General features: G+C 36.1%; 1 protein-coding gene and 2 non-coding genes across 5 annotated transcripts; 2 read left to right on the top strand and 1 right to left on the bottom strand.

Annotated features, from left to right (window-relative positions):
- Positions 1-16,128: 16,128 nt before the first annotated feature.
- On the bottom strand, positions 16,129-25,095 carry LOC116141344 (heat shock 70 kDa protein 16). 3 transcript variants are annotated; one of them, XM_031427002.1, is made up of 11 exons: positions 24,850-25,095; positions 24,560-24,612; positions 23,292-24,466; positions 22,485-22,697; positions 18,942-19,037; positions 18,685-18,792; positions 18,184-18,384; positions 17,966-18,112; positions 17,759-17,887; positions 17,538-17,668; positions 16,129-16,637 (listed from the first exon to the last, which is right to left on the bottom strand). In XM_031427002.1, the coding sequence occupies exons 3-11, from the start codon at positions 24,459-24,461 to the stop codon at positions 16,535-16,537; spliced, it is 2,298 nt and encodes a 765-aa protein (XP_031282862.1). In that variant the 5' UTR covers positions 24,462-24,466; positions 24,560-24,612; positions 24,850-25,095; the 3' UTR covers positions 16,129-16,534. The 3 variants fall into 3 exon arrangements, with proteins under 3 accessions (XP_031282862.1, XP_031282802.1, XP_031282740.1); XM_031426880.1 differs by lacking the exon at positions 24,850-25,095 and having other exon boundaries at positions 16,528-16,637; positions 17,533-17,668; positions 23,292-24,608; XM_031426942.1 differs by lacking the exons at positions 18,685-18,792; positions 24,850-25,095 and having other exon boundaries at positions 23,292-24,608.
- An 18,575-nt stretch (positions 25,096-43,670) lies between these two features.
- LOC116141857 lies at positions 43,671-43,777 on the top strand. Its single transcript, XR_004129896.1, has one exon. It is a non-coding gene; the product is annotated as a small nucleolar RNA R71 (small nucleolar RNA).
- A 7,648-nt stretch (positions 43,778-51,425) lies between these two features.
- LOC116142232 lies at positions 51,426-51,532 on the top strand. Its single transcript, XR_004129976.1, has one exon. It is a non-coding gene; the product is annotated as a small nucleolar RNA R71 (small nucleolar RNA).
- Positions 51,533-72,089: the final 20,557 nt, after the last annotated feature.

Genomic DNA, 72,089 nt, shown 5'->3' with positions numbered 1-72,089 from the left:
AAAGTACCATCCGAAGGTAAAGGAAAGGGGAAGAAAGTGGACAATCAGTTTATAAGTGACAACGCCTAGAAACGCTATAAAGGGGCAGCCCAAAGGAAAGATAAAGGATTTATCCCCGAGCGTGGATTGAACACTAACCACGCTGATGAATGGAGTAAAGGGAGACTTTAGGGGTTGTTTATGAGTCAACCCAAGCATGCGGCCGTAGAACCGATTGTGAGAGAGTTCTATGCCAACCTCATTGAGTGTAATGAGGGGGTTGTCTATGTGAGGGGGATTGATGTACCTTTTGATGTTACGGAGATCAATAAATTCTTTTAGTTACCTAAAATCTCCCGTGATGAGCATACTGAGTGGAAGTCGAAACTATTTGATGATGATGTAATACTTCCGGTCTTAACAAAACTGGGTACCACTTAGGAGGTTTCGAAGAAAGGAAAGAAGTCTATCAAGGGAACAAATCTAACTCCGATGGCTCAGTTGTGGCAATATTTTGTGAGTGTGAGGATGATTTCGGAGACGCATTATAGCACGGTAACTTATGAAAAGACATTGCTTCTCTATTCCATTGCCATAGGGAAAAAAATTGATGTGGGGAACATTATTCTGAATAGTATCAAGAATGCAGCTCAACCAGGGCGAGGCAGTTTCCCGTTCCCACATCTCATTATAGCATTGTGCCTTAAAGCAGGAGTCGAGAAGTCTGATGATGAACCACTGATCCATGCAGCCCCAATCCTCGACTCACACTATTATCACAAGCACCTTGAATGTACAGACGATGAGCAACCTAGCGTCGGGACAAAACGACAGAGAACCACATAGGGAGCTACCACATCATCCAGTTCCACAGCCACTATGAAGGAAATGGTGCAGTAGATGATAGGTCAGATGAGACATATGACAAAACGTCAGGAATGGCTGGCAGAGCAGACTCGGATAATGTTTGACATGCAGAAGAGTAGCTTCAACAAGCTAAATGTTGATACTGCGGCTTTCCAATGGGCTGACTGGGATTCAGATGAGTGGATTGGCTCCACATTAGAAGAGGACGACGCCGAGGGAGACGAGGAGGCTGACGAATGAGCCGAAACACTTGTTTTGTATTTTGTTTTTGTTTGTTTTTATTTTGGTTTATTGTTGGGTATTGTGGAACTTTGAACTGATTTTTGATTTGTTTGTGGTTTGTTTTTGGATTGTTTTTCGTTTAGTTTAAATTTGTGTTGAACTTTTTAGTTAAAAAGACGAGATTAGGGTTGTAATATTTTCATATTAGTTCGTGAAATTTTTTCTAACACAGTGGACACCACAGTTTTCAATTGTTTTATAGATTTTGATGATGAAAAAGTCAAGGACCGGGTGTGCACACTGTTAAGCAACACTTCAGCTTCACGGATTAATTAGGGAACTATCTTGTACTTTTACAGATTTTGTTTTTCTATTCCTAATTTGTGCATAATGTGACATTGGGGACAATGTCATCTTTAGTTTGGGGGTAGAAAAAATTTGAAAATTTTTGAACTTTTTATTTTATTTTATGTCTATGTTTTGTTGTGTATGCCAATGATGAATCGTATAAATCAATGATGAGATTAGGGTTGTTGGGATTTTATTGTTGAAAAATGTTAAGCATTGCTTCAAGTTTTTGTTTATTGACTGGATTTTGATTAAGGTTTGTTGAGTGGTTCAACCACCATTTTCATTTATTTTGGCATGCTTACATTCATTTTATGTGGTTAGGTAAAGTTTGATAATGTTGGTGGACTCTAGAACCTAGTAGAGAAGTGCTTGAGGCGAAATTCTAGGAATAGACATTGTTTAGGAAATGATTTATTCATTTTTCGGAACGTTTGATCTTTTCTAGTCAACCCATGAATGAATTGTCCCTAGTCACCCACTTGAGCCTTATGAGATTATCATTGCGTTTTATTTTCTTGCAAACCGAAAATTTCCCAATCCAACTACCCTAAACACATAATCATACCCTTTAGGAGAATGTTGGACTTAATGCAAACACAAGGAACGAAGAGTTGTATGAATGAACTAAAAGAATAGTTTGGGGCTTGTGAGATGAGCAAAAAGAATAAGAGAGTAGTTAACCTCAATTTGAATTATTTTTATCATGATTAAAAAAAAAAAAAAAAATATCTTGAGAACTGCATTGCAGAAGCAAAAATAAGAATTTTGCATGGTTGAGGGTTGTTAATTGGTTGACATATAGAGTGATGGTTAAGAAAGGAAGTGGGAGTTTGACTAAGTCTTAGTGTTTGCTTTAAGGAAACCAAATTCTTTTGTTTGTTTATCTTTTCCCTTTCCTTTGGAGCCCACTACCTGAGCCTAACGTTATAAGCTTACAAAGACCTTTTGATTCTTAGCAATGTCTAATCCTCATTAGTGGAGAATAGTTCTATATTTAGGCTTATGGAGTCTGCCACCATTTGATAAACTTTGCGTTTCTGCATAAAATAATTCGAGAAGTTGAAAGGTGGATTGAAGTGGGGATTACCTACTTGGGGGACCAATAGAGAAAGATAGTCGATGTTACTTATAACTTCTTGGAGTGTTAAACATTTTTCTAGTAATAATTTTGCAACAACCTTTGAGATTTGTATAAATTCTAGGCTCTTTGTGTGTTGAGCTGAATCTGATGTTTTTCTTTTTAATGTTTGTTAATTTTGCTATTTTGCATTTATTTGGGTGTTTGTTGTTTTTCTTTCATTTTGTTTTGTACTTGATGCTTGGGGACGAGCATGTCTTTAGTTTAGGGGTATTTGATAATTCAAGAATTATACTGTTTTTATTAGGATCTTAGGCTGGATTTTAGATACTCTTTAGTTCATTTATGCCTGAATTGCTACTTATTTCTTTACATTTGTGTTTTAGGCTAAAATGGACATTTTGAGCAAATAATGAGTGAATTGGAGTTTTTGGACTCAGAAGTAAGCGGATCTCAGAATTTGGGAGAGTTCTGAAGTAGAGTGAAGCACTATGAAGCTTGTTCCCATGGGAGAGCATCAAAGATCAAAGATTCAAGCAAAGAAGCAAGTAGAGGGCAATTTTGTAATTTCAGAATTCTTCATGGAGGTTCGCGGCGAAGTTTGTTCTTCGCCGCGGCGAAATGAGTCACGCACGAGAATCCAATTCACTTCGTCACCACGGCGAGATTTCTTCTTCGCCGCGGCAAAGTCTGCAGTTTTCAGTTTCTTTAAAACGCACAATTTCAATTTTAGGCAAAGTTTTAGGTTTTTGGGCGAGGTATAAAAGCGAAACTTTACCATTTTGAGAGGGAGTCGCGTTTTCCTTAGTCTAGAACAGCTTTTTCATCTTCTTAGTTTTAGATTGGATGAATTTGTGTTGAAATAGTGAGAAGATTGGGATGAATTCCGGTCGATTCTTCAATCAGGGGAGATCTCTTGTCTTTTCTCTTATTTTTATCATGTTGAACTTTATGTTTATCGTTTTTCTTGCTTATTGTATTGATTTAGCTATGAACTAACCCATTTTGGGTTAGGGTTTTGATGTAGTTCGGATTCTCATGGATTAAGCAATTGATTTTTATTATTTTCATATGCTATTGCAATGATTGTGGGGTTATTCTGTTTTTAATGCTTTTAATTGATGAACATGATGAGATTGAGAAATGATTCATGTTAAGCTTCCTGGGTAATCACTATTGTAGTATTAAATGCAAGAGATAGATTTAAGAATCAATGAAATCAATCTAGGATTCTAGGGGCTTAATAAACTTAGAACTATTAATCTTCAAATTGTTGGGTGCGGAAGTTTAATAGGGAAAAGTAGGAAAACATAGCCTGAGAAGGTATGTTTACAATTTAGAGAATTCGATTTACAATCAATGCATGTGAATATGGAAATAGCATAATCTGTAGGTTTAATCCATAGAGTCCGAATGAAATCAAAACCCTACCCGTTGTTTTAAACTGATATTACCTTGTTTTTAATCTTGCTTTCATAATTTAGCTTTGAATATTTAGAAATTTTGTTTTAGTTTTAAGTTTAATTTTCTCCCGTTAATCCAAACAACTCGATTGCTCCAACTTGAAAACAGTAGAAAACTTAGTGCTTAGCAACCAATCCTCATGGAAACGATACTCACACATCACTTTATTACTTTGTCCGACTAGAGTACTTGCTATTTATGCATGTTGTAGTAACAACGCATCAACCCACCAAAGGATTCCATATGGATGGTAACCTCAGTGTCTATGGAACAAATCCTCTAACGAATGGTGGTGCATGTGATCCTTAGACTTGAGATCACCAGAGCGCCTTGTGCACCGATTGGTGCAGTTTGACACTAGCCTAATGCAGTTCTATTCAGAGCTGTCAATACGGTGGTGATTGGCTGCATCAAGGAGTGTATCAAGACTATGGTGGATTGACAGAGGATTCATTACTCCCGGGTATGGGAGAAGTTATCTCACGGCGCAGTTCAGTATATGGAAATGACACTAAAACTGTGGCCACAATGGGGTTGAGTTGTTGCTCTATTCGGATTATAATACAGGTCATTGGTCCAGAAACTAAATACATAATATCGAGAGTAACCAAAGGTTGACACTATTTCTATGCCTTCGTCTCGTCTCGATAATGGATGATGAAAAGATCGAATTGTACGGTAACCATACCATTGATAGGTAGCTACTTTGCTGAATCTGAATCTATCGGGTGGCCATGATGCCTTGCTAGGGGCCAATCTTGGTCTGTGTATTAGTGAGATGATTAAATGGTGTTAATCGCGATACTATACACTGCCGGTATGATGAGGAGCCTATGGGTCACACGCATAGAAGATAATTTAAGACTAAGGAAGAAAGAAGGGCGTTTTCGTCTTTTTGGGCGAAAGGGTATTTTGGTAATTTCACAGTGCAATTAAATTTGCTGAGGTCGCAGCCATTATTTAATTTATTAGAAAAATTAAATGAGTGAAATTACGTTTAAATATATGTTCGCATATATTTAATTAAATCATCATTATTGTTAAATGTTAATATATAGATTAAATATATATTAATTAATTTTAATTGAGATAATGATGAAATAAAAATAAATATCTAATTGGGAGTGTTTGGTAACATTGGGTGTTTGGGTTGGAGCTCAAGGCTATTCCATATGGGAATAGGGCATTAAAGTTTTACTACAAAAGAAAAAAATTATTTGTAAAAAATACAAGTGATTTCATTTAGTTTATTTTTTTTTAAATGGCAAAAACACAACAGCCCTTTAAACACTCTCCCACGGCAGAATTTGTTTTTGCCTAAAATCAATTTCATTGATTTTTCTTCTTGATCTTAAAGCTAAGGAGGATCTAGCAAATCCCTCCTTAGTTCTTTGTGATTATCTTCGTGTGGACTACGTAGGTTCGATCCTACACTTGGGCTAGTAGCAAAACATTCATTGACAAATTTGGAGGAGCCTCCAAACGTGTGTATGTTTTTCTAAACTCATGATTAATTTCTGCAGATTTCTATTTTAACATAAACTGTAAAATTGTACCTTTGATCTTGGCTCAATGGGAACAATCCTTGTTATTATGATTTTGTTTTCCGCTGCGTCTATGGCCGTTTCCTAACATAGCATGCATGCCAATGGTGTATGTTAATACACGATCTTTAGTAAAGATAGTAAAATGGTGAGACGTAATAACAAAAACCCTCACAAATGATATTAAGTCAAACCTAAATAACCCGATGCCTTCCATCATCATGAATTTAACCAAACCACTATTCATTGTTACCTTCTTCACATCAGCAAAGATTATGCTTCTACTATGGGAGGTTGAAACATCATTAGAGTTTTCCTTAATGGTGATGGATCTGAGTTAACTAGGTGTGCTTTGTTTGTTCGCCTTAGCTGAAGGAACCATGTTGTGGCAAGCGCAAAATAATAATAATAAAAAAAAAATTCTTGCCATGGCACGATCCCATTTACCCAAGATCATGATTTCGACATGATAATCAACATAAATTAAATCATACAACCATACAAGGTTTGATTTAATACCTTCATTGGCGGCTCCTTCTCTGGATGTCTCCCATTAATCGTTATCAACCTAATGCAGGATTGAGTACGTCGGTATCCACATGAAGGCAGGCTCAGGATCACCCTAAGATTAATTGCTAAACCAATCTTAGTGCTTAAGGAAGGGAGGCGAAAATTAAGAGAATAAAATTCTCTTGGTGGCTAGGGTTTGGACGTGAGCTTTTAGGAGAGGGAGAAAAATTAATTTAATTTTTTTAAAAGATTTCTCTCAAAAAATCTCTCTTTAATTAAAATCTATTGCCCCTTTATATAGGCAACCCCAAACTAGAATCCTACAAAGATTATGAATCCTTGATTTCCAATTTGGCTTGGATTGAAATCTTTTAATTCCAATTTGAATGGGATTGCAATCCTTTATATTAGGGATAAGAATATCTCTTAAGATATTCTCCTAAATATAAATTTTAATTAAATAAATATTCTAATTAAATAAATATTTCTTTTTATTTAATCCATAAATATATATCATATTTAATTTTGGATTTTAATATATTTAATTTAAATTAAAAATATTCCTTCATATTAATTAAAATTAAAAAGACTCTAGTTTTGCCAAAATTCCTCCAATATAAATATTGAATAATGGCGCCAACCCTAGAAAAATTACCAAAGTGCCCTTTTTGCCCATAATGACGAAAATGCCCCTAGACTCCCAAATTACCAAAATATCCTTTTCAGCCCAAGGACAAAATTGTCCTTCCATTTCCATTCTCACTTAAGTACCTTCTATGTGTGTGACCCGAAGGCTCTCTACTTTGTCGGCGGTGTCTTGATAACTAATTAGGTATCAGCCAATTAGTGTTTTCGTACACCAATCAAGATTGACCTCTAGCAAGGCATCATGATTCCTTGGTAAGCAGAGATTCAGCGATCAAGCTTTCCTTGTCTATGGTATGGTTGTTGTGCAATTTGATCAATTTGATCATCTTATATCTCATCAAGGTTTGAGCTATAGAAGCAGTATCTACCTCAAACTATTACCTTGACATGTTCTATATTCAGTTCTTGAATATGATGACTATATGAGATTGGATTCGAGCACCAACTCAATTCTGCCGTGGCGATGACTTTGCAGTCATAGTTTTTTAACCAAATATCTTGCCGAGATAAGGTCTTTTGTAACTAGGAGTGATGAATCCTTTGTTGATCCACCATAGCCATAGATAGTGTACTTCCCAATGTAACCAATCACCACCATTATGGTAATCCCAAAGAGAGACAATGTTAGGTTGGTGTCAAATCACATTGATCTTTACACGTAGTGCTGTAGTGATCTCAAGTCGAAGGACCACATGCACCACCATCCGTAAGAGGATATATTCCATAGACACTAGGTTACCATCTTGTCTAGAATCCTTTGATAGGTCAGTCTAGTGGACGTGCACAAGCAAGCACCCATGTGTTGCGTCAAGTTGATGCTCACAACCTCTACATGTGAGACCTATCACTATCTTTTGATAGGGTCGTTCAACGCGATGATAGTCTCTCTGTATAATATGTGTCCTAGGTCGGATTTATACTATGACTATGGACGATTTAAGAAGGGCCACCATTTGTGCTCATAGGTTTCTCACAATTAAGATTTATGACACTTAATACCCTCGTCACTGGTTTCAACCTTTATAAGGACATATACTATTTTCTTTACACAGTAAATAGATATTGTAGTATATTGCTTATAAAGAAGCATTTTCCTTTTATTCATATAAAATATGGGTTTACAAGAGCTACATGTTGGCTCTAATGCACCTACTCTAACAATCTCGCACTTGCACTATAGCCAATCATTTATTCGTTAGATCCCAAATGATGATACATGCTTATCATGCTTCTGTTGCGATAGAGCTTTCGTTAGTGGGTCAGTGATGTTATCGTTAGCAGGTACTCTGTCAATTTGCATGTCATGTCTCTCTACTATTTCTCTGATGAGATGCTATTGTTGGAGTATGTGCTTGGATCTTTGGTGAGATCGTGGTTCTTTAGCCTAAGCTATAGCACCATTGTTGTCGTAGTAAAGCACTACTGGATCAACAATGCTTGAAACCACTTCTATTTTTGCCATAAACTTCTTGATCCAAACAACCTCTTTGGCTGCATTACCCAATGTGATGTACTCGGCTTCCGTTGTAGAATCTGCTACAATGCTTTGTTTTGAACTTTTCTAGCTTACTGCAGCCCCATTAAGATAGAAAACATAACCTGACTGTGATCGATAGTCATCCTTGTCAGTTTGAAAACTAGCATCACTGTATCCTCTTAAAGTGAGATCATCTTATCCTCCATAAATCAAGAACATATCCTTAGTCCTCTTTAGGTACTTAAGAATGTTATTGACTACTATCCAGTGTTTTTCACCTACATCCGATTGATATTTACTACAATTGCTCAAGGCATATAAGACATCAATCCTAGTACAAAGCATGGTGTACATGATGGATCCTATTGCCGAAGCGTAAGAAATACCACCCAACTTATCTCTCTCCTCCTATGTTTTAGGACACATATCCTTAGAGAGATACACACCATGTGACATTAGAAGATAACCTTTCTATGAATCTTCCGTATTGAATCTTTTTCAGTACTTTGTCAATGTATGTACTTTGACTTAGGCCCAACAACCTACGAGATCTATCACGATAGATCTTTATACCGAGGATGTAGGTTGCTTCCCCTAAGTCTTTCATGAAGAAGTGTTGAGTGTTGGAAATGCAGATTTATTTAATGATTTGGAGGTGAAACTGTAAGGAATTTAAGGTTTAATGTATGATTTATGATGTGATTTCTTGCATGTTTCATTATCTTCCGGAATCACAAGTGTTGTGTGTTTTTCAGGTATTCAGGTGCAAAAGAATAGATTATCCATGCTTGTGTTGGTGTTCGAACATCCTAAACTCATTCTAGTGCAAATAAATCAAGGTGAGAAGTAAAAGTGTGAAATTTTGACTTTGCGCTGTGGCTCAATTAAACTAAGCCGCGACATAAATGCGCTAGGGCGTAATTAAACTAAGCCACGGCGTAAATGTGCTGGGGCTCAATTCAAACGAGTTGGGGCGCAATTATGGTTCCAGGTGTTGTTGTTTCTTTTCCTTTATGTTGTATTTTGTTTTCTAGGGATTTGATGTAATTTAATTGAAGGCTTGTGTTTTATTGTTAATATATTTGTTTGATCCATTCTATTATGTTCTAGATTCATTCATTGCATTTAATTCAATCTTTAGTTAATATTAGAGCCTGATCAACCTTGATGTTAGTTAATTGATTGTATGAGACAAGATTGTGTGTGGAATGACTGATTTGTAGCCCTGCTCGGGTATAGATTAGTTATTTTCTTTAAGATTGTCTTGTGCTTAATGGGTTTTCGTTATTAGACTAGGCTATATACCACTAGCTAGTTTAGTTGATGCAAACACTAGGTTATTCCGAATGGCCATGGTAATACCTTAGAATCGAAAGACGTCATGCCCATCTTGATTAGCTCTATGAATGGATGATTTGAGTCTATGCAAATTGGTTCCTTCGTTGTTTAGACTAGGCTACGCGCCACTAGCTAGTTTGAATGATGAAAGTACTAGGTTGAACCCGATGATGTACAAACCCTAGAATGGAGGGGGCAGAACGATAGTTCGATGATGAACACATAGCCTGATAATTCTGATGGAGTTAAAGCCCTAGGATTCTTTGTATATAGTTAGATCTAGATTTACTTTAATGTTGTTTATATGTTTTCTTTATTTCAATTCTTGTTACTTTCATCAAGGCATAGTTTCTAGGATCACAACAACATCTCCAGTCTCTATGGGATCGACCCTTACTTGTGGACTATGATGCGATTGCGACTCGTGCACTTGCGAACGATTAAACTTTGTATGTCTGTCAAGTTTTTGGCGCCGTTGCCGAGGACTATTAAGTTGCTCTGTGATTTCTAGTGACTTTGCCTTGATTTATGTTGCTTTTGTGCGTTTAATTTTTGCTTGTTTAATTTTTGTTTTATGCATGTTGATGTTTTATTTCTTTTTGGTATGTTTTGTTTATCTTTTTGCTATTTTTGTTTAATTAATGTTTCCTATTTTCATTTACCATTCTGTTTCTTATCATTGTTTATTTGCTTTTATTTTGTTTTCAGTTTGAATAAACTTTATTTACTTTTATGTTGATTTCATTTTTCTTATTTGTGTGTTTTTTTTAATTTCCGCAAACTTTTTGATGACTAACCGACAACATGGATTCTATTCCAAGACACCATGTGTTCTTTCTTTTGTGTAGGTAGATTTCAAGTTGACTATGGGATGCACATTTAAATGGAGTTACTTCCGATGCTTTACGACTACTTTGTCTTGATGGCTACATTGGAGACAATGTAGGAATTTGGTTGGGGGTGGGAAAGTATGAAATTTATGTTTATGAATTCATGTTCATGCATGCCTATAATTTTTTTGTGAGTTTGTGGAATCTTTGTATTTCCTAGATGATGCCAAATGTCTATGAGATAACATGATTGCATGACATGTAGTGAATAGGAGAGGTCAATTTTTACCCTAGTCGAAGAACTATTCTGGATGTTGGTTTTGTTGTAGTTTGAAACTCTCGGGTATGTGATCTGTTTGGTTAGTTGATTCTAGCATTTAGGGATGTTTTGTGTGTAATCTTCCTGCGTTTTTGTGAGGTCCCTAAAATTGTAGAACCTATTTGATGATCACTTGAGGTGAAATCCTAGACGACGCATGATTAAAGAAATGACTTAGGCCATCTTTGGACTGTTTGTGCCTTTCAAGCCAACCTTATATGTTATTATCCGTAGTCACCTCGTTGAGCCTTATTGTATATATTTAGCCTTGATTTTCTTTCTTTTAACCTGCAATAACCTACCCACTTTAACTCTTAGACAAATTTTCTACCTTTGATATTCTTTTAAGAGGATTTAATCTAAATTGATGAAAGTGAAATGTGTGAGGTTTTGAGCTTTGTTATAAAATCTTGTGAAGATGTGTGAAAGAACTAGTTCAGGGTTGTTGTGTGAAAAAAAAAAAAAAAAATTGGTGATATCATTGCTTCCTAAGTTATGTATGTGTGAAAAAATATATATATGAATATAAAAAAAAAAAAAAAACAATAAGGAAGCATGAAAAGGGTACAAATTCAATTGTGGTTGGGGAGAGGGATGCAAAATAAAAAAAAAAAAGGGTTTCGAGTTTAAGTGAGTAAGTTGTTTTGAGCGATTGTATTCTTTGAATTGTAAAATTATTCCTCTTAATTGCTTGAATCCCTTACATTCTTTCATACCCAATACCCTAGCCTAACGTTATAAGCTTAATGAAGCCCTAATGATCTAAAGCTGTGCATTTGTTCTACATTAGTGGAGAGTGATCTGAAAAGTAGGCATCTGGAGTTGTGTTTTCAAAGTTTTCATTTTTATGGGATCCAAAAAAAAATTTCTCTTTGAAAGTTACATATAAAACCTTCTCTAGGGCTAGGATTGATGGTTTGTGGTATGGTTGTGTGGTTGAAAGTGGAGAATGAAGATGAAACTGATGTTTAGGGTGTTCTTAGATGGATAATTATTGCTTATTCTTTTTGCTATATGTGTACGCTTTGTATGAGACACATTCATTGCTTAATCTAGGAAATGTTTATTTTGTATATGTGTGTTAGGACTTGTAGGACGTTTGTGGCTAACATCGTTGAAAACCCCCACAAGACTATAACTCGTCCACTAAGGGGACCTAGGTGTTTAAAGGCTTATTGCATATGCTAAATGCAATCATGTCAACCTATGGAAATGGTTTAGTTAGGATAGTTTAGTTAGGTTAGATTTTATTTTTATATCACTTTCATTGCTAGGGACTAGCAATAAGCTGGTTGGGGTTTGCGTTGAGTGTTGGAAATGCATATTTATTTAGTGATTTGGGGGTGAAACCGTAAGGAATTTAAGGTTTAATGTATGATTTATGATGTGATTTTTTGCATGTTTCGTTATCTTTCGGAATCAAGGGTGTTCTGTGTTTTTCAGGTATTCAGGTGCAAAAGAATGGATTATTCGTGCTTGTGTTGGTGTTCAGACATCTTGGACTCGTTTGAGTGTGGATAAATCAAGGTAAGAAGTAAAAGTGTGAAATTCCGACTTTGCACTGTGGCTCAATTAAATTGAGTCGCGGCAGGGCGCAATTAAATTGAGCCGTGGCATAAACGCATTGGGGGTTGATAAGTGCTTGAAAATACACTTATACTTAGTGGTTTATAGGTATCGTTTGCGGGAAATAAGGATTAATTTGCATGAATTAACATAATTGTTTCATAAATGCCCTTTTTGGGATCACGGGTATTTTTCTTCTGTTTTTGGGGAATAAAGCTTAAAAATAATATTCGGATAGAGATGATGTTGGTGAGAGAATTTGTGGTGACTGGAAACAAACGGATCAAGAATCAGAGTTGAAACGAAGAAGTTATGGCGATTTGAAATTGAAGTGAAAATCCTGGAAAACTCTCCAGTTTTGAACATGCATCAGTAATTCAACAATAACTTGAGCTGTAGATTTTGGATTGATATGATTCTTGTACCGTTGGAAATCTGATTCAAAGGGCTACAATTCATATCTTTACCACTTGGCAAGATTCGAATGTTATCATGCTCAAAAACCACCGTCTTTTCGAGATTGCATGTTCTGAGGCAGAATCAACTGTGCCTAGGCACAGTGCCATGGCACAACTGCGATTCTGGAATTTTCTACATTAAATTTTTGACGTGTATTTCCTATTTTAAGAGTTCTAAAGTGATTAGGATAGTGGGAATCATAACCCTAAAACCCTGGGAGTATAAATATAAGTCTTTAGCTGATTTTTGGGGATCTTTGTAGAGAACAAAAGTACTCAATAATGTAGAGATTAAGAGAGATTGAAAGAGGCTTGGACAGAAGAATTGGGGAAGATCATCATCAACTCCATTGTTCTACCCAAGATTTCCTAAGTTTTTCTTATCTATTGTTATTATTTTGTTATTCCTTAATATGATTATGTTTTTATTCTTCTCCATGAGTAACTAATTCTTTTGTGATTGAGGGTGATTTCGAAGCCCTAGACATGTCTTGAAATTAATAAAATCTGCATTTATTTATCTTTTGATCCCTCTTGGTTATATGATTATTTTCCTGTGAATAGGGTTTAGATAGATTGTCTTAATTGTTTAAGTGCGTAATTAAATAGTTATGATTAATTTATTAATGTCAATTTAGGTTGTTTAGTACAAAATCGCTTTATTAACCTAAATAACTAGTGATAAAGTGTATGCCTGCATACATGGGGGGTAATCACTCAGGATAACTAAAACGATGCGTGCCAAACTGTGAGGGATTTCAGTTCTTAACACCCAATACTATTTAAATATTTAACATTCGCCACCTTCAAACCTTACAATGTCTAAAATTTTTTTTAGCCGCCATAATTATGCACAACCCTAGGTATAGTTGGTGAAATTAAAAACCATAGTTGGCGAAATTAAAAACCATAGTTGGCATGTGCCTAGTGTCAACCATCTAACTCACTCTAAAGAATGCAAATGGTTTAAAAGGGTTTATTTTATTTACAACCTTGTAAGATCCATTAATATTAAACTCATTTACTTTGTTCAAAAGTATTAAAACACCCCTGTAATTTAGTGATATATTAGAGTTCCATCAAATTTCAATTTCAAAATCAGTTTTACCACAGGGTAGGTTTTGGTTCCAAAAAATAGGAACCGATACTGTGCAGTTCCAGTTCCTGATCTTGTAGGGAGTAACCGAGAACTGATACTTAAATGAAATTTCGTGAAACTATGGGGGCTTTTATGATATTTTATGCTTCAAATAAAATAAAAAAAATTGCGATTGGGACATATACGAATTTAGGGTTCTCACTCAGGTTAAAGAAAATTGAAAAATCTCACTTTCTCTCTATTCTCTTTATTTGGGTGTTGCTTTGGAGAATCTGATATTTGTTTCTGCATTATATGTTGATTTCTAAAAATGGGTTGTTGCTATTTTCGTTTTTGTGCATATGGTTAGTAAGAAATTGGTTGTTCAGCTAATTCTTTAGTTGTTTATGCAAAAATTAGTGGATGGCATTTTTTTTTTTTGGTTTTGCTTTCTTCTTGATTTCTTTGTTTAAAGTGATGTTATTTGAGAACTTTGTATAAATTCTGCTTTGTTCTATTGTGTATGCGTGCTCTTTTGTGAATGTATACCAATTTCAGTGTCATTGCAAGAGTAGGAGTTTTTAAGTTTGATATTTTGTTCGAGCATTTTGTATAAGTTCTTCTTGGTTATTTTTTACGTGTGCTCTTTCCAGTTTAGCATGAAGCATCCTTTCCCTGTACTTCTTCAATTTTAATAAAATTAGTCAAATATTATTTATAATTACGTATGGCTCTTACACGAATTGAATGATGGTGGAATTGTTTAATGTAATAATTTGTGGCTAGAAAGTTAGTTAAGCTGATGTTTTACTAATTGTACACTTATATGGCTTCGGCTGAGTGATTTGAAGGGTGTTGGATTGTGATTTATTGCTGGGAAATTGTTTCGGTATAATGCCTTATGGAATGTCGACCTTGTGAATGTTTTTGGCTGGAATAAATTGAGGATTATGGGTGGTAATTTTTGTGTGCTGGAAATGGTGTAGAATGGAGTGGGAAAGATTATGTTGAATTTGGCATTTTCGTTTTGATGGAGTCTTGCATATGTGCCGGAAGTATGTTTATTTGTGTTGTTAATTTATAAGCTAAAATACATTGAAAAGAGAGAAGTTAAATTTTTGTTATGAATGCGGAATTGAAAGTGCCAAGTTTCATGCTTCTTTTTGTTTATTGCAGAATATTTAAGAATTGTGAAGGAAGATTTTTGTTATAATGTAGGATTATTTTATGAAAAATGCTATCCTTACAAAGACCCATACAAAGAGGGTTACAAAGTGACATCATCCAGAAAAAAAAAACGGAAAACGAGAGAGAGAAATCATGAAAATCAAAGGTGAGAATTGTTTTTGTATGTCCCCTTTATATGTGTCTTTGTAAAACTAGCATTGCTTTTATTTTATATACACACTATGAGGATTTTTGCACATGAATTATTTTATATACATACATTTCAAAAGGAATTTATTCCTTCTGAGCCTTTCTGTTATTAACTTATCATGTGATGTTATTGTGTAATGTAATTTTAATTTTGGGAGGATGAAACTTGATAGTTGATATGTTATTATGTTGTACTTGTGTTATTTAAAGTTTTAAAGTGTTATGTAATTTTAATCTAGGGAGGTTGAAATGGATATTGGAATAGTTGTAATTTTTGTAAAGTTTGTAGGGTGTATTTGTCATTTTTAAAAACTGTTAGGGGTGTAATTGTATTTTATGAGGGTTTATTTAACATTTTTTAAAAAGAGGGGGTAATTAATATTTTCCTGGGTACCCGAAACCGAAACCAGAACCTCCTATAACACAGATTCCAGTTCTGATTCCAATTCCAATTCCTTCAGAAAAAGGGCGGGTACCCAAAATCGCCTACCCCTACCTCTCGTCACTTACCAACTTAAAATAATTTCTCTACTTGATTTATGATAAAGTCTTATCGTCGGGGGTGTGACTAACAAAACTTGAAAGCTTTGAGAGCGGAGGAGAAGGAGTTACCAACTTAAATGAATTTCTCTACTTGATTTATGATAAAAGTCTTACTGTCAGGGGTGTGACTATCAAAACTTGAAACCTCTGAGGGGGATGAGGGCAGTGATAATAACTCTACAATTAAAGAACCTAGAAAATCATTACATTACAATACCTTTCACGTGGTGCTTCTCCCTTTTTAATTAAACCATTTGCTAATCCTTAATCTAATTAAAAGATAGCATCTCTCTTACTCGAATGTAAGAAACTCTATTTATAATTAAATAACCTTATTCCTTATTTTCCACAACGTGATAAGTGACATTTTGAAGTAATAGAATGCAAGATATATGGATTCATATCAAGCAATATATTACAAACTTTTACTGAAGTCATGACATGACAAGAGAGAGAACATCGCACAAAATTATCTTTTAATTTACTAACAGCAATCAGTGAAAAGAATAGTGTAACATCTTTCTAATTGTCTATACAGATCAAGTGTATCACAACACAATAACAAACAAAATTTTAGGTTGGAACATTGGAAACCAAAAATATGAGCCAAAAATTACAGGAACCCAATGGTGATATCTGATCATTGTTATTGTACCAAATAACCATCAAACAATATACTGAAGACTGGTTCAGGAAATAAATGAAAATTGGAGCTCACCTTGTGGAAAGATGATCACACTGCTACTAAAAGTCTGAGATTATAGTCTTGAACAAGAGTGGCAAAATTTTGAATGGGTCAGTGTAAATCTATGTAATTCAAACAAAATCCGCTGAGGTTTGTTTTTGCTGTTGGTCTTTAATGTCACAAATCTATGTAAAGCCACATCAATCTAACTGCCTGTCTTCTGGACTTTTTCCCCCATCCAAGTCTTTTGCATCTTCTCTTTCTGAGGGCGATGGGTTGGATCTCATCATGTATTTGCAAGTCCTGAAATACAATTCGTATAATCTAAGCGAACCAAAAAAAAAAAAAAAAAAAAAGAGGAGACTAGGGTTTCATTGATACTGCACAATGCAATCGAATACAAAAGAATAATTTAACCTAAATACAAATAGACTATATATAGGCTAAACAAAGAAAACTGAAAAAAATAAGGAAATAATGAAAANAAAAAAAAAAAAAAAAAAAAAAAAAAAGAGCATGATATACATTCGAAATCAGAAATAAAAAGAACAAAAAGATGGCCAATCTACAATATGGTTTTAAAATTATAATTGATATTCAATAGGAAATAGCAGAGCCGGATGCAATTGAAAAGATTGAATATCATGGTGTTACATTGGCAAAAACCTGCTACTGAACTGAACTTCAAAACTTCAGAAGTTATATAATAATCTTATATCACCTGTTCTACATTTCCAGGGCACACAGCTTACATAGATTCACATACTCTGGTTACAAAAGTTTTAAGAGGACCATGGGAACCTATGAAGCATAGGATTGAGAAGTGATTAATATAGGTAAAACTCTTCACAAGCGCATGCGAAGAACAGCTACAGCATCCCTAAACATAAGGTATGGATGGAAGATCCTACCAAGCATATCATATCCACAGGTTTATTCCGAGCTTGGATTGGTACATGGTGGATTTCAAGAAGACAAATACTTCTTTGGCTAAGCCTATAAAAGGTCGCAGATAGGGATTTTCTGTCTTACGTAATCAGATTTAAAAATAGGATCTGAGTGTGATAAATCAGAGTTTATTATATTAAACTTGACATTCAAAATAGAAAGAACTCTGCTCTTTGAACAGCCAGTATGGATATATATTTGTGAATACTTGTATGATAAATATCCTAGCAGAGGTTAGTGATAGACAAACATTACAAGTCAAGTGCCTCCGATTTTCTCATGATTTCACTTGACCATAATATAGGATCAGCATCCTTTGGTAACAAGTCCTGATGTCTGGTTTTCTCTTGCAGCCACTGCTCTGATTTATTGCACTCATCAATGACCTGAAAAGGAGAGAAGGCATAATACTAGATAGATTTACAAATCATCACCATCCCTGTAACAACCAACCAAGTACATGACAAGGATCTTACCGCATCTCTCATACTGGATGGAAGTGATCCTACAACCTTCCTGTAATCCAACGTACACTTCAGGAGATCCCTAGTAGCTTGTGCTCTGGCCTCTTCCTCTTTGTATCGATTTTCAATAGGATCAACAAACTATTAAAATTTTCAAATTAGTTAGTTATTTTGGTTAAGAATTTATCCAAGTGACTTCCCAAAGTTGTTCATAATCACCTTTTTAAGATCCTGTAGTTTTTCAATATAAACGTGTTCAGATTCATCAACTCCATCCTCATAAAGCCAGTTCTCAGTCTCTTGAAGATTTCTAGAGATTTCTTCCCTCTCTGCCTCGGAAGCAAAACTCTGGTATGTACTTAGAATCTGCTTGCATAATTGTGTTATTCTACTCTGTCCTGATAGCTTTTAATATAGCAATTAAATGTGAAATGTACCTTATCACGCATCTCATAGACATAGGACTCCAGGGCATTTTTCTTATCTTTGGTTCGCTCCATCTTCAAATCCTGCTGTGCCAACTGATTTTCTTTGTCGATAGCTTCTGAAAGCTCACTCTTTGTTATTCCACCATAGACACTCTGATTAATTGGAATTTCAAGCCTTTTGATGACCTTGCCATTTCTCACTTTATCTATCTGCATAAGGAAATTAAATCCATCATCTAAACCTGCCAACTTAACACATAATTCTGTGAAAATAAAATCAGTTCTTGACAACACAAGATACAAGTGATTAATTGATCCAGAACACAATATGGAAAAGCAGTAAATGTAAATATGTGTTGAGATGCATCTGCTGATATTCTTTTCTGTTCCCCCTTTATCTCTTTTTCTTTTATTTGTTTACTTTGATATGGATGTAAATGTAAATATGTGTTGAGATGCAACACTTATAATAAGGTAACTTAAGTGTGCAAAATGTGCAAGATTACAGACTTCAGTATCACTTGCTACAGCAGATATATCGTCAAGTTTGGCCTCTACTTCTGAAGGTGAATGAGCATCTCTCCTGGTCACAACGTCATCCAAGTATTCTTCTATTAACTGAATCCATTAAAAAGTATTAAGAACAACTTAGTCTAATTCCTTTGAGCATCCAGAAAGACAGAAAAAGAAAACAAAAATGGTTCAATGACCAGAAAAATAACCAGTAAATAGTCTGACAGAACCAATTTATAAGATTATATACTTACAGATGCTGACTGTATATTCACCACCCCATGAAGATCTAGCTGTACTTTGACCTTTACTTTTGCTGTTTTGGCATGGAAAGTTTGGAAAGGCCCGATCTACAGGAATATTAAATAATAAATTCAATAATATAAAAACAAATTTGAAACTAAAAATCAGAAAGCCAAAGGAGCAAAATACAACTGAAATACAAAGGCCTACTCTAGACAAGGAATGATAACACATTTCAGGCCCTTAATCATTGACTCGGTGATGGGAACCTGGGCACTTGCACTCAATTCAACCAAACAGAGCAATGAACTCACAAACACAAATCAATTAATAAGAGAAATCAATGTTAGGAACTGAATATTGTATTACTGAATTTTAAAGAATATCTCAATCAATATGATCAAGAACAGGAAAAGTAAACAACATAGAAATTAAGATAGCCTAGCAATTTGAGGAGCTAATGACCTCCCTTTCCAAATTCTATTAAAATATTCTGTGATTTTTTAAGAGGTCATAAACCAAGATTTATACCCAGATAACATCACGCATATTACCTTGACAGTGCCATGTGGCTAACAAACTTGCCCACTTGCATTCCCACACTATTTAGCCCTTTTATTCCTTTTGTAAATATGAGTTGAGGTACTATCACTCGGAAACATACAAAAGCACCTCTTGTTTTCTCTCTTTTTTTTTTTTTTTTTTACCTTGTGTCATTTAAAGTTAGCCATACCTAAAAACTAAAGCATAGCCCAACAACAGTAAAAATATTGAAATTAGCTCCAGTCACAGAGCATTATTATGCACATGATCACAGTTTTCTTGTACATAGATCCTTAAACATTAGTGATAGGATAAACTACAACATTTTGGTAAATTTACTTAAAAATGCAAAGAGATAAGAACATATATCACCACTCACATTTTCTAGCATCAAACAATCTACCTTGCTATTGGATAGCAATATGCTGCAAACAAACTACACATAAAGACAGTATGACTCAAAAGAATACCTAATCGGCATTCCCCCATACACTTACTAGACATACTTTACTTTCCTATCTCTTCGCTTGCAATAATCTAGAGAATCTTCATAATAGTCAACCAATTAACCAACTTTAAAAGCGGGTTGTTGCAGGAAGTCCAATGTACACCAGTCAATCAAGAAATAAATCATATTAAATATTTAAAATTTGTCGAGATCTTTTGGTACCCTTTTTTTTTTTTGGTAGTTTCCTAGCAAGTTTAACACTTACAAGGAATAGGAATACGGTTCTTACAGAGAATAGAAGTGCTACTACTACTATTAGGAATAAAAGATATTTTAATGTAACTATAAATATAGGGATGAGAATCATATATAGGATATGGGAGAATAAAGGATTACATAAGCTATGTTCTCTATCTAGATTTGAGAAGAGTGGTCTAAACACTTGGGTTGAGTGATGAGAGGAGGAATAATTTCCTACCTCTGTTATGTTGGATGTTTGATACCATGTTATTTGGGGCAGAGTCACATTAAATTATCTTCTTTTTTGCGTGATATAATTTTATTTCATGTGTTTTTAAATTGATGTTTATATGGTTACACATTAATAGAATGGAAGATTTAATGTATATAAATACATGAATTTATGATATTTGATTATAAACATCAGAGAGAGAGAGAGAGAGAGAGAGAGAGATGGATGGGTGTAAAATTGTATTAGCTTGGTTTGTTATAAAAAAAAAAATTTCAAGAAAAGGTTTACTACAAAATCAACATCCTGTGTATATTCAGAACAAAATGCTGAGCACTATGAAGGCCCAAAAGAAATTGTATGTCCAAACCACAACAATGCATAAGTTAAATCAACATGCATTTAGAAATAAATCTACATGATCTGCATATATCTAGGACAAGAAGCATGTATGAACAAAACCATACCATACAACTACTGATTTGAGGAGATACGTCAGATGGTAATTCATGTTGATCTGCATAGACAGCTTCTATATGGAAGTCATTAGTCCTATGCAAAGTAAGAATCTTAACACTGGGAAATGGTTGGCCTTTGCGGAAAAGCATGGCGTTTGACAGCGTGCGGATTGGACCTTTGTCAGATGAGAATCCAATGGAAAAAGGAAATGAATCTTGAACCTGAAAATGATAAGACTTGGTAACATTAAGTCTTGACAAGGAAAATATCACCATGCATGCAACATAATGCATACAAATGCATGCATATAGACATAAACAAGGCAGAACGGGAAAACAAAAATTGTTACTGTTGCAGCCTAATGAAATAAAATAACTTGTTGCAGCAAGCACCTTCACAACATATTTACTTCACTGAAAAGAATATTGCATCACATTAAAACCAACTGGTTTTTATAGAACTAAACACTTAACACTCACATGCACTTACGTAGAACAAAAAGGTGAATGGATTTAGTGACAACTACTTATCTAATGAAGTGCAGGTACCTAATTATTTTCTAGCAGGAAAAAAAAAAAAAAAAAAAAACGAAAAAATAACTGACAATAAACTCTCAACCCCTTCTTGTAAAAGAATACCTAGATCATTGTAATCGGCAATCAATAACCAAGAAAACCTATCTGTATCTGCTCAAGGAGAAGCAATAGAAGCAANGAATACCTAGTCGGTATTCCCCCATACACTTACTAGACATACTTTACTTTCCTATCTCTTCGCTTGCAATAATCTAAAGAATCTTCATAATAGTCAACCAATTAACCAACTTTAAAAGCGGGTTGTTGCAGGAAGTCCAATGTACACCAGTCAATCAAGAAATAAATCATATTAAATATTTAAAATTTGTCGAGATCTTTTGGTACCCTTTTTTTTTTTTTGGTAGTTTCCTAGCAAGTTTAACACTTACAAGGAATAGGAATACGGTTCTTACAGAGAATAGAAGTGCTACTACTACTATTAGGAATAAAAGATATTTTAATGTAACTATAAATATAGGGATGAGAATCATATATAGGATATGGGAGAATAAAGGATTACATAAGCTATGTTCTCTATCTAGATTTGAGACGAGTGGTCTAAACACTTGGGTTGAGTGATGAAAGGAGGAATAATTTCCTACCTCTGTTATGTTGGATGTTTGATACCATGTTATTTGGGGCAGAGTCACATTAAATTATTTTCTTTTTTGTGTGATATAATTTTATTTCATGTGTTTTTAAATTGATGTTTATATGCTTCCACATTAATAGAATGGAAGATTTAATGTATATAAATACATGAATGTATGATATTTGATTATAAACATCAGAGAGAGAGAGAGAGAGAGAGAGAGAGATGGATGGGTGTAAAATTGTATTAGCTTGGTTTGTTATAAAAAAAAAAATTTCAAGAAAAGGTTTACTACAAAATCAACATCCTGTGTATATTCAGAACAAAATGCTGAGCACTATGAAGGCCCAAAAGAAATTGTATGTCCAAACCACAACAATGCATAATTTAAATCAACATGCATTTAGAAATAAATCTACATGATCTGAGTATATCTAGGACAAGAAGCATGTATGAACAAAACCATACCATACAACTACTGATTTGAGGAGATACGTCAGATGGTAATTCATGTTGATCCGCATAGAAGGCTTCTATATGGAAGTCATTAGTCCTATGCAAAGTAAGAATCTTAACACTGGGAAATGGTTGGCCTTTGCGGAAAAGCATGGCATTTGACAGCGTGCGGATTGGACCTTTGTCAGATGAGAATCCAATGGAAAAAGGAAATGAATCTTGAACCTGAAAATGATAAGACTTGGTAACATTAAGTCTTGACAAGGAAAATATCACCATGCATGCAACATAATGCATACAAATGCATGCATATAGACATAAACAAGGCAGAACGGGAAAACAAAAATTGTTACTGTTGCAGCCTAATGAAATAAAATAACTTGTTGCAGCAAGCACCTTCACAACATATTTACTTCACTGAAAAGAATATTGCATCACATTAAAGCCAACTGGTTTTTATAGAACTAAACACTTAACACTCACATGCACTTACGTAGAACAAAAAGGTGAATGGATTCAGTGTCAACTATTTATCTAATGAAGTGCAGGTACTTAATTATTTTCTAGCAGAAAAAAAAAAAAAAAAGGAAAAAATAACTGACAATAAACTCTCAACCCCTTCTTGTAAAAGAATACCTAGATCATTGTAATCGGCAATCAATAACCAAGAAAACCTATCTGTATCTGCTCAAGGAGAAGCAATAGAAGCAAAACTTGCAACAAAAATAAAAAATGTAGATATATGATCATGGGAGTAAAAAGAGAAGAACACTAAACTGTCCAAAAACAATGTGTGCTTCCCTAAAGAAAAACACAAACCTCAAACTCTCTAACACAAAATATGGGGCTCAGCATTGCACACTGAAGAGCACAACCACGAGCCACACACTCACTAGCATTTATTGTCCGGCTTGGCTCCTTGTTGAACAGAGAAGCTAGCATCCTCGTAATAGCAGGTACCCGAGAACCTGAACCAACAAGCTCAACTGAATGAATTTTGTCCACGGACAGTTGAGAATCAGCCAAAGCCTTCTGACATGGAATTCTAATCCTCTCCAGCAAAACTGAAGATAGCTTCTCAAACTCTTCCCTCTTAATAAAGCCTTTAACATCTTTCTCATTCATCAAGCACTCTATATTTAATGGTGCCCCAGCATTTGCACTCAAGACTTTCTTCATTTTCTCACAGGATGCCCTCAACCGGATAACTGCCTTGATATTTGTATAAACATCTATGTTATACTGTTCCTTGAACTGTGCCGCAAAATAACTGAACAAAACCTCGTCAAAGTCTCTCCCTCCCAAGCTCCTGTCAAAAGCATGAGAAAGTATCTTCATTTTCCCACTCTCAAACGAAGCAACGCAAACCTGAGTGTCGCAATGACCAATGTCTACAAAAACAACATAAGTTGGATCCGCAATGAGAAAATCAGTCTTGTAAATACCATATCCAAGGGCAGTGGCAGTACAGTCATGCATCAATCTCAATGGCTTCAACCCAGCAATTGTCGCTGCGTCCCAATAAGCATGTCTCTGCTGATCCGTAAAGTAACATGGAATTCCAATCACACAATCTGAAGCGGGCATATTTATATTCTTCTCAGCTATTTGCTTCAAATTTGAAAGCAACATTCCTAATATTTGAACTGGAGTAAACATATGAGTTTCCCCCAAGTACTCCAACCTAACCAAAATTCCGCCATCATGACTTTCACAAGTTTCAAAAGGTAAAAGTTTAAGGTCCTTATGCGCATCAACTTCCCTAAATTTCCTACCAATCAATCTCTTAACCTGAGAAATTGTTGATCTTGGGTTCATCAAAGCAGAAGCAGCTCCAGCTGAGCCCATTAATCTCTGCTTCTCACTAAATGATACCACAGCCAGTGTCTCACGCTTTGATTCATCATTCAACAAAACATCAACTCCACGTTGCTTCACAACTGCAATCACACAATTCTCATTTCCAATATCAAACCCCAGCACACTCATTTTCACTGATTCAAATTAAAATCCCCAGAAGATTAACTCTCAAAATCACAAATAAATATACATTTTCGAAAATTCAATGTAAAAATCACAGAAACCACCTCCAAATTCCTCGAAATTGAAGCTTTTACTTACGGCATCAAAATGAAGCCACCTAGAGCAATTCAAAAGACTAAATTAGCCCAAGAGTAAAATAATCAATATGAGCTGAAATCGTTAGAATATACAACCTCAAGTTCAAAGGACTATAAAGACGCAGATATAGTGATCTCAGTTGAAATAAGACAAATTCGTGTATTATGAATAATTCTGATTACCAACTAAAATTTTCTTAGAGTTTCTCAGAAATCAAACAGAGAATTAAGTGAAATTTAAGAGATTGAAAACCTGCCTGGTTAAATTATGAATGTAAGATAGGGACCTTAAAAAATTAAGGGCTTCATTAGGTTTGAGAATTGGAAATGGACAGTTTCGGAAGATCTCTCTGACTCTGTAAGTAATTATCAATTGCAAATGTTCAATTAAGCAGAGAACATATGATTTTTTATGTAATAAGAGAGCGTGACGAACAGTGCTTTCAAAGCGGGTTTTTGCGTTGTCGAAGTCCAGGTCGGCAACAAGGAAATAAGAGTGGATTCTTGGAGGTTCCGTAAATTTTTCTTTTTTCATAAGAAACAATGATATGATAATGTGAGTGACGCCATTGACACCACCAAATTTTTCTTACTAACTTTTATTTTTAAATTTACTTCATTAAAATTTTTAACATTATTTAAATATCTAAATAAATTTCATACATTTCCAAAATAAAATCATTACATTTACATTTACATTTTTTTTATCATACTTTATTAATTTTTATTTTTAGCATATTCAACTAATTATCAGATTAACATGAAAGATTTAGATAGTGATGGGTAACATGTTTGATAATTGTATAGTGCTAATCACTAAATAACTCTGAATAAATAAGATTGAATTATATATTTATGACATGTTTGTTTGTAATTTTGAATATTTAATTATAAGTATTAAGTGTTTATTTTTTTACAAATTCTAAATTTCTGAAAACTAGTATTTTTTACATAAACATTCTTATTAATGTAAAGCATGATATATACTTATAGTTAGTATTACCAATCATGAACTTGATAAAATATAATAAAAATATTTGAATTTTGCAAATAATTTGATTCTTTTAATTGTGTGTATGTACTATGGGTGCTACAATGAAAGTAAAATAAAATGGTCAATAAAGTATGTTAACAAAGATTAAGGTTTTAAGGTATGATTGAAATTTGAAAATTAGAGTAATGGCAATTTTTCAGATGTCATTCAAGGCAAACAAATAAGCCTTTTGTATTAGTTTAAAAACCAATTTTTTTTTTAACTTTTTCAATTAAATTTTTTATTATTGATTATCAGTTTCAAGCAATGTTCTAAAACTCAGACCAGCTTGACCAGTTCAACTAGTCAAACCGGGAACCAGGGCCTTCACCAGTCCAAACCAAAGATAAATCTGGTTTTACTAATTATTCCAGAGTGACCTGTGGTTGGATCGACTGAACAATAGCGAACCATTGGTCCGTGTGGCCCACGGCCCAACCGGGTCACTAAAATTTAAAAACCCAGTTTATTATCTTTGCTCTTTTTCTTCCTTATTCTTTCGAATCGATTACATCTTTCAATTCCTCTTTCTTCCATCTGTGTAATCTTCATTCCAATTCCATTGGTTGATTCACACTTTCACTCAACTACAATCTTTGTTTTGTTTATTATCTGCTTGATCAAGGTATTGCTTTGTGTTGTTCATGATTGGTTTTGTTAGATTTTTGTTGTTCTTGTTCTCATTCTTACTTGCTTGGGTTTATATATTTGGTATGTCGATTTTGTTAGGATTAGTGTATTTTTGATTGTTAAGTAATATTGTTGTGTGTGATTTAGTCAAAAAGCTCAGAGATCCCAGAAACTCACAAAGCTATAGTCCGACCTAGAATCAGCATGATCTAGAGTAAGCTTAACCCAACTAAAGCTTGTCACAGCGACCAATCTTAACATTTGTTAGACTGATCAAGGATAAACTTCAATCTCTGATACTTCAAAAGAGATAAGATCAATATCGCTGGCAGCGCGATCTTAATGCTCAATCATTGAATTCACAGGATTGCATACCAAGTCTGATCACAATCCCGGATTTGTCTCTCATTCCTTTATCAAAACTGTATAAATACCCCCTCAAACGATGAGAGAGGGGTTAGCAAATTAGTATAGGATTTTACATATTCCCTTGTAAGCTCTCAAAGTAATAAGAGGAAAGTGGACGTAGGCTTAAGTCTCAACTTGGCTAACCACTTAAAAAATATGTTTGTGTTATTTATTTTACTGCATTTTTACATTGCATTGTTGATTTTCATTAAGTCATGTACACATCTGTTCTGATTCTGCCAAGGTCAATTAGATCTCTTTGGTTGTTGCGAATTTTCGTATCAATATTTTAGCACTAGAAGGAGGGCCCCCAACTAGCTCTCTTATTCCTAGCAAGGAAAGGCAATTTCAGTGAACAACCACTCACCTGAAATCCCCTATGGCTCGAACAAGATCCAAGGCAACCATTAGAAACCACGATAACATGGATACTAGCTAGCAGGGGGTGAGTCAGACCGTCGCTCATGGTTGTCCGCCACTAGTACCATTGACGCAGCAGGTTGCCAATCAGTTGGGGACATGGACTTCTAACCTAGAAAATAGCCAACTGATGGACATGATAAGGCCGCTGGTTGTACAAGTTGTGCAACAAAATGTGGCAGAGCTGAGGAAAGCAGTAGGCCAATAAAAACCTCGACTAGTCACACTTCACTAAGCCTACTTCCAACAGGCAAAATATGTCAGCTGGCAACCAATTTGGTTCGTCAACGGCAAGGAGCGACCATCACTCCTGATGAGAAAGGGCACATTCCTCTCATGAGTGTGAAGCTCGGAAACAAGCTAATCCGGGGAGGTGACTAGGCAAGCAGCCCATGGGGGACTGATGCGTGATTTCAAATGCATATTTAGCAAGTGCACTATTCGTAAAAAGTAATAAAGTGATCAGTAAAGTATCATTCCCACGAGAATAGTGTTACTAAGTACCGATTTCTCTACTTTTAGTCCTAATTGAACAACAAGAAATTGGATTTGTGGAAATTTAACAACCAAATACAAATTAACAACTAATAAATGATAAAAATTAAATTAAATACAAATCCCAAAATCCAAACAAATCAAATAGCACTAAAAAACGATAGAGTGTTGATTTTACCTAGATACGCAAACCCAATTCATAGAATCTATTACCCAAGTTCTAATTGTTTTTATTGAAAGTCAGAATTCCCTAAGTTGTTTGGTACTCCTTCTTAGGTTATACCACCCCACCTATTCCTATTAACCTTCCGAACCCAAAAATTGAAGTTTAATAGTTCAAGGTCTCTTAAGCTTTGTGGAATTCTATCTAGATTTTATAGATCGCGATTATCTATTTCTAGTTTTCGCTTAATCTAGGGTATTTATCCCAAGAGACACATATCACAAATCACTTCTCAGTCTTATTGTGAACAACACACATTTGAATGGTGATCAAGCATCCAAAAGTCATTAAGCAAAGGGATACAAACTCAATCATGAAATTAAAACTCAAAGTAAATCAATTCATATAAATTTGAATAATTGTGTTACATACCAATTTTGATAAAGGGTAAATGTTAATTAAATTGTATTTTAGGTGTTTTCTTATGGATTTCTTTGTTAATTAATATTGAGTTTATCTCAATAATTTAAATAAATTAGATTAGGATATAGATAAGTTTTATTTTAGTTGAATAAGTCAGCCATGTATTTAAGATTCTTTAGCTGGGGTTGAACATGTGTTTTGGTTTGTTTAAGTTGTTTAACGTGTTTTGCTATATAGTAGGGAAGTATGGTTGTAAGCTCCCATATATTTTCTAGATATCTATTGGAATGAATATGATGATTATTTGCATAAAAGGTTCTATTTGAACTCTGGAGGTTTCTAGCTCCCTCAATTGAGCAAGAATTGCTTTCTTCTCTATTTAATATCAACATAGGCCGAGGAAAGAAAACTTCTTCAAGCACGTATGTATAACATTGTATCAAAGTTATATCAAACCCTAGCTAAACAACTCTATTCATACTAAAAAAATAAAATAAATAAATAACAAAAACAAGTTGAATCAAGGTTTATCATTGAAAAACAAGCAAAAGATGGAGAAATTTTCTCTAATTTGAAGCCCAAATCTTCAATAATCTTCTCCTTCCAAGAGTTGCCTTCCAAATGACAAACCAATAGTAGGTGCCCTAAAGCCAATCAATTATTGTAGAATTGACTCTTTTTAATAATGTTCATTAATCAATAAAAGACATTTTATTCTATATCATGTAAATCATAATGGTATTATTGATATATGTCCTTAGGATGGTAGAACCGTGACGAGGGTATCAAGTGTTTCAAATCTTGATAGTGAGAACCCTATGATCATATATGGTGGCCATTCTAGAAATCTCCATAGCCCTAGCATTATTCTGACCAAGGAAATATATAATACGGTATGGCTATCATAGTGTTGAACGACCCTCTTGAAAGGCAATGACTGATCTCACTTGTTAAGGTTGTTTGCCAATAACTTGGTGCAACACATGGGTGCTTGCTGTAGGCAAGTTCACTAGACTGGCCCACCAAAGGATTCCATATAGATGGTAACCCTAGCGTCTATGGAATAAATCCTCTAACGAATGGTGGTGCATGTGATCCTTAGACTTGAGATCACCGAAGTGCCTTGTACACCTATCATCGATTGGTGTAGTTTGACACCAGCCCAACGTAGTTCTATTTAAAGCTATCAATATGGTAGTGATTGGCTACATCGAGGAGTGTATCAAGACTATGATGGATCAACAAAGGATTCATCACTCATGGGTACGGGAAAAGTTATCTAACGGCACAATTCTGTGAATGGTAATGACACTAATGTTATGGCCACAGTAGGATTGAGTTGTTGCTCAATCCAATTTATTATTCCAGTCATTGGTCTAGTACTTGAATACAAAGATATCAAGGATAACTAAGGTTGACACTATTTCTGTACCTCAGCCTCGATGAGATAATAGATGATAAAAGAATTTGATTATATGGTAACCATATCCTTGATAGGTAGCTGTTTCACTGAATCCAAATCTATTGGCTGGTCTTGATGCTTTGCTAGGGGCCAATCTTGGTCTGTTTGTAATGAGACGATTGATTGGTGTCAATCGCGATACTACTCATTGTTGATATGATAAGGAGCCTACAGGTCACACACTTAGAAGACAGTTTAAGGATGGTAAATTTTGGAAAGGTATATTCGTGTTTTGGATTAATGGACTTATTGGTAATTTTGCTGTGTAATTAAATTTATTGAGGTTGTAGCCTATGTCCAATTTTATTATTGGAGTAATTTAGCAAAATTATAAATTTAATTATTAGAGTTAATATTAATATTTAACTAAATAATTAAATAAGGGTTAATATGCATTTCTACCTGAGTTTGGGTTGTTGCTAAACTTTGGGGGTGAAATGGATATTTGCTTTATTATTTAAAGCAAGAAAAATTAGGTTTTACTAACCTAATTCATTTTTTCCATGGGTGAGAGGTTTCTGAAGAGAAAATCTCTCTCTTCTTTTCTTTACACTCAATCTTCCAAAATCCGTACTCCTTAAAGCCAAGAATTAATTCTAGCAAAATTAATTCTTGGTCATTGGCGTATTGTCTTCATGTGGACGACATGAGTTCGATTCCATTCTCGAATCGATAGCAAATCACATTCAGAGACATTGACAAAGCCTTCAATCACAGGGATAATCGAATTCTTGTATGGATTTATGTTATTTCAATTTAAGCATGTAAAATATGTATATATCAGACCCTGATCTAAGCGAAATTAGAGTAATCGATGGGCAAAATTTTTTGTTTTTCCACTGCCATTGTTCATCAATTACTAATAGTGGTATCAGAGCCTAGAGTTTTGATTATATATATATTAACTATGTTTTTTATTGATTTCCTAAATTGATTGTTAGAAAATGCGTGTTTGGGTTTTTTAATCTGTTTAAATTGATTAATATATAAACTGGGTTTGTTAAGGAATTCCTATTGGACCGATTTTGTTCTACGCGCGCATGAACAATATTCTGGAATTGCGATTTGCGTTGTAGCGTCGAGCTTTGTAAACTTGGAATACGTAAACACATCGCGGTGAAATAAAACTTTGCCGCGACGTGATTGCAGGATATGTTGAGCGACTGAAACGCATGAATAGGCTACGGCAAAATAAAACTTCGTTGCGGCGTGATCGCGTAATTGCATGATTTGAGCCATGGCGAAATAAAACTTTGCCGCAACATGAAAGCGTCGTAAAATTGTGCAACATGAAAATGATGAAGTAACACGTCAAATCGTAAAACTACGTGATCTCGCCACGATGTAATAAAACTGCACCATGGCGCGAATGCATCATCAAAGCGAGAGTTGCTGGATTTGCGTCATGGCGAAATAAAACTACGTTGTGATGCATATTCATTCTTGCGCTACGCCGCGGCATACTAAAACTATGTCGCGGTGTGAATGTTGTTGTAGCATTTTTACAATGCTAGACCAATATGTAATTCTGCAAATTCAAGAGGGTAATTTTATAAATCAACCAACCCAATTCAAAATTGATTGTTTTGAATGTATGCAATAATTCTTGTTTGAAAAATTGCATGGTGCCCGGTACATGAGTGTTAGACCTATGGTCAATGTTTTAAAATATATTTTTGGGTATGTATGATTGTAAATATTTTAAATTGGGCTTGCGTGCCTTGCCTTTCTCCTCCCTTCTTGATGTACATTCTTTTCTCATCTTATTCCCCTCAAATGTAACTCGAGATTCCTAAATTTATTGATGTAAAATTAGTGTAGAATTAATTTCACTGTAAATTTAGTTTGATGTATTTTGTAATGTACTTGAAGATAGAGCAAAAACGAAGCTACCATACTTGAAGATTCAAGATATTTACTATAGGATCCCTAGGTGACCCACCAATTCCTCTCAGCTCGAGGAAATCAGTTTTAGTTAGGCCATGCATGTACCGACATGTTTCCTTAAATGCTTAGAATGCATGCTAAGGGTGTATGTTATAACTCTAACATGCTAATAAAGATAAAACAAGTGAGACGTAAAATAAAGCCCTTAAATAAAGTATATTAAGTCATATGTAAGCCTTCCATCACCATGGGTTTAATCAAACCACTGTTCGTTGGAACCTTGTTTGCCAAAGCGAAGGGTACACTTCTACCAGTGGGAGGTTAAATTTCATTGGAGTTTTCCTTAATGGTGATGGTTCGACTTAAATGATATGTTTTGCTTGTTCGCCAAAGCGAAGGTTGATAAGCATATAATAGGCATAGTAGAGAAGTACACTTGTTGTGTATGTGGCAACATGTAGTGTCTATTCTACTGATACTGAGAATCACACTTGAGGATGATGGCTTCGGCCATTGAATTGTGCAATTGGCTTGTTGGCTTGTTTCACATTTGAGGTTGGTAGTGGGAGCTATCAACTAGTGCGGATTAAGTTTGTTGGCCTACTTAATCAACCCATTTTGGCTTGTTCGCCAAAGTAAAGGTTTGAAATGGGCTAGATGGGATCTCAGTCCACTAGGAAAGCCAACGAGCTTTTCCAAGTTAATAGTGAGGGCTATTGGCTTGAGGAAAATAGTGGGAGCATTTTTAATAAAAGACCTTATTACATAATAATGAACATTATAATGACTTTTAGTTTTTTGCATTTATAGATTCACCAATATGAGCAATACCAACCTACGATTGATAATCGAGAAAGAAAATAGGTTGGATGGATCTAATTTCTCGGCTTGGTATCGAAATCTTCAGACTGTATTGACGTTCGAAAAGAAATTATATATCCTTGACAAAATTTATATGGTTGAGCTTGATCCTGATGCCACTCGGGAAGTAAATGACACTTATCAAAGGTTCCTTGATGATGTTGATAATGTTGAGTGCATTATGCTGGCATCGATGACACCTGAGCTGCAAAAGTAGCATAAGAATATGGATGTTGCTGCCATAATTCTGCACCTTAAGGCTTGAGACTTTAGGAGGTTTGGTTTGGATGCAGACTTACAAGTGGATTTAATTATGCAATCTCTACCTGATTCTTTTTCACCATTCGTAATGAACTTCAATATGAAAACAATGGTGAAATCCTTGTCAAAGCTTCTGAACATGCTGAGGACTGTGGAGTAGGACATGAAAAGGTCCAAACTTGTTTTACTGGTTGCTACCAGTAAAGGAAAGGGTAAGGGAAAGGCCAAGGCCAATCCTAAACCTAAGCCCAAAAGACATGATGCTCTCAAGCTTGAGCATGGCGTTGGGAAAGGTGGGAAGGTAGTCTGCTTCTATTATGGTAAGCTTGGCCACTGGAGGAAGCATTGCAAGGCTTTCCTCACTAACAAGAAGAAGTTAGACGCTTCGACTTCAAGTATGTATGTGATTGAGATTAACTTCTCTCCTTCAACATCTTGGGTCATTGACATAGGATGGGTACTCACATTTGTACTTATGTGTAGGGCTAAGGCAAAGTAGCTTGCTTGTAAGGGAAAAGTGGACCTACGAGTTGGAAATAGAGCACATGTGGCTGCATTGGCTATAGGGACTTATTGTTTATCTTTGCCTACAGGTTTGTTATTGGAACTTCATGATTGTTATTTTGTACCTTCTATTTCCAATAATATTATTTCAGTATCTACTTTGGATAATATAGGATATCATTTTGAGATTTCTAATGGATTTTTGTCCTTTAGTTTGAATGGTATTCTATTTGGATTGCAAGATTAACGGATTTACGTTTGTGATTTAAACAATAAAAATATTCTCAATGTTGAAACTAAGAAAGCTAAACATAGCGATCGAAACCAAACATACCTCTGGCATTGTACATTAGGTCATGTTAATCAGACTCGTATTGCAAAACTTCAAAGGGATGGAGTTTTGGATCCTTTTGACTTCCAGGCTTTTAATGTATGCAAGTCATGCCTTTTAGGCAAGATGACCAAGTCGCCTTTCACAGGACAAAGTGAAAGGGCTACTAAACTGTTAGGCATCATCCATAGTGATGTATGCGGTCCACTAATAGTTAAAGCCAGAGGTGGATATTCATAATTCATCACATTTACTGATGATTTCAGTAGATATGGTTATGTCTACCTTATGAGACATAAATTCGAAGTCTTTGATAAATTTGAAGAATTTAGGATTAAAGTACATAATATGTTGGGCAAAAGTATTAAAGCTCCTCGGTTGGATCGAGGAGGTGAATACTTGAGCTTAGGGTTTTCTAAATACATGAAGGAATGTGGGATAGTATCGCAATTCACTCCTCTGTACACACCCCAACACAATGCAGTGGTTGAGAGGGGGAATAAGACCTTACTTGATATGGTTAGGTCCATGATGAGTTTTACTGATCTACCTACATCATTCTGGGGTTATGCCTTAGAGACTGCAACTCACGTACTGAACCATGTGTCGTCAAAGTCTATAGATAAGACTCCATATGAACTATGGAGTGGATGAAAGCCCAACTTGTCTTATCTAAGAATTTGGGGTTGTGATGTTTATGTTAAGAAATTGACTTCAAACAAGCTGGGCCCGAAATCCTATAAATGTATATTTGTGGGGTATCTTAAGGAGACCAAAGGATATTATTTCTACCATCTAGAAGAGCACAAAATTTGTGTCGCTCGTACAGGTGTCTTCTTAGAAAATGAATTTTTTCTAAGAAGTACTAGTGGGAGAAAAGCAGAACTCGATGAAGTTCTAGAACCACAAGATACATTAGACGAAGGACGGGAGATGTGCCACAAGAAGTGGTTGAATATCGTGAGGAGGTTACTCCACAATCTGTGGATCTAAGTGAACCACCTCAAGTAGCACAGGAACTACGTAGGTCTAGAAGAGTATGCCATGAGCCTGAGAGATATGGTTTTCTCGTGACTCAACATAGTGACGTACTGGTCTGCCAAGACAATGAACCCAGAACCCGCGAAGACGCTATATCGGATCCAAATTCCATTAAGTAGCTTGAAGCCCTAAAATCTGAGATGGACTCTATATACCAAAACCAAGTATTGTCTTTGGTGGATCCACTTGAAGGGATAAAACCCATAGGGTGTACATAGGTCTTCAAGAAGAAGACTGACATGGATGGCAAGGTACATACCTATAAGGCACGACCAGTTGCCAAAGGTTTCAAACAAATCCATGGTATTGACTATGAAGAAACCTTTTCACCAATTGCCATGATTAAATCCATCCGGATTATGCTTGCGATTGCTACATATCATGACTATGAGATTTGGCGGATGGATGTCAAAATGGTTTTCCTGAATGGAAACCTTGAAGAGGATGTGTATATGACATAACTCAATAGTTTCATTCTTGATGGACAAGCTAATAAGGTATGCAAGTTGCAGAGGTCCATTTATGGACTCAAGCAAGCTTTAAGGAGCTAGAACATTCATTTTGATGAAGTCGTAAAAGAATTCAGTTTTATCAAGAATGAAGATAAGCCTTGTGTTTATAAGAAAGTAAGTGGGAGCGCAGTGGCATTCTTGGTGTTGTATGTTAACAACATACTTCTGATCGGAAATGATATACTGAACTTGCAGTTGGTAAGAACTTGATTATCCAAGTGCTTTTCCGTGAAGGACTTAGGAGAAACAACCTACACTTCAGAATAAAGATCTATCACGATAGATTGCGTAGGTGGCAGCCTAAGTTAGAGTACATACATTGACAAGGTGCTGAAGAGATTCAATATGGAAGAATCCAAGAAAGGATTTCTTCCGATGTCACATGGTGTTCATCTCTCTAAGGATGTGTGTCCTAAAACATAAGATGAGAGAGATAGAATGAAGAGGATCCCATATGCGTCAACAATTGGATCCATCATGTATGCCTTGTTGTGCACTCGAATTGATGTCTCATGTGCGTTAAGCACTTGTAGTGGATATCAATCGAATCTTGATTATGCTCAAACTAACACACGATTATTGTATATAGCTGAGGTGTCGATCCCACGAAGAATGCGAACTATAAGAGAAAATGTAAACTTTGATTCTGAACAGTAAGGTTCTAATGAGAAAAATCTGAGTTTTATCAATGAAATTGTGAAAGTATGTTGAAGAATTCAATAAGAGAAATGACAAGGTTCCAGAATCCTTCCTAAGTTTGTTGCCTTATTCCCATCTAGACTCAATTATTTAATCTCAATTACTAATTTCACATCCCAAATCAACAATTGCTAGATATCCAATCAAAGCACGTGAATATCCTAATGTGATTGCCACTAATTACTCTTTAACTCCAACTCAAACACGCAAAGTCTATCTCATGAATTATCAAGAAGCAACAATATATTTAATAATAATACTGCAGTAATGGACAATTCTATAAGATAAATCTACCGGAATCAATTGCATCTAACAACTTTGATATAAGAAAAGCTTGACTAGACTTATATGGAGAAGAAGATTGCAATCACCGGATTAAGAAATTCTAAGAGAAGAAGAAGATAAATAAAGTTGTCAATTAAATTCAAATCCTTCTTATTTAATCAAAGAGTAAATTAATAAGCAATGTTTGACAATCAATCCATACAGCTGAGTCAAAGATAGAAACAAGAACAAGTACACCTAGAAGTTCATCCTTTCGCCTTGCTTGGAGTTTAGTTGGACGTGGAGTTCATTCTTTTGGAAGGAAAAAATGGAAGCTCTCTCTAACAAAACTTCACTGCCGTCTCCCCCCTGGTTAACCTAACACTCCTCAATAAATAACATGTGTTTTCCTTAATTCTCCCCCAGGACTCATGGAAAATCTTTCCTAGAAGTTTCCTAAAAGATAGACTTCCAAATTTGTCAAAATCTTATCAGATATGGAAAACAGAATTCGTCTCCAGCTTTCACCAGGATTCTCGTAATGAAAAAGATATTTTCTGGGCTTGGTCACTTCATAAAAATTGTAGTCCCAGATGTGTAGATGAATCTGGGCTTTTGAATCACCCACTTTCGATATCTGACGCTCTAGTTAGGCCTGTTCGAATATTCAATACTCAGCCAGGAAATCCTTCCGCGACTAGGATTCCAGGTCCGGTTTTGCAACAACTACTGAGAACCCAAACGAACTCGGATTCTCACCCATAATACCTTCCTGAAAAGCTTGATTCGTCTACTTTAATTTCTCTGAATAACACTTTTGCAATCGAGAAATCTAACTCCATGAAAAACCAGAAAATCGTGTCCACATCGCAGCGCAAACCAGAATTTCTCTTCGTTTTATTCTTCCGAAATCATTCCTTAAATCTGATATGCATAGAATCTTCGTGCTTTCCTCATTATTAGCCTTTCCATCTATTTTAAGTCCAAAATACCTGAAAATGCATCAAAATAAATCAATTTATTAAGAATGACGCTTAAGAATTATTAAGCCATAAATCTAGCCCTAAATCAATCTTAAATGCTAACAAATAAACACTAAAAAGATGCATTTTCTGACTCTCATCATAACCCCCAACTAGCTTTTTGCTAGTCTCTAGCAATTCAAGCGAAAGAAAGATGAAATGAGTTCCAAACTAGAAAATGAATAAAAACAAAACATAAAAAAAACTCAAAACAAGAACAAGCATGTTAGCGTTGATTCAAAAGTAATTCAACTTTTTGTCTCAAAAGTTGCACATAACACACAACACATAGAATCATTAAATTTCACCCAAGCCCAAAAACAATTCAAGTATCAACCTCATAGTTGTTATTGACTCTTAACATCCATCTTATCACAAACCACAAATCCAAACACTCGGATGATTTTATGCACAACATTCATGAACACAAGTCTTGGCCTCTAAAACATATTAAATTTCGTGACATCAATCACAAATCAAACTCCATAAGCTCACTTTTCAAATCACTCTCCACTAATATAGAAAAAGCACACTGCATTGGATCAATAGGTCTTTAATTGGCTTGTAACGTTAGGCTACGGTAAAGGTTAAGAAAGAATGGGAAGGATTAAACAAGTAAAAGAACTCAGTCTCTTAATCTTGAACACAACCTATCAAGCACTTAATAACCTTACTTCAATACCTCATTCATTCAACCATTTTTTCGAGCATTTCTCTCAATAATTCAACACTTTTTTTTTTTTTTTTTTTTATCAATTAACTTTTTTTTTCAGCACAAAATTTCTCACTTTTTTTTTCTCTTTTCTAGCTCATAACCATTCACCTCCATTTACATTCTTTTCTCTTCTCCATAACCCCCAACTCATCTCCTTTAATGTTCTTGGGCTGTGGTAGTACAAAAAAGAAAAATTCATATTTCCACCCTTACTCTTCTTTAGCGCTCTTTAACAACTGCTTATAACTAAGTTCTCTTAAAAGAATGGTAAGGATAAAATATTTTTAGGCTCATAAAGGTAAGTGAATGGGCTATCGAAAGAAACAAGGCCAATTTTTTCAAAGAAAAGGCTCAAACAGGTAACTAGTGATAAATATAACAAACGAAAGCGTGAAAGGCTCAAACGGGTCAAAGATGGCCTACATCATATCCTAAACAGTGTACATTCTAAGATTTTGCCTCGAGTGATTTTCAAATAAGTTCTAGAGCTTCTCGAGACCTCAAAAATATTAACAAAAACATTCGCACATAAAACTTTTCTAAATGTTTTAGACTAATCATGCAATCTTACCGCAAACAAGAGTCTCCAACTAAATGAAAATCGACACTTAAAATTATTCTCAAACCGAAGTAAGATTTAACTTCTTCTAAAAGCTATATGCTGTCACAATTATAATCATATCATTGACATGTGAATTGACTCTAAAACTAACACAAAACATGCTAAAAACAAACAAACAAATGTGAATTTTTTTATTTTTTATTTTTTATTTTCAAACTCCTATCAAGCAAATGAAAACGAACAAGATAAAGTGACACCAAACAATTCAATGACATGAAATAAGAAATGTGTTTCCTCCACCCCCAACTAAAAACTTGCATTGTCCGCAATATGAAAGAAAGCAAAAAAAAAAGTTAAGAAAAACTCCCTTGTTAATCAATAGTGCGAGAAGGCCGAAAACTGCATGTGCAGGACCATGCAAACTCCAGTTTGGTCCTCTTTTGGAATTTCAATCTCTAATCATAGAACAAAGGAAATAAAAAGAATGGAAACTACAGGGTAACGTTAAGATATTAATCAAAACCCAAAAATAAATAAAAACAACTTAAATTAATCAAAACTGAATAAAAACAAAAACTCAACAAAATTAATATACAAGGAACGAAAATACCCGATTAAGAGGGGTAAACCGGGGGCTCCAAAGAGATCTCTTCGGGCCTATCTTCAACACGTTCATGTTCCAAGTAGAGCTTTAACCTTTGGCCATTAACTCGAAATATATGAGCATCGAAAGGATCTTCAACTTCTACTACTCCATTCGAAAAAACACTCTTCACCATATAAGGTCCTGTCCATCGTGATCATAATTTTCCTGGATGGAACTGTAACCGAGAATCATAAAGAAACACTCGATTTCCTTGTTCAAAATTCTTCCGGAGTATTTTCTTATCATGCACTGCCTTCATTCTTGACTTTAAGTCCTTAGCATTATCATATGCATCATCTCTCAACTCCGCAAGCTCACAAAGTTGCAATTTCCTTTCTTCACCAGAGGTTGTCAAGTCATAATTAAAATTTCGGATAGCCCACAATGCTTTATGCTCTAGTTCTACCTGTAAGTGACATGCTTTGCCGAATACCAATCGATAAGGAGATGCTCTAAGAACCGTCTTGTATGCTGTTTGGTACGCCCAAAGTGCATCCGATAGGCGCAACGACCAATCTTTTCGATTTGGACTTACTGTTTTTTCAAGTATTTGCTTAATCTCCCTATTCGCAAGTTCCGCTTGGCCATTAGTTTGTGGGTGGTAAGCTGTAGAAACCTTATGGGTGACTCCATACCTGCGCATCAAAGCCTTAAAAGAACGGTTACAAAAATGTGACCCTTGATCACTGATTATAACACGTGGAGTACCTTACCTAGATAAAATATGATCTTTGAGAAATTTAACAACAACTTTATTATCATTAGTACAGCAAGGTATGGCTTCAACCCATTTAGAAACATAATCAACAGCAAGCAAAATGTAAAGATATCCAAAAGAAGGTAGGAATGGTCCCATAAAATCGATCCCCCAACAATCAAAGATTTCCACCACTAAGATCGGATTGAGAGGCATCATATGACGCGAGTTCATGAACCCAGCTTTTGACATCTTTCACATGAATGACAAAACTCATTAGTATCCTTGAACAAAGTAGGCCAATAAAAACCACATTGCAAAATTTTTGCTGTTGTCTTTTTAATAGAAAAATGACCACCACAAGCATAAGTATGACAAAAATTTAACACATTATCAATCTCTATATCCGGAATGCATCTTCTTATTATTTGATCAGGGCAATATTTTAAAAGATAAGGATCATTCCAATAAAACATTTTTACCTCAGCCAAAATCTTACGCTTATCTTGTGCACTCCATGTAGATGGAACTTGACCGGAAACCAAGTAATTTGCAATGTCGGCATACCACGACGTGTGAGAAAGGACGGCAAATAAATTCTCATCTGGAAAGGCTTCTCGAATGGGCAAAGTATCGGTATCATTCTTGAATTCCAAACGAGATAAGTGGTCCGCCACAACATTTTCTACCCCCTTCTTGTCCTTGATAGTCAAGTCGAATTCCTGCAAAAGCAAAATCCAACGTATCAAACGAGCCTTAGCATCCGTTTTTGAGAAAAGAAATTTAAGAGCGGAATGATCTGTGAATATAAGGATAGGTGAACCAATTAAATAAGAGCGAAATTTGTCCAAAGCAAATACTACGGCTAGTAACTCTTTCTCGGTTGTGGTATACATCATTTGAGAATGATTCAAGGTTCTACTAGCATAGTAAATTACAAATGGTTTTCCTTCCCTTCTTTGTCCTAAAACAGCCCCTATAGCATAATCACTAGCATCACACATAATCTCAAAAGGCAAGGAAAAATCGGGTGATTGCATAATGGGGGCGGTTGTAAGCTTAGAAACAAGTGTCCTAAAGGCTTTCTCACATTCGAGGCTCCACTTAAACTCAGTGTCCTTCAACAAAAGGTTACATAATGGTCTAGAGATAGCACTAAAATTTTGAATAAACCTCCTATAAAACCCAGAATGTCCTAGAAAAGATCTAACATCTTTAATGTTCCTAGGAGTCGATAATTTAGAGATTGTTTCAATTTTCGATTTATCCACTTCTACTCCCTTTTCGGACACTATATGGCCCAACACTATTCCGGAGGACACCATAAAATGGCACTTCTCCCAATTCAGCACAAGCCCTTTTTCTTCACACCTACACAACACATTTTCCAGATTAGATAAACATGAATCAAAAGAAGTTCCAAACACGATTACATCATCCATAAACACTTCCATACATTTTTCAACCATGTCACTAAAAATACTCATCATGCATCTTTGAAAAGTAGTTGGTGCATTACACAAACCAAATGGCATTCTACGAAAAGAGAAGGTACCAAAAGGACAAGTAAAGGTGGTCTTCTCTTGATCCTCTAAGGCAATCTCTATTTGGTAGTACCCTGAATACCCATCTAAAAAGCAATAGAAATGATGACCAGCTACATGCTCTAAGATTTGGTCAATAAATGGGAGGGGAAAATGGTCTTTCCGAGTAGCTGAATTAAGTTTCCTATAGTCAATGCACATACGCCACCCAGTCACTACCTTAGTTGGTACTAATACCCCGCTTCATTTTCTACCACAGTTACCTCGGCTTTCTTAGGGACTACTTGAGTTGGACTAATCCACTTACTATCGAATATCGAGTAAATGATTCCCGCGTCTAATAGTTTAATGACTTCTTTCTTAACTACCACTTTCATAGTTGAATTTAGTCTTCTTTGTGGGTCTGTATGAGGGTTAGCTCCTTCTTCTAGATAGATCCTATGGGAACAAATTAAAAGGTTGATACCTTTTATGTCGGCTATAGTCCAACCTAGTGCAAATTTATGCTTTCTTAACAAATTCAACAATTTATCACATTGCTCATCACTAAGTTCAGAAGAAATAATAACCGGAAAGGTATCACCTGGGCCTAAAAAGGCATGTTTGAGTCCTTTGGGCAGTAGAGCTAGATTTAGCGTTGGATGGTTTGGGTGGCTTCGGAGGATGGTTTGGGTGGCTCTCTCTCCTTAGGCAACTCCTTAAATCATGGCTGCCATGATTTCTTAATAAATCCCTGCGACTTATCAAAGACATCAACAACATTAACGGCATGGGAATAAGAATCATCTACATTAAAATCTTTAAGAAGGAATTCCCAAGGATTTGAATTATCTTTAATATACTCATCCTCCAAAATAAGGTCTTCGATCGTGTAAGTGTCGAAACACTCATCCTCTTCATGTGGCTACCTTGAGACTCGAAAAACATTCACCTCTAGAGTCATATTTCCAAATGATAGTGTCATTAGACCATTCCTACAATTTATGAGGGCATTGGTAGTGGCAAGGAATGGTCTTCCAAGTATCAATGGAGTTTTTGACTTCATATTCACAATGGAAATAGTATCTAGCACCAAAAAATCAACGGGATAATAGAATTTCTCAATCTGCACTAAAACATCTTACACAATACCTTTTGGTTTTCTTACCAATTCATCCGCTAGTTGAAGTGTCACAGAAGTCGGTTTAATCTCACCTAGGCTAAGTTGCACGTTAATGGAGTAGGGCATAAGATTCACACTTGCCCCTAAATCTAGTAATGCTTGACCACACGCTTTGTTTCCAATTTGGCAAGCTACTGTAGGGTAGCCTGGATCTTTATACTTGGGCGGTGTCTTGCTATCAAGTACCACACTTGCTTGTTTCATTAAGAACGCCGTCTTCTTCACATTTTGCCTCCTCTTGTGTGTGCATAGATCCTTGATAACTTTAGCATAACTCGGAACCTGTTTTATGACATGAAGAAAAGGAAGGTTAATTTTAACTTGCTTAAGTTGGTCAAGTATCTCACCTTTTAATGCCGAATTTCTCTCCTTAGGTTTAAGGAGTGCTCGGGAATCACTAGGGGCACCTTGATCCTTGGGAGCTTCAGCCTTGCTACTCATGGTGTTAGGAATCAAGTTTGATGGTGAAGTGGGTCCATCAATTTCCTTACCGCTGCGAGTAATCATGGCATTAACCTCTTTAACATTTTGATTGTCGACATTGGAGGTTTGTGCCATATGTTGTCCCCTTGGATTAGGTTGTGGCTGTGATTGAAAATGACCTTGTTCTTGAACCGTCAATAAATTTGTCAACTTGGTGAGTTGACTCTTTATCACCTTTTGTTCCTCGTTGACCCCTTGTTGCTCCTTTAGAAACCGTTGGTTTATCTTGCCTTGCTGTTCCACATTTTGGGCATGTGCCTGCATAAATGACTTAAAAACATCTTCCAAAGGTAAAGATTGTGGTGCATTAGGAGAAATTGGTTCCGGTCTCCATTGGGTATTAGATTGGGTAGAGGGTTGTGTATCGGTTCTACAACTAAAGTTATGATGATTCTTCCAACCGAGAGTGAAGGTGTTAGAGTAGGGCGAGTATGTTTTCCTAAAGGGTATACCTAAAGTATTACACTCTTCCTTCATCTCTCTCAACTCAAAATAGGTTTGACAATCCCTAGGTATATGATCTACTCTATTACACATAAAACAAGGTTCATGGGACTCTACCCTAACAACTGGTTCGGGGGCTCTAACATCCTTGGTTTTCAAAACCTCTAAACAGGCTTTAAGACTATCCTCCTCCCTAAGTTGATAAATTACAGCAGTTTGGTTTCTGTTAGTACTTTCTAAAGCATTGGGTCCCGTCCAAGTGTGGGCTTTTTCCGATAAATCATCTAGAAAGTCTATGGCTACATCGGGATCTTTGTGGAGAAAATCTCCATTACACATGGTTTCTACAAATTGTCTCTCCCTGCTTAGAAGTCCATCATAGAAGTAACTAACCACCTGCCAACTTTCAAACCCGTGGTGTGGACAAGAGTTCAAAAGATCTTTGTAACATTCCCAAACTTGGTATAAGGTTTCACTCTCTTTTTGTGCAAAGTTTGAGATTTGTCTCTTGAGGTTATTGGTCTTATGGGCTGGAAAATATTTTTGGAAGAAGGCTTGTGTCATCTCATCCCAACTACCTATAGACCGAGGCCTTAATGAATACAACTAAAACTTAGCATTATCCTTAAGAGAAAAAGGGAAAAACCTAAGTTTGACAGTATCTATCGTGTCAGCCCTATTTTGGAAGGTTGCTACTACTTCCTCAAATTCCCTAATGTGGACATAAGGGTTTGCATTCTCTAATCCATGGAAAGTTGGTAGCAATTGAATCATACCCGGCTTAAACTCAGGTAATTGAACATTAGGGGGGAACATGATACAAGATGGTGTGGCCGTTCGGCTAGGTTGCAAATAATCCCTAAGTGTTCTAACCATATTCTCATTGTTATTATCGGCCATGTATTAAAATTCCTTAAATCCTCGTTTGAGTGAGCACTATGATTTGATCTAGGTGAACTTTCACTATCAGACATGGAAGGAGAAGGTAACTCTATCTCAGGTCTTTTAATGAATCTACCTCGATTGTCTCTAAGTCTACGCATACACCAAAGGAACTAAAGGAAAGAGGAAAAACAGAATAAAATTAAAATAAATTAAAACAAAAAGCAAAGAACAATATTACTGTCTTGTCTCAAAGCCGCCAATCTTTTTTTGTAATTAAGCGCACTCCCCGGCAACGGCGCCAAAATTTGATTACGCTCAAACTAACACACAATTATTGTATATAGCTGAGGTGTCGATCCCACGAAGAATACAAACTACAAGAGAAAATGTAAACTATGATTCTAAACAGTAAGGTTCTAATGAGAAAAATCTGAGTTTTATCAATGAAATTGTGAAAGTATGTTGAAGAATTCAATAAGAGAAATGACGAGGTTCCAGGAATCCTTCCTAAGTTTGTTGCTTATTCCCATCTAGATTCAATTATTTAATCTCAATTACTAATTTCACATCCCAAGTCAGCAATTGGTAGATATCCAATCAAAGCACATGAATATCCTAATGTGATTGCCACTAATTACTCTTTAACTCCAACTCAAACACGCAAAGTCTATCTCATGAATTATCAAGAAGCAACAATATATTTAATAATAATACTGTAGTAATGGACAATTCTATAAGATAAATCTACCAGAATCAATTGCATCTAACAACTTTTATATAAGGAAAGCTTGACTAGACTTATATGGAGAAGAAGATTGCAATCACCAGATTAAGAAATTCTAAGAGAAGAAGAAGATAAATAAAGTTGTCAATTAAATTCAAATCCTTTTTATTTAATCAAAGAGTAAATTAATAAGCAATGTTTAATAATCAATCCATACAGCTGAGTCAAAGATAGAAACAAGAACAACTACACCTAGAAGCTCATCCTTTTGCCTTCTTGGAGTTTAGTTGGACGTGGAGTTCATTCTTTTGGAAGGAAAACACGGAAGCTCTCTCTAACAAAACTTCACTGCCGTCTCCCCCCTGGTTAACCTAACACTCCTCAATAAATAACATATGTTTTCCTTAATTCTCCCCCAGGACTCATGAAAAATCTTTCTTAGACGTTTCCTAAAAGATAGACTTCCAGATTTGTCAAAATCTTATCAGATATGGAAAACAGAATTCGTCTTCAGCTTGCACCAGGATTCTTGCAGTGAAAAAGATATTTTCTAGGCTTGGTCACTTCATAAAAATTGTAGTCCTAGATGTGTAGATGAATCTAGGCTTTGAATCACCCACTTTCGATATCTGACGCTCCAGTTAGGCCCATTCGAATATTCAATACTCAGCCAGGAAATCCTTCCGCAACTAGAATTCTAGGTCCGATTTTGGAACAACTACCGAGAACCCAAACGAACTCGGATTCTTGCCCATAATACCTTCCTGAAAAGCTTGATTCACCTACTTTAATTTCTCTAAAGAACACTTTTGCAATCGAGAAATCTAACTCCATGAAAAACCAGAAAATCATGTCCACGTCGCAGCGCAAACTAGAAATTTTCTTCGTTTTATTCTTCCGAAACCATTCCTTAAATCCGATATGCATAGAATCTTCGTGCTTTCCTCATTATTAGCCTTTCCATCTATTTTAAGTCCAAAATACCTAAAAATGCATCAAAATAAATCAATGTATTAAGAATGACGCTTAAGAATTATTAAGGCATAAATCCAGCCCTAAATCAATCTTAAATGCTAACAAATAAACACTAAAAAGATGCATTTTCTGACTGTCATCAAATCTAGGTGAGTGTCACTAAATAGCTATCAAGAACATCCTTAAGTACCTGAAAAGGACTAAGGGTATGTTCTTGATTTATGGAGGGGAAGATGAGCTCACTGTAAGAGGATATAGTGATGCTAGTTTCCAAATGGATAAAGATGATTATCATTCACAATCTGGGGTCAATGGGGGTGCGGTTAGCTGGAAGAGCTCCAAGCCAAGCACTGTAGCGGACTCTACAATGGGGCCTAAGTATATCGCATTATCCGATTTGACCAAGGAGGCGGTCTGGATTAAGAAGTTCATCACCAAACTTGGTGTGGTCTCCATGATTGTTGATCCAATAGATATCTATTGCCACAACAATTGAGCAAGAGCTCAAGCAAAGGAACCACGGTCTCACCAAAAGTCCAAACACATACTCAGACAATTTCATCTCATCAGAGAAATGGTTGACATGAAAGATGTGCAGATCAGTAAACCGCATACTGATGACAATCTCGTCGATTCACTGATGAAGCCTTTGTCACAACAGAAGCATGAAAAGCACTTAAGGTCATTTGGTATTATATACATGAATGATTGGCTATAGTGCAAGTGAGAGATTATTAGAGTAGGTTTCCTAGAGCCAATCAATTATTGTAAAATTGACTCTTTTTAATAATGTTCATTAATCAATAAAAGGCATTTTATTCTATATTGTGTAAATCATAATAGTATTATTGATATATGTCCTTAGGATGGTAGAACCGTGACGAGGGTATCAAGTGTTTCAAATCTTGATAGTGAGAACTTTATGATCACATATGGTGGCCATTCTAGAAATATCTATAGCTCTAGTATTATTTTGACCAAGGACATAAATAATACGGTAAGGCAATCATAATGTTGAATGACCCTGTCAAAAGGTAGTGACTGATCTCATTTGTCAAGGTTGTTTGCCAACAACCTGGTGCAGGATATGGGTACTTGATGTAGGCAAGTTCACTAGATTGACCCACTAGAGGATTCCATATAGATGGTAACCCAAGTGTTTATGGAATAAATCATCTAACGAATGGTGGTGCATGTGATCCTTAGACTTGAGATCACTGGAGCACCTTATGCACCGATTGGTGTAGTTTGACACCAGCCCAACGTAGTTCTATTTAAAGCTATCAATATGGTACTGATTGGCTACATCGAGGAGTGTATCAAGACTATGGTGGATCAACAAAGGATTCATCACTCCTAGGTACAGACGAAGTTATCTCACGGCACAATTCGGTGAATGGTAGTGACACTAAAGTTGTGGCCACAGTGGGATTGAGTTATTGCTCAATCCAATTTATTATTCCGGTCATTGGTCTAGTAACTGAATGTAAAGATATCAAGGATAACTAAGGTTGACACTATTTTTGTACCTCAGCCTCAATGAGGTAACAGATGATGAAAGGATTTGATTGCACGGTAACCATATCCTTGATAGGTAGCTATTTCACTGAATCCGAATCTATCTAGTGGCCATGATGCCTTGCTAGGGGCCAATCCTAGTCTGTTTGTAGTGAGACGATTGATTGGTGTCAATCGTAATACTACTCATTACCGATATGATAAGGAGCCTATAGGTCATACACTTAGAAGACAGTTTAAGGATGATAGATTTTGGAAAGGTATATTCATCTTTTAGATGAATGGGCACATTGGTAATTTTGTTTTGTAATTAAAATTACTGAGGTTGTAGCCTATGTCCAATTTTATTAATAGAGTAATTTAGCAAAATTATAAATTTAATTATTATAGTTAATATTTATATTTATATTAATATTTAACTAAATAATTAAATAAGGGTTAATAGGTAATTCTACCTAAGTTTGGGTTGTTTCTAAACTTTGGGGGCGAAATGGATATTTGCTTTATTATTTAAAGCAAGAAAAATTAGGTTTTACTAACCTAATTCATTTTTGCCGTGGGTGAGAGGTTTCTGAAGAGAAAATTTCTCTCTTCTTTTCTCTACACTCAATCTTCCAAAATCCATACTCCTTAAAGCCAAGAATTAATTCTAGCAAAATTAATTCTCGGTCATTGGCGCATTGTCTTCATGTGGAAGACGTGAATTCAATTCCATTCGCGAATCGGCAGCAAATCACATTTAGAGACATTGATGGAGCCTTCAATCACAGGTATAATCGAATATTTGTATGGATTTATGTTATTTCAATTTAAGCATGTAAAATATGTATATATCAGACCTTGATCAAGGCGAAATCAGAGTAATCGATGGGCAAAACTTTTTGTTTTTCCGCTGCCATTGTTCATTGATAACTAACACCAAGACCCTTTCCCCTTCCTTTTCATGTCAATTTATACCCCTCTCACTTAAGGATGAAGCCTTAGTGAGCGAAAACACGTCGTTTTATTTTTTTCGCATATGATGGAGTTTTGCCGCAACGAATCTTTTTCTTTGCTGTGGTGATGATATTTGGGCCACATTTGAGCACTATAATGTTTGAATATGGAATATTTGTACAATTTTATATCCATTTCAATTATCTTTCTACTCATTCAAAAATCAACCCAATCTGAGGTCTACATCTCACGTTATGGCCAATATACTGAAGCATGTCCAAATACGTTTTCTTCAATTTGCAACATGCTATTCACAACTTCAAGCCAAGTTTTCACCCTCTTCCAGTTAGAATTAGGAAAAACCCAAAACATGAACATTGTAGCTCTGCTTCGTAGCTTTCCAGAACTTCTAAACTCAGGTAACTCAAAGTTTCCAAATTCAAGTTACGCAATTTACGCTCAAAACCATCATTTATGCTCAAAATCATTGTTTGGCCTACAAAGTAAAATTAATAGAATTAAGTAGTAGTGATGGCCCAAATTGTATGAGAAGTATCATAAATCCTAAAAATTGTTCAAGGAAAATTATTCAATATTCTGAAAAGTCAAATTTGCAAATTAACCTTGCCCCTCTATTAGCTCCTCAAGTAAGTAATCCCCAATTCAATCCATCATTCACTTCTCAGATTATATATTATGCAAACAAGCAAAATCTCTTAGATAATTAACAAACTCCATAAGCCTAATTTTCGAATTACTTTTCACTAATGTAGACTCAACATTGCTAAGGATCAAAAGATCTTTGTAAGGTTGTAACGTTAGGCTTGGGTAGTAGGCTCCAAAGAAAGGATAGAATACGCAAAGTAAGAGAACTCGATTTTCCCTATGCAACACAAAGAGTCACTTCAAGTCATGACCTTCCTTTATTGCGCCCTTCAACACTAGCACACCTTTCACAACCCCCAAACGTATGCATTTCTTATTTTTTATTCTAAATTGAAATAATTTTTTTTCCTTCTTTTTTTAGAAATTATTTATATACATACATTGGAAAATCACTTGGGGTCACTTGCCTTTTGCTGCCTCTTCACAACCCCCAAACTTATGATTGATCAATCACTTATTCACACACTTTCGTTGCTCTTTATGATATGCATGTGGCATAGAGTTCTCTTAAAAGGTATGACAAAGTGTTTAGCCTGAAGGGGTTGGACATTGTTGGTTACACAAGAAAAATAAGGCAATATAATTAAAAGGCTTAAAAGGGTGACTAGAGACAATTCAAAATAGGGTTGGCTTGAAAGGCTCAAACGTTCCAAAAAAAAATGCCTAAATCATTTCCTCAACAATGTCTAATCTAGGATTTCACCTCAAGCAATTCTCAACTAGGTTCTAAAATTCATCAACATTATCAAGACTTCACAACATTCATATAAAATGTCTCTGAGCAAGTTCAAACAATGAAAATCTTGGTTGAACTACCCAACGAACTTCTAGCTAAAATAGAGTAAACCTAACTTCAACTTAAAGAAATACCTCATACTTTTCGAAAAATCAAATTCTCAACAATCAAATTCTCATCATGGACTTATATGAATCATCTAGGCATTATTTTCAACAATGCACAGAAACTAAAAACAAACACAACCAAAAAGCATTAAACACACAAACATGAGTAAAATAACTGTCACGACCCCATCTTACCGGAGGCACGGCCGAGTGGAGTTCACAAAACACCAACCCACTCTTCGTGACTCACAAGGTACTGTCCCCCTCCTTAAGGGATTTATTCGCCTCCCCCACCACTTGAACCCAAGACCAAGGGGCTATAGTCAATTGGAAGCTAGCCCAATGGTACTCACCATGCTTCCCAATTGACTATAGCCCCTTGGTCTTGGGTTTAAGTGGTGGGGGAGGCGAATAAATCCCTTAAGCGGGGGACAGTACCTTGTGAGTCACGAAGAGTGGTTTGGTGCTTTGTGAACTCCACCCGGCCATGACAATAACCACACACTTGAACAACAATACTTCAAACCAAATCACTCACACAAGAAACGCAAAAATAAATACACAAATCAAACAAACAAGAAAAATTTCAAAATTTTCCCTACCCCCAAACTTAAAATGACATTATCCTTAATGTCACACAATCAAGAACAAGGAATAGAGAAAACAAATTCTTATATGCATACTTGAGATGTGATGGTGATTTTTTGAGTCCCATGTTTAGAGTCTCTTCCAACACCAATTTTGACTTGTGCCCACTTACAAGAAATTCTGTAAATTGTTCCTTGTGAGATGAGTTGCTTGGTTGAAATATCCCTAATTATCTTGCCCACACTTTCGCTTTGAGATATTTTCTGCTTTATGATCTTTAAACTCTTCTCTTTGTCGAGGTTCCTCCAAAACTTCACCACTCCTTAATGTTATGGCATGAACCTGCTCTCTAGGATTAATTTCCGTTTTTCTTGGCAAGGAACCTTGAGATTTCTCCATCAATTGTTTCATCGATTGCCCCACTTGAACCTCCAAATATCGAATGGACGCTCCTTGATTTCTGAAATTTGTCCTTGTCTTATTCATGAATTTTTCAAACATATCCTCCAGCTTGGTTATTCTCTCCTTTAGTGGTTGGTAATTGGCTATTGGTCTTGTTTCTCCTTGATTGCTCCAAGAGGAATTCAGATGAATGGGTTGTATATGTTAGAGAAGGGGTCATTCTGCAACCTTTGTGAACTAGCCATGTAATTCACTTGCTCGATTGTTGAGAAGATGAATGGGTTTCTCATTTGGCATTCCACACTCGCATGGTTTCCTGCACAAAATTCACAAGTTAAAAAAGGTGAGTGAAAAATATTTACATTCGTACCTCCCAATTGTTCCTAAAACGTTAAAATTTGAGTAGATAATGTAATGAAGGCATCAACTTAATGTAGACCCATGCTCCTTTTAGGCATTGCTCGCTCATTAGGTCTTTGGTAGTTATTATTGGCCATCACCTCGAGCAGTTCATAAGCATCTTCCGGAGTCTTGTGATTTAACGCTCCTCCTGCCGCCATATCTACCATAGTTTGAATATTTCGTAGCAACACATTGTAGATTGTTTGGACTTGTATCCAAAACAGTAGACCATGATATGGACGTTACCTTAACAACTCCGTGTACCTCTCCTAAGCTTCATACAGTGATTCATCATTGTCTTTCACGAAAGAGGTAATGTCGTTTCTCATTTTTGTTGTCTTCACTAGTGGGAAGTATTTTGGAAGAAACTTCTGAGCTAATTCATCCCATGTGATGATTGTTCCAGCTGGGTGTGACATGAGCCAACCTTTCGCCTTATCTCTTAGTGAAAATGGGAACAATCTTAGCCTAATTGTATCGTCAATCAATCCATTGTGCTTGAACGTGTCACATATCTCTATAAAACTAGCGATATGTAAAATTGGATCCTCATATGAATTTCCACCAAATTGGATTGACTGTTGGATCATCTAAATTATTGCTGGCTTAATCTCAAAGTTCACTACAATAGGTGGCCTTGTAATACCATAATTACATTCTTTCACCATTGGCACAACATAATCCCTCAATGTTCTATGTAATTCTGCCATGTTTGCACTTGTTCTTTAACATTACAAGAAAAAGAAATCAAATTCAAAACTATACAAAATTTACAAGTTTCTACAAAAATGAAATAAAAGCTTCAATTTAGAACTATACTAGATACTATCAATATTAATAATCAACTATCTATTAGTTTTTGGATCGTTTACGCAGTGGAAATATAAAACTTTTCGATCACAAAAACCATAAAATCAATTATCCAATTACAGATCTACATCAATTTAATACAAGAAAAAATATTTAAACCAAGTTAAATGTCATACTGACGTTTGGAGGCTTCTTCGACTGATGTGATTCACTCCCACTCCAGGTTAGGAATGATCTCCCGGTATCCACACAAAGAAGGGACAAACGTCGTTGAGGAACTATTAGGCTAGGTAATTCACTCAACTAAAGGAATAAAAATCTACATAATTTTTCTTTGAGAGAAAAATTCTTCTCTCACCAATGGAGGCTCACGGTTTAGAGAGATAGAGAGGAGGCTAGGGTTTCTTTTAATTTTTGCAGTACTATTTCATTCAACTTAATGAATTAATTTTAGTTGCACTTAAATAGTGCACACGAAAACCCTATTCCAAATTGGAATAGCCACCTATTCCAATTGGAATATTGGAATAGATTATCGTTGCCACCAAACATGGCATTTCAATTCAAATTTAAAAACAAAATTGGAATTCACATTATCAATATTAATATTGGATAATATATATTATATTTAAATATATATATATATATATATATATATATATATTTAAATATATATAATCTCACTAATTTAATTTCCATATGAAATTAAATTTAGGTAACAAACTCAGCAAATTTAATTACATTGTGAGATTAACAAAATGCCCTTTCATCTTAAAAGATGAAAATGCCCCTCTCATGAATTTTATTCTTAATATGTCTTCTATGTGTGCAACCCGAAGTCTCCTAATCATATCGATAGTGAATAGCATCGTGACTGACAATTAATCAGTCGTCTCACTAGACACACACCAAAGTTGGCCTCTAGCCAGGCATCATGGCCACTCGATAGATTTGGATTCAGCGAAATCATGGCCACTCGATAGATTCTGATTCAGCGAAACTGCTACCTATCAATGATATGGTTACCGTGCAATCCAATCATTTCATCATCTATTATCTCATCAAGGCCGAGGCATAGAAGTAGTGCCAACCTCGGATTTCCTTGATATCTCGGTATTCGGTTATTGGACCAACAACCAAAATAGATTGGATTGAGCTACAACTCAATCCCAGTATGGCCACAGATTTAATGTCAGTGCCATCTACCGAATTACTTAGTGAGATAATATCTCCCGTACTTGAGAGTGATGAATCCTCTATCGATCCACCATAGTCTTGATACACTTTTCAATGTAGCCAACCACTACTGTTCTGATAGTCTTAAGAGGACTACGTTGGGCTAGTGTCAAACTACACCAATCAATGCACAAGGCGCTCTAGTGATCTTAAGTCTAAGGATCACATGCACCACCATTCGTTGGAGGATTTGTTCCACAAACACTAGGGCAACAATCTATGTGAAATCCTTTGGTAGGTCGGTCTGGTGAACTTGCCTACAGCAAGCACCATGCGTTGCACCAGGTTATCACCAAACAACCTTGACAAGTGAGATCTGTCACTTCCTTTTGACAGGGTCGTCCAACACTATGATAACCTTACCGTAATATCTGTGCCCTAGGTCAGGATAATACTGGGGCTACGGACGTTTCTTTGAATGGCCATATATGCTCATAAGGTTCTCACTATTGAGATTTCAAACACTCGAAGCCCTCTTCACGATTCTACCATCCTAAGGACATATACCCTTTTCTTATACGAATATAATTAGATTATATGGTATAGATAAGTGCCTTTTATTGATAATAAAACATGATTACAAAGAGTCAATTTACATAATTGGATTGGCTTTAGGGCACCTACTCTAACAATCTCACATTTGCACTATAGCTAATCATTCATGTATTTAATACCAAATGACGTTAAGTGCCTGTCATGCTTCTACTGCAACAAAAAATTCAATAGTGGGTTACTAGGAATTCTACAAATTTTAACATCCCCTCTCTAATTGATTTCTTAAATTAGATTGAATCAACTAAGTATGTGTTTGGATCACTGCTGAGACCGTGGTTCCTTAGCTATAGGTATTGCTCCATTATTGTCGTAGTAGATCTTTACTAGGTCAGTAATGCTTGGAACTACATCAAGTTCAGTAATAAACTTCTTGATCCAAACCGCCTCCACGACTACATTAGATAATGCGATATACTTGGCATCAACTGTGAAATCCACTACAGTACTTTGCTTCGAGCTCTTCCAGCTTACTATAGCTTTATTGAGACAAAATACAAAGCTTGACTATGATCGATAATCATCCTTGTCTATTTGAAAACTAGCATCATTGTATCCTCATACAGTGAGCTCATCTTGCCCTCCATAAACCAAGAACATATCCTTAGTTCTTTTCAAGTACTTAAGGATGTTCTTGATAGCTATCCAGTGTCGCTTACCTAGAATCGATTGATATCTACTACATGTGCTTAATGAACATGAGACATCAATCCAAGTACATAACATGGCATGCATGATGGATCCAATTATTGACGTATATGGGATCCTCTTCATTCTATCTCCCTCATTGTGTGTTTTAGGACACATATCCTTGGAGAGATAAACACCATGTGACATTGGAAGAAATCCCTTCTTGGATTCTTCCATATTTAATCTCTGCAATTCCTTGTCAATGTATGTACTCTGACTTAGGCTCTGCAACCTATGCGATCTATCGCGATAGATCTTTATTCCGAGGATGTAGGCTGCTTCTCCTAAGTCCTTCATGGAGAAGTACTTAGATAACCAAGTATTTACCGACTGTAAGTTTGGTATATCATTCCTGATCAGAAGTATGTCGTCAACATACAACACCAAGAATGCCACTACGGTCCCACTTACTTTCTTGTAAACACAGGGCTCATCTTCATTCTTGATGAAACTGAATTCTTTTACAGCTTCATCAAAACAAATGTTTCAGCTCCTTGAAGCTTGCTTGAGTCCATAAATAGACCTCTGTAACTTGCATATCTTATCAGCTTGTCCATCAAGAATGAAACCATCAGGTTTTGTCATATACACATCCTCCTCAAGGTTTTTGTTTAGGAAAGTTGTTTTGACATCCATCTGCCAAATCTCATAATCGTGATATGCAATAATCGCAAGCATAATCCAAATAGACTTAATCATGGCAACCGACAAAAAGGTTTCTTCATAGTCAATGCGATGAATTTGTTTGAAACCTTTGGCAACCAGTTGTGCCTTATAGGTATGCACCTTGCCATCCATGTCAGTCTTCTTCTTAAAGACCTATTTACACTGTATGGGTTTTACCATTTGATAATTCGAGAATTATACTATTTTAATTAGGCTTTTTGGCTAGATTTTAGATACTTCTTAGTTCATTTATGCCTAAATTGCTACTTAATTCTATACATTTTGTGTTGCAGGCCAAAATGGACATTTTGAGCAAATAATGAGCGAATTGGAGTTTCTGGACCCAGAGTGAAGCACTATGAAGCTTGTTCCCATGGGAGAGCATCGAAGATCGAAGATTCAAGCAAAGAAGCAAGCAGAGGGAAATTATGTAATTTCAGAATTCTCATAAAGGTTCGCCGTGGCGAAAGAAGTTAAGCACGAGAGTCATTTTTACCTTGTCGTCGCGGCGAAACTCTTTCTTCGCCGCGGCGAAGTCTGTGAATTTTTGTTTCTCCAAAACACACAGTTTTATTTTAGGAAAGTTTTTAGGTCTTTTGGGCGAGATATTTAAAAAAAAACCTTACCATTCTGAGAGGGGTCGTCTAGGTTCATCTAGTTTCGTCTGGTTTTCATTGAGTTTTGAATAGATTTGACATTTTTGTTAAGAAAGTGAGAAGATTTGAGATTCAACCTCATGGATTCTTCAATTAGGGGAGATTTCTTTTCTTTTCTCTTTATTTCAATATGTTGAATGCTACATCTACTGTTTCTCTTGCTGTTTGTGTTGATTTAGTTATGAACTAACCCATTTTAGGTTAGGTTTTTGATGTAACTCGGATCTCTATGGGTTTATCAATTGATTATTGTTATTTTTATATTCTATTGCACATATTTTGTGGTTATTCTATTTTTATTGATTTTATTTGATGAATATGATGAGATTGAGAAATGAATCATGTTGAGCTTCTTGGGTAATCACCATTGTAGTATTGAAAGCTAGAGATATATTTGAGAATCAATGAAATCAATCTAGGATTCCATTAGCTTAATGAACCTGGATCTATTATTCTTCAAATTCTTGGGTGTGGAAGTTTAATAGGGCAAAGTAGGAATTCATAGCCTGAGAAGACACCAGTACAAGTAACAAAAATTTTGTGCTCTTCTGGTTAGTAGAAATAATATCTTTTAGTCTCCTTAGGATATCCCACAAAAATAAATTTATTAGATTTTGAGCCCAACTTGTTTTGTTAAAGCAGATGCCCTAGAGCCAATCAATTATTGTAGAATTGACTCTTTGTAATAATGTTCATTAATCAATAAAAGGCATTTTATTCTATATCGCGTAAATCATTATTATTGCAATATGTATTGATATATGTCCTTAGAATGGTAGANACGTAATTTAAATCATGTTTCTCCATATTGGGCGTTACAATTCTCCCCCACATTAAAAGAATTTCATCCCTGGAATTCAAACGAACAGCTCCAAGTAACGGTTCTGCATGTCTTGCTCTGTCTCCCATGCAGCTTCTTCAACTTTATGATTTCTCTAGAGGACTTTCACTAAATGAATACACTTGTTTCGGAGCTCTTTAATTTTTCTGTCCAAAATCTGTACTGGTTGCTCCTCATACACAAGAGTCTCTTCTAAGTCTACGTCCTCTATGCTCAGAATATGGGAGGGATCACTTATATACTTGTGAAGCATCAAGACATGAAATACATTGTGAACTCTGTCCATATTGGGTGGTAGTGCTAATCTGTAGGCCACTTTTCCTACTCACTGTAACACCTCAAATGGACCAATGAATCTCGGTGCTAATTTTCCTTTATTACCAAAACGCATCACCCGTTTATAGGGGGAAACTTTTAGAAAAAACTTTGTCACCCACTTCAAACTCAACTTCCTTTCTTTTTTAGATCAGCATAGCTTTTTTGCCTATCCTAGGCTTGTTTCATTTTGCTTCTAATCAGCTTTACATCTTCTATCATTTTCTGAGTCATTTCTGGCCCAAGAGCTATATTCAACTCATCTCTCTCGCCCATCTCATCCCAATGCAGTGGAGATCTACACCGTTTACCATACAAAGCCTCATAAGGAGCCATTTTAATTGTAGACTGGTAGCTGTTATTATAAGCAAACTCCACCAAGGGTAACATCTCATGCCAGGATACTTTATAATCCACATAGCATACTCTCAACATGTCCTCAAGCACTTGATTTGTTCTCTCTGTCTGGCTATCTGTCTGAGGATGATAGGCAGTACTAAAAGCCAATTTGGTACCCAAATTCCTCTATAAACTCATCCAGAAAGCTGAGACAAATCTGAAATCTCTGCTTGATACTATTGTCTTGGGTACACCATGAAGTCTCACTATTTCTTTAATATACATCTAGGCCAATTGATCCGAAGTGGTACTCTCCTTTACTGGAAGAAAATGGGCTGATTTCGTCAATCTGTCTACTATCACCCATATAGCATTATATCCCCTTTGCACTCTAGGGAGACCTGTAAAAAAATCCATCGAAATACTCTCCCATTTCCATTTAGGAATACTAAGTGGCTGAAGCAACCCTGATGGCCTTTGGTGTTCTGCTTTCACTTGCTGACAAGTCAGGCATTTAGCTACAAACGCTGCAATATCTTTCTTCATCCCTGGCCACCAATAGCCTTTCTTTAAATCTTGATACATCTTGGTTACTTTAGGATGAGCAGTGTACAGTGTATCATGAGCCTCTGTCATGATACTCTTTCTCAACTCATCATCTTGAGGAACACACAACCGACTCCTAAAACAGAGAACATCATCCAACAATCTAAACTCTGATGTCTTGCCCTCATGCACTTGCTGAACTGTTTTCTGACACACTCATCAATTAGCTGTTTTTCTTTAATTTCTTCTAGTAAGGTAGACTGAACCTCTAATCTGGCAATTTTTCCTGGTATGACCTTAATCTGCTCTTTACACAACTCTTTTATTAACTCTTTCTGTCTTGTGAGTCGGGACAAATAAGCTTTCCTGCTTAGAGCATCGGCTACTACATTAGCTTTCCCCGGTTGATACTTAATCTCACACTCATAATCTTTAACCAGCTCTAACCATCTTCTCTGTCTCAAAGATTCAAGGAGTTTTACTATTCCTTGCATTATAGGAGACATTACTTTTGATCGAGTTTTGTGTGATTTAGGTGCAACATCAATCTAATGCCTTTTTCTGTTTTCAGGAGATTGGAAATTGGTGAAGTGAAGCCAACGACCATGTCGTTGGAACTTGCAGATAGATCCATCAAACATCTGAGGGGTATAGTCGAAGATGTGTTGGTGAAGGTGGATAAGATTATCTTTCCGGCGGATTTTGTTGTATTGGACATGAAAAAAGATAAGGAAATGCCTCTTATTTTGGGCCAACCATTTTTGGCCACCGGGAGAGCTCTCATTGATGTGCAAGAAGGATAGTTACTATAAGAGTTCAAGATGAAACAATAACTTTCAATGCGTTTGAAGCTATGAAGTTTGCATCCGAATCGGATTCATGCTTTAATGTTGATGTGGTGGATAAACTAGTAGTAGAGGCTATTGAAGAGAACACTCCACAACTGCCTCTAGAAGCTTGTATTGCCAAATCAAAAATAGTAGAGGTAGATGAGTCGGCAAATAATGAATGTGCTAGATTGTTGGAAGCACTTCAGCCGATTGATGAGAGCCAAGATCTAGAATTTGAGGAATTTAATTTTGAGAAGGAGAAGGAGAAGGAAAAGGAAAGAAGGGAAGAACCTCTGAAGCTTGAACTGAAGCCCTTGCCTTCCCACCTCAAATATGTGTATCTTGGTGAAGCAGAAACCTTCCCAATAATCATCAGTTCAAAGTTGAGCAAATTGGAAGAAGAATGGTTGATTAGGGTACTAAGAGAACATAGATCAGCAATTGTATGGACCATTTCAGATATTAGAGGCATCTCTTCGTTGTTTTGTATACATAAGATACTTATGGAAATTGATGTCAAGCCTAGGGTGCAACCACAAGGGAGACTGAACCCTTCGATGAAGCTAGTGGTGAGAAAGGAGGTGGTGAAACTTCTAGATGCGGGCATAATTTATCCTATTTTTGATAGTCCATGGGTGAGCCCGATGCAAGTAGTTCCGAAGAAATGAGGTATCACAGTGATAAAGAATGAAAGCAATGAATTGATACCAACTATGACGGTCACTGGTTGGAGAGTATGCATTGACTACTGGAAATTAAATGAAGCGACAAGGAAAGATCATTTCCCACTTCCTTTCATCGATCAGATGTTGGAGAGATTGGCAGGGCATGTTTATTACTGTTTCCTGGATGGTTATTCAGGATATAATCAGATTGCCATCGCTCTTGAGGTTCAAGAAAAGACGACCTTCACTTGTCCCTATGGAACCTTTGCTTACCAAAGGATGCCCTTTGGGTTATACAATGCACCAACCACATTTCAAAGATGCATGATGCTATCTTTGTTGATATGGTGGAGCGGTTTATAGAAGTCTTCATGGATGACTTCTCTGTTTTTGGTTCATCTTTTGACAATTGCTTATCTAATCTTTCACTTGTTTTGCAGCGATGTAAGGAGACGAACTTGGTGCTCAACTGGGAGAAGTGCCACTTCATGGTCCAGGAAGGAATAATGCTTGGTCATAGAATTTCAAGGGATGGCATAGAAGTGGATCGAGCAAAAACAGACGTGATTGAGAAGCTACCACCACCCTCAAATGTTAAAGCAGTTAAGAGTTTCTTGGGGCATGCGGGGTTTTATAGACAGTTTATCAAGGATTTTTCTAAGATCTCTAAACCCCTTTGCAATTTATTGATTAAAGATGTTGCTTTTGATTTTAATGATGAATGCATGCATGCGTTTCAAACGCTAAAAAAATTATTAGTATATGCACCTATTATTGCAGTTCTCGATTGGGGACTGCCATTTGAATTGATGTGTGATGCTAGTGATTTTGCATTAAGAGTAGTGTTACGATAGAGGAAAAACAAAGTGTTGCATGTAATTCAGTATGCTAGCAAAACACTCACTGATGCAAAATTGAATTACACCACCACTGAAAAAGAATTGTTGGCTACTGTTTTTGCTTTTGAAAATTTTTGTTCATATTTTCCAGGTGCCAAGGTGATAGTCTACACGGACTATTCAGCACTCAAGCACCTATTGGCAAACCAAGAAGCAAAACCTCGGCTGATAAGATGGATCCTATTGCTACAAGAGTTTGAGTTGGAGATACGAGATAAGAAGGGGTTGAAAAATGTGGTGGCGGATCATTTGTCAAGGATTGAATGACCAATTTAGGGAAATGAAGAGGAAACCCAAATCAGAGAAACTTTCCCGGATGAGAAATTGATGAGAGTAGATGAAGCATTGTGGTATGCAGATTTTGCAAACTACTTGTCATCGAGAGTGCTCCCAATTGGCATGACCTTCCAACAAAAGAGGAAGTTTTTCTCAGATTTGAAGTATTGCTTCTAGGAAGAGCCATTTCTATATAGACACTATACTGATCAGATGATACATAGATGTGTCCCGGAAGAGGAAATGGAGAGTATTCTAAGGCATTGTCATGAGAAGGAAGTGGGTGGCCATTTTGGAGGAGCTAGGACAACAGCCAAGGTTCTTCAATCTAGGTTTTATTGGCCAACCCTTTTCAAGGATTCTTTTCGGATGATTCAGGAACGCGACCAATGTCAACGGAGTGGAAATATTTCAAAGAGAGATGAGATTTCGTTGAACAACATCCTAGTAGTTGAGTTGTTTGATGTGTGGGGAATTGATTTCATGGGTCCTTTCCCAAATTCTTTTGGGAACACATACATTTTAGTAGCGGTGGATTACGTATCGAAATGGGTGGAAGCAGTCACATTGTCATCCAATGATGCCAGGGTGGTGGTAAATTTTGTGAGAAAGAACATTTTCTCAAGATTCGGAGTACCACGGGCAATCATCAGTGATGGAGGATCACATTTTTGCAACAGGCAATTGGATGCACTGTTGGGAAAATATGGAGTGAAACACAGAGTTGCGACACCCTACCATCCACAGACTAGCAAGCAAGTGGAATTGTCGAACAGAGAACTAAAGGGAATTTTAGAAAAGACAGTCAATGCATCAAGGAAGGATTGGTCACGGAAGTTGGATGATGCATTATGGGCCTACCGTACTGCATTTAAGACTCTGATTGGTATGTCTCCATTTAGGATGGTATATGGGAACGCATGTCATTTGCCAGTAAAACTCAAGCATAAGGCCTACTAGGCAGTCAAACAGCTAAACATGGATTTACGAGCTGCTGGGGAGGAAAGAATGCTGACTTTGAATGAACTCGATGAGTTCCATCATGAAGCGTATGAGAATGCTCGAATTTACAAAAAAAAAGACAAAAAGGTGGCATGACAAGCATATCCAGAAGAAGAACTTTGAAGAGGGTCAAAAAGTGTTGTTGTATAATTCTAGGCTTAGGCTATTCCCTGTAAAACTTAAGTCTAGATGGTCCGGCCCCTTCATAGTTACAAGAGTTTACCCATTCGGAACGGTGGAGGTGTCATATGAAGAAAAAGGCACATTTAAGGTCAATGGACAGAGGTTGAAGCCATAGATCGATGGAGTGATGATTTGCAAGTCAATCCCCCTCCGACTTGACATTCCGACATGAAGACTTGAGAAAGTCGAGCTTTCGACTATAAACAAGCGCTCCTTGGGAGGCAACCCAAGTGTTTTCATTTGTTGTTGTTTATTTATTGTTTTTAAGTTGTTCAGTTTTCTTATGATTCTTAGATGAAGTTTAATTTGTGTGTTTTTTGGTGTTTCAAGTGAATTATTGAATCAAGGCGAAAAATGGAAATTTTCCAGTTTTCGCCGCGGCGAAGAAGTTTCTTCGCCGTGGTGAACTGCAATGTGCAAAAAGTGGAATTCGAAAAGTCCCAGACTTCGCCGCGGCGAAGTATTTTCTTCGCTGAGGCAATGTAGGCTCTAGAAATTTTCGCCCCGGCAAAGCATTTGTTTTCGCTGCAGTGAAGAAAGTTGGACGAATTTAACTAAAGGAAGTTCGCCACGGCGCTATATGCACTGGATTTTTTCGCCGTGGTGAAGGATGTTTCTTCGCCGCGACATCGACCTGGGTGAAATTTCAAAGAAATGAAAAACTTCATTGCGGGGAAACCTGCTTTTATAAATACTCACTCGCGACTCTTCATTTTGCGAAAAACTTCCAAAACACATCCGAGAGAAAAAATTTGCCTATTTCAATGCAGAGTTCTTCCAACAAATTCCCATCACTTTTCCTCATTTCTTAACCCTCCCAAACACCAAAACAACTCATTTTAGCAAAGATTTTTGCGAAAAATTGAAGAAAATTTTGGAAACCCTTGGTTTCCAAAATTTGGGGATCTTGCCATCTAAGCCGCAATCGATGAAATTGGTGGTGAATAGTTCTTGGGATTGTAAGATTTCAAGTTCTCCAAACTTTTTATTGATCAATTTTGATTTTTAGAGTTGAATATGAGATTTTTATTGTTGAGTGAGTTGTGGATTGTCAGTGGTGTTTGTGCTTTGATTGTGATTTAAGAAGTGTTGATCTTGAATTCTGTGGTGTTGAGGAGTTAGGGTTTTGAATTTTGGAGCGTTTGGTTGAGTTTGGACAATGAGTAATTTTGGGGTCTAGGTGCAAATTTTTCAAAATTTTGGTGGTTGTGCAGGATTGATTGTGGTTGATAGTAGGGTGCTTAGAGTTGAATTGTTGCGTTAGATTTGTAGTTTGGGGAAAATGCCGCTCAAAGTACTTTCCAAGGGTAAAGGAAAAGGGAAGAAGGAAGACGATCGATTTGTTAATGAAAAGGCTCGAAAATGATATGAAGGGGCAATCCAAAGGAAAGATAAAGGATTTATTGCCGAGTGGGGTTAACCACTGTTTATGCTGAAAAGTGGAGTGTAGGGCGAAAGTGGAATGCATTTATGGATGAACCTGCACATGCGGCCGTAGAGCCAATAGTAAGAGAGTTTTACGCCAACCTCCCTGATTGTGATCCTAGTCATGTGTTTGTGAGGGGTACTAATGTGCCATTTGATGCGAAGGTCATCAATGATTTTTTTCACTTGCCTTTGATTGACCCTGATGAGTATCTGGAGTTTAAGAAGAGACAATTTCAGGAGGATGAGATCCTTAAGGTTATAGGAAAACCAGATACCCCTTGGGAGGTTTCAAAAAAGGGAAAAAGGAGCATCAAGGGAACCAATCTGACTCCGACAGCTAGGTTGTGGCAGTATTTTGTGTGTGCATGGATGATGCCGGAAACACATTATAGTTCAGTAACTTTTGACAAGGCATTGCTGCTTTACTCCATTGCCACCAGAAAGAAGATGGATGTGGGAAGATCATCTTGAATAGTATACAGAATGCAGCCCAACCAGGGCGAGGGAGTTTCCCTTTCCCACATCTCATCACCGAGCTGTGCACTAAAGCAAGAGCACAGAAGGAGGATGATGAACTACTTATCCATGATGCCCTAGCTCTCGACACAGCCTACTGTCGGAAGGTACTTGAGTGTCAGCCCAGTGAGCAACCCAGCGTTGGGACAAAACGACAGAGAACCACCCAAGGCACTACCACATCATCCAGTTCCACAGTCACTATGAAGGAGATGATGCAGCAGATGTTGGGTCAGATAAAACGAATGGCGAAACGTTAGGATTGGCTAGCAGAGCAGACCCAGATGATGTATGACATGCAGCACAGTTGCTTCACCAAGCTCAACGTTGATACTTCGAGCTTCTAATAGGCTGACTGGCATTCAGAAGAATGGATGGGCTCTCATTCAAAAGAGGACGATACCGAGGGAGAGTAGGACGCCGAAGAATGAACCTGAACACCTATTTTTGTATTTTATTTTCTTTGTTTAGTTGTTTTTGTATTTCATTTCGAACATTGAACTAAATTGCTTTTTGTTTTGGATGGTTTAAAGTTTGTTTTAAATTTCCTAGTAGTTGTAAAGGTGAGATTAGGATTGTAATATTTTCATATTAGTCAATGAACTTTTCTAACACAGTGGACACCACAGTATTTCAATTGTTTTTACGGATTATGGTGATGAGAAAGCCAAGGACTGGGTGTGCATGCTGTTGAGCAAAACTTCAACTTCACCGATTAATCAGGGAACTATCTCGTACCTTTGTAGATTTTGTTTTTCTATTCCTAATTCGTACATAATGTGACATTGGGGACAATGTCATCTTTAGTTTGAGGGTAGGAAAAATTTGAAAATTTTTGAATTGTGTTTATTTTATTTTCATGTTTTGTTGTGTATGCCAATGATGAATTACATAAGTCTATGATGAGAATAGGATTGTTGGGATTTTATTGGTGAAAAATGTTAAGCATTGATTCAAGTTTATGTTGATTGATTGAATTTTGCTTGAGGTTTGTTGAGTGGTTCAACCACCATTTTTATTATTTGGGCATGCTTAGATTCATTTTATGCGGTTAGGTAAAGTCTTGATAATGTGGGTAGACTCTAGAACCTAGTTGAGAAGTGCTTGAGGTGAAATTCTAGGAATAGACATTATTGAGGAAGTGATTTAGGTAGTTTTTGGAACGTTTGAGCCTTTCCAACCGACCATGAATTTTATCCCTAGTGACCCATTTGAGCCTTGTGAAATCATCGTTGCCTTATTTTTCTTGTGAAACCAATAATGCCCAAAACCCTTTTCCCTAAACACATCCGCAACCTTTAAGAGAATTCTAAACTTAATGCAAACACAAAAATTTTGGAGAGTTGTGTGAATGAACTGAAAGAATAGTTTGGGGGTTGTGAGAAGGGCAAGAGGAATAAGAGGGGTAATTAACCTCAATGTTATTGTTATTTAAAAAAAAAAAAAAATTAGAGTTCCATTTCGAGAACTACATTGTAGTAGCAAAAATAAGAATTGTACATGAGTGAGGGTTGTAAAATGGATGCCATATTTAGTGGTGGTTGAGAAAGAAAGTGGAAGTTGATTAAGTTTTAGTGTTTGCTTTAAGGAAACCGAGTTCTCTTGTTTGTTTATCCTTTCCTTTCCTTTGAAGCCCACTAACCGAGCCTAACGTTACAAGCCTATAAAGACCTTTTCATCTTTAGTAATCTCTAATCCTCATTAGTGGAGAGTAGTTCGATACATAGGCTTATGGAGTCTACCACCATTTGATAAACTTTGCATTTCTACATAAAATAATTCGTGAAGTCGGAATGTGGATTGAAGTGGGGATCACCTACTTGAGGAACCAATAGAGAAAGATAGTCGATGCAACTTTTAACTTCTTAGAGTGTTGAACATTTTCTAGTAATAATTTTCGAACAAACTTTTCAGACTTGTGTAAATTCTAGGCAATTCTTATGTTGAGTTTGAGTCTAATTTTTGTTTGTTCGTTTTCAGTTTTGTTGTTTTGTATTTTTGGTGGTTTGTTGTTTTTCTTTCTTTGTGTTTTGTACCTGATGCTCGGGGATGAGCATGTCTTTAGTTTGGGGGTATTTGATAATCCGAGAATTAAACTGTTTTAATTAGGCTTTTTGGCCGGATTTTAGATACTTCTTAGTTCATTTATGCCTGAATTGCTGCTTAATTCTATACATTTTGTGTTGCAAGCCAAAATGGACATTTTCAGTAAATAAGGAGCGAATTGGAGTTTCTGGACCCAGAAGTAAGCGGATCTCAGGATTTGGGAGAGTTCAGGAGCAGATTGAAGCATTATAAAGCTTGTTCCCTTGGGAGAGCATCGAATATCAAAGAATCAAGCAAAGAAGCGAGCGGAGGGCAATTCTGTAATTTCAAAATTCTTCATGAAGGTTCGCCGCGGCGAAGTCCACTCTTCACCAAGGCGAAAGAAGTTAATCACGAGAGTCCATTTTACCTCATCGCCGCGGCGAAGTCTGCGAATTTTAGTTTCTCCAAAACGCACAGTTTTATTTTAGGAAAGTTTTAGGTCTTTTGGGACGAGCTATATAAGAAAACCCTTGCCATTTTCATGGGAGGGGTTCGAGTTTCGTCTGATTTTCATTGAGTTTAGAATAGATTTGACATTTTTTGTGGAGAAAGTGAGAAGATTTGAGATTCAACCTTGTGGATTCTTCAACTAGGGGAGATATCTTTTCTTTTCTCTTATTTCAATTTGTTGACTGCTATGTTTAATGTTTTTCTTGCTATTTGTGTTGACTTAGTTATGAACTAACCCAATTTTGGTTAGGATTTTGATGTAACTCAGATTTCTATGGGTTAATCAATTGATTATTGTTATTTTCATATTCTATTGCAAAGATTGTGTGGTTATTCTGTTTTTATTGATTTTATTTGATGAATATGATGAGATTGAGAAATGAATCATGTTGAGCTTCTTGGGTAATCATCATTGTAATATTGAATGCTAGAGATAGATTTGAGAATCAATGAAATCAATCTGGGATTCCATTAGCTTAATGAACTTGGATCTATTATTCTTCAAATTGTTGGGTGCGAAAGTCTAATAGGGAAAAGTAGGAATTCATAGCCTGCGAAGGTATGTTTGACAACTTAGAGAATTCGATTTACAATCCCTGCATGTGAGTGTGAAAATAGCATAATCTGTAAAAGTCACCATTGGTGGAATTTGCTTATAATAATAGTTATCAGTCCACCATTAAGATGGCTCTTTATGAAGCCTTATATGGTAGACGATGTAGGTCTCCACTACATTGGAACGAAGTAGGAGAGAAAGATGCTTGGAAACAGCTCTTGGGCCCAAGATAACTCAAAAAATTATAGAAGATATCAAGTTGATCAAAAATATAATGAAACAAGCCCAAGACAGACAAAAGAGTTATGTGGATTTAAAGAGAAAAGATGTAGAATTTAAAGTGGGTGAGAAGGCATTTATTAAAATTTCCCCCTATAAGCAAGTATTATGTTTTGGCAGAAAAGGGAAGCTAGCTTTGAGATACATTGGTCCCTTTGAAGTGTTACAATGAGTAGGAAAGGTAGCTTACAAATTGGCACTACCACCAAATATGGATAAAGTGCATAATGTGTTCCATGTCTCCATGCTTCGAAGGTATGTTAGTGATCTCTCACATATATTAAAAGTAGAAGAAGTGGACTTAGAAGAGAATCTTGTTTATGAGGAACGCCTAGTGCAAATATTAGAAAGAAAGGTTAAGGAGCTCCGAAACAAGAGTATTCCATTAGTAAAAGTCCTATGGAGGAATCATAAAGTAGAAGCTACATGGGAAGTAGAACAAGATATGCAAAACCGCTATCCCAAATTTTTCGTTTGAATTTCAGGGATGAAATTCTTATAGAGTGGAGGGGGGGATGGGGGGGATCGTAACGCCCACATCAAGGTATGTAACTTTATCCCTTAGTTGAATCTTGTTAGAGTTATCTTGGACAAGTGTTAAAGAAATTCTTTAAAATGTTATTAGGGGTAAAATGGTCATTCCACTTATAATTAGATGAAAAAGTGGGGAATGAAAAGAAGTAGAATAACATGGAGAAGATAATATAAATGAAGGCATTATTGTAATTGACTAAGGGACATAGATGAAATTTTTAGAAAGTGCAAGGGTAAAATGGGAAACTACATATATTATTATGTAGTAATAAGAGTTCAAGAGTTGAAACCCTAGCCACTCCACCCATTGTTCACGCCACCTTCACCCCAATTTCTCTCAAATTTCTTCATTAAATTTCCAAGGAAATTCTTAGGATTTTGGCTAGATTTTGATAAATTTTCAATCCTAAGCATTCAAGGTAAGATTCTTGCACCAAGATGTGAGATTAAATTTTAAAGTTCTGAATTCTTATGGCTTTATATGCTTAGGGTTAAGAAGAAGGGGAATTCTACCAAAGAGAGATTATAGTGTTGGAATTGCTCAAATTCAAGGTAAGTAAATCCAACTTTAGCTTTGATTGAATAAATACTTGGGTAGAGAAATTTCGTATATGTTGTATGTGTGTTTGGATGATGAGAATTATGGATTGAAATTGAGGTTGTTTGATTTGTGAATCTTTTGGCCATGAGAAGTGATGTATTTGTATGTGTTGAGTTGATGAAATATGAAAGAATGGATGTGGAAGGTGAAATTCGGCCAGGGTGGTTGTTGGCCTTAGGGAGTTTTTTTAGCTCCAATTTTGGTGGCTTGAGAAATATGTGGAAGTGTAACCAATTTAGGGTTTGTATGTGCATGTAAAGTGTTTGATGAAATTTCAAAGAAAGCGCATATACATGAGTATGTTAGATTATTACTTTGCTATGGAAATGTTGTTGGTAGAGAATACTAGTTCCATAATGATATCTTTATATGACATAATGCATTATTACATTTGAGCATTTGCATTTAGAAAGAATAGCAAAGAATGAGCATATTTACATGCACATATACATATATGAGAACATTAAGGAATAAAGAGAAAGAAAGAAAATTAATTGTAGAATCATTATCTAAAGAACATAATTAAAGAATACCTCAAATCTGAAATTTTATTTAAAGAAATATAAAAAGAGAAGAAGAGAAGATTGTTGCGATGGGGAACCCGTGAGTGACAGAGAAGAAGAATATTCCCATATGCACGCCGCCTTAGTGAGCGGCCTAAGAATAAGAAAGAAGAATTTGTACAGTCCGTAAGAAGTGCATGTGGATGAGTACTGTACCCAAGAAAGAATTTAAGAATACACTCACATGGCCAGGGTTCCGAATCCATGCCTCAACCGAGTCCAATCGACAAAGAAAGAATAGAAAAGAAAAGAAAGAAAGCATAGAAAAGCAAGGAAGAATAGAAAATAAGAGAAATAGAATAAGAAAACAGAAAAGAAAATGCATTGCATAGAAAAAGGTTGTGCATATGCATCATGCCATTTCTACTACCCTGAGTTCGTTTCGGGTAAGTGAGAAACTCAAATCTTAGAAAGAGTAGAGAAGAATTGAGAAGTTTGATATAAGGAAAGAAAATCCAAGATTTGAGTAACGGAAGAAGGAATTTTTTTTTTTTTTTTTGGGTGACTTTATTACTTGATGTAGAGATTTGTATATAAGATCTGAGTCAAAGACCTACTAGCTAGACAGAGTATTACAGGAATCGAACTCACGTCATCCACACGAAGATAATACGCCAATGACCGAGAATTAATTTTGCTAGAATTAATTCTTGGCTTCAAGGATTCAAGTATTTGGAAGAATGAGTGAAGAGAAAAGGAGAGAAAAAAAATTCCCTTAAAAACACTCCACGGCCAGGGAATGAAAATTAGGTTGTATAAACCTAATTTTTCTTTACTTATATAATAAAGTAAAATATCCATTCCACCCCTCAAGTTCAGCATCAACCTAAACATTAGGTAGAATTGCATATTAACCCAACTTAATTATTTAGTTAAATATTAATATTAACTCGAATAATTAAATTTATAATTTTGCTAAATTACTCCATTAATAAAGTTGGACGTAGGCTACAACCTCAGTAAATTGAATTACATAGCAAAATTACCAATGTGCCCATTCATCTAAAAGACGAATATACCCTTCCAAAAAGTCAATATCCTTAAATTGTCTTCTAAGTGTGTGACCCATAGGCTCCTTTTATTTTGGTTGTGAGTAGTATCGCTATTGACACCAATAAATCGTCTCACTACACACAAACCAAGATTGGCCCCTAGCAAGGCATCATGACCACCCGATAGATTCGGATTTAGCGAAATAACTACCTATCAATGATATAGTTATCGTGCAATCAAATCCTTTCATCATCTGTTATCTCATTAAAGCTGAGGTACAAAAACATTACCAACCTCGGTTATCCTTGATATTTTTGTATTCAGTTATTGGACCAATAACTGAAATAATAAATTGGATTGAGCAACTGTTAGAGTAGATGTCCTAGAGCCAATCATAATAATGTTCATTAATCAATAAAAGGCATTGTATTCTATATCGCGTAAATTATTATTATTGCAATATGCATTGATATATGTCCTTAGAATGGTAGAACCGTGACGAGAGTATCAAGTGTTTCAAATCTTGATAGTGAGAACCCTATGAGCACATATGGTGGCCATTCTAGAAACGTCCGTAGCCCCAGTATTATTCTGAAGTAAGGGCACAAATAATACGGTAAGGCTATCATAGTGTTGAACGACCCTGTCGAAAGCTAGTGACTGATCTCACTTGTCAAGGTTGTTTGGTTACAACCTGATGCAACACATGGGTGCTTGTTGTAGGCGATTACACCGCATCAAGTTCACTAGACTGACCCACCAGAGGATTCCATATGGATGGTAACCCTAGTGCCTATGGAACAAATCCTCTAACGAATGGTGGTGCATGTGATCCTTAGACTTGAGATCACCGGAGCGCCTTGTGCACCGATTGGTGTAGTTTGACACTAGCCCAACGCAGTTCTTTTTAGAGCTGTCAATACGGTGGTGATTGGCTGCATCAAGGAGTGTATCAAAACTATGGTGGATTGACAGAGGATTCATCACTCCCAGGTACGAGAGAAGTTATCTCACGGCGCAATTCAGTATATGGCAATGATGTTAAAACTATGGCCACAGTGGGATTGAGTTGTTGCTCTATCCAGTTTATAATATGGGTCATTGGTCTAGAAACTGAATACATAATATCGAGAGTAACCGAAGGTTGATACTATTTCTATGCCTTTGTCTCATCGAGATAACATATGATGAAAGGATCGAATTGTACGGTAACCACATCGTTGACAGGTAGCTACTTTGCTAAATCTGAATCTATTAGGTAGCCATGATGTCTTGCTAGGGGCCAATCTTGGTATGTGTATTAGTAAGATGATTAATTGGTGTTAATAGCGATACTACTCACAACCAAAATATAAGGAGCCTATGGGTCACACACTTAGAACACAATTTAAGGACATTGACTTTTTGGAAGGGTATATTCATCTTTTAGATGAATGGGCATATTGGTGAGACGATTAATTGTACGGTAACCATATCATTGACAGGTAGCTGCTTCCAAGTGTGCAGGGGCTAAAATATAAAGTTTCAAAACTTTTAGACCACATGCAGATTTGTAAATTGTCAAGGGGTAAATTGTAATTAACCCACTAAATTCAAAAAAAAAAAAAAAAAAAAAAAAAAGATTGTTTTTGAAATGTATGCTTTGTACTTGTTTGTATATTGTATGGTGCCCAGTACATGAGCCTTAGACCTAAGGGTCAATGTTTTAAAATATTTTTGGGTATATATGGTTGTTTAATTTATTAAATAGGGCCTGCGTGTCTTGCCTTTCTCATATTCTCGATGTACACTCTCTTCTCATCTCATTCCCCTCAAATGTAAATCGAGGTTTCTAAATTTATTGATGTAAAGAATTTGTATAATTATTTATTGTAAATTTGGAAGGATATTTTTTGTAATGTACTTGAAGATGGAGCAAAGGACGAGGCAACCATACTTGAAGACTCAAGATGTTTATTACAGGACCCCTAGGTGACCCACCCATTCCTCTAGGCTCGAGGAAATCAGTTTTAGCTGGGCCATGTACCTGCACGTTTAATTTTTGTTTAGAATGCATGTTAAGGTTGAATGTTTGATAACATGCCAAACAATGTCATTTTAACAAAGATAATAATCTGATGAGAAAATAACAAACCCCTCAACTGAATTATATTAAGTCACGTAAGCCTTCTATCACCATGGTTTTAATCAAACCATTGTTCGTCGAAACCTTGTTTGCTAAAGCGAAGGGTACACTTCTACTAGTGGGAGGTTAAAATACATTGGAGTTTTCCTCAATGGTGATGGGTCGACTTAAAATGACGGTTTTGCTTGTTCGCCAAAGTGAAGGTTGATAAACGCGTCGTAGGCATAATAGAGTAGTACACATATTATGT

Source organism: Pistacia vera, unplaced genomic scaffold, assembly GCF_008641045.1.
Source record: "Pistacia vera cultivar Batoury unplaced genomic scaffold, PisVer_v2 Contig1005, whole genome shotgun sequence".
Taxonomy (NCBI): domain Eukaryota; kingdom Viridiplantae; phylum Streptophyta; class Magnoliopsida; order Sapindales; family Anacardiaceae; genus Pistacia; species Pistacia vera.
This window is presented reverse-complemented; position numbering and strand designations above follow the sequence as displayed.

Coding starts and splice junctions, on each gene's coding strand:
- LOC116141344 (XM_031427002.1), bottom strand. CDS start 24,461: ATGAGTGTGCTGGGGTTTGATATTGGAAATGAGAATTGTGTGATTGCA. Junction 22,698..23,291: donor TTTGTGTTAGAGAGTTTGAG/GTTTGTGTTTTT, acceptor TATCATTTTCAG/GTTCAAGATTCATTTCCTTT. Junction 19,038..22,484: donor CTCAAATCAGTAGTTGTATG/GTATGGTTTTGT, acceptor ATATTCCTGTAG/ATCGGGCCTTTCCAAACTTT.